Here is a 57,623-nt window from a genome sequence, read left to right on the forward strand (position 1 = left end):
GGTGACTTTCTTATTGCAAGATAAGGGTCTAGAGCTGGCAAGACAGTTTACTGAGATGCCCCACAAAAGCCCATAGAATAAGGCCCGTCATAGAGGCTGTTACTGGGCCTTGGGTCCCTACTGTCTGGAAGAGGAGTTCAGGCTCCCAGGGGCCCCTGGTTACCTGGGGCTGGGGCTGAGTATTCACATAGCCAGGATCCATAAGCGACACAGCCAGGTAGAGCAGCAGGGAGCCCAGCACCAGGAACAGGAAGGTAAGGGGCAGGAGCAGCTCCCCCTGCTCTTCCCATTGCCGCAGCTCTGGAGAGACCAGAGGACAGTGAGGCTGGTCCCCCAGAGCAGAACGGGAGGGGCAGGGCTGGAGGTGAGGAGGATTTCAGGGAGGTGAGAGGGCTGAGGACAGCAGGGTGTGGACAGCTCTGATGCCCTTGGTTATAAAAGGGAGCAGAGAATGAAGGGAAGCTTTTGAGGGACATCCTTTCCTGATGGAGAGACTTGAGCAAATTTTTAGGCTAAAGCGGGTGGGGGCTCACTGTGGCAGATAAAGGTGGTGGGTAGGGGACTCCAGAGGAGAATGATGGGATGCAGGTGGGTGGGTAAATGGGTGCTACTATGGGACTCTGGAGACGGGCCCCTCCCTTACCGGAGTATTCCCTTGCCTGAGATTGGGAAGCCCGAACTGGGATGCCAGTCCGTGAATGTAGGTGATCCTACTAATCTCATGAATAGGGGGATTGGGAGTCAATTCCTTGGAAGGCTGGAGTCTGGTCCAGGGTCATGGAAATGGGAGCTCTAGTCGATCCTTTAGTGTTTCTTGGGATGGACAGGGCATCTGGCAGTAATCAGGAAGATGCTGGGATTAATTAAGAATGAACTGGTCATCAGGGGAGAGCAGGTGGCTGGGGGAATGACGGATGGGGAGAGGGCCTGGAGCTGGCGGAAACGGGGTGAATCTCGGGCTCTCTGGGGAATAGGTGGGGGGCCTGGTGAGACCCAAACGTGCGAGGCACTACACGGGATCGGATGGGTCCGGGTCGCTCGGGGTCCGGCTCACCGGTATCGTGCAGGAAAAGCACCAGCGTGATCCCCCAGGTCAGCACGGTGTGGCCGGTTCGCACCAGGACCCCAGGGCTGAGGAGCGCCCAGGGCGCCATCGCCAGGGCCGGGGCCCCACCCGGAAGACGCGCCGGGAGGAACCGGCCCTGGGAGAGGGGCCGCGGTCGCCCTGGGATTGGCGGATCCGGGTGGTGGGCAGGGCCGAATTGGCGCAGGGAGGCTGCCTATTGGATGACAGCTGCGGCCGAGTGGGCCCTCAAGCCAACAGGTGCCTGAGGAGGCTGAGGGCGGGGCCGGCGCGCGCGCAGCCGGTAACTCCCCCAACTCCAGCCCCCACCAGCCAGGTAACTTTTCAAAGCCCCTGAGCAGGCGCGCGGCTCGAGCCGTTCTCTCGGGCCCCGCCCCCACGGCCTCGCGCATGCGTGCAGATCCCTAAGCGCCCCGCAGTTCCGGGACCTTGACATGATTCCAGCGGGCAAAATTGTGCCCATCTCAAAAGTGTGATGGTTAAGACGTCAAAAGAGACAGAGCCTGCCCTACGTTGCTCCGGGACGGCATTCTTACCTCCTTCAGTTCGTTTTCGAATATCGCAGACGTTTGAAGGAAAAGTGGAGGTCCTTGGTGCGGATTCTGGCTGAGAGGCCCACCTTTTGGTTAGTGTCAGAAATACTGACTCTGCCTCTTCCTCCCTGACTGTTCCCGGGCGAGTGTCCGAACTCCCCTGAGCTGTTTTCTATCTGTATAACGGGGATGATAACAGTACCCCCCACCTCCCAAGGTGATTGGAGGATTAAGTACTGGAAGTGCCCCACCTGGCGCTCCTGCTGTTCTAAGCCAGCACCTGCTCCCAGCCCGACTGCTCTCCCTTACAGCCCTGATTCTAGCACACCTCCCACTGATGCCAGCCCTGATTCTAGCACACCTCCCATCTTAAGCCTCCCACTCCTGCAGTGCAGTCTTCGGACATGTATTGCCTTGGCCAGTTCAACATCTCCCTTTAAAAAAAATTGTTTTTAAGATGTTGATGGACCTTTATTTTATTCACGTGCTAGGCAAGCGCTCTACCACTCAGCCCCAGCCCTCAACATTCCCTTTTCTATGGAGGAAATGATATCTCAATCCAGCATGGCTCTAGTAGGATTGCCCATCACTCCATAGCAAGAGCAGGGCATGGGCATGTGACTCAGCAAGGGCAATCACTCCATGAGATTGATTGCTGAAAAAGGGACATTCTTTTGGATTCAAGCATAAATAATAGGATATAAAGGCATCTTTACATGGAGAGATCCTATCTGGCAGGAGCTAATAGGCCAGCTTATAGGGACATGAATATAAGCAGCATTAAAAGAAAGAGTGAGTCTTAGAATGTTTTCCCTCCCCCTCTGGATCCAGCTATGCCTGAAGCTGGTATTGTCTCTAAGTTGCCCCTTGCATTCATCAATGAATTTCCCACCTTGACTATCCTGGTCAGTTCAAGTTGAGTGTCTGTCACTTGCAACTCAGTCTTGATTACTGTGATAGGTATGTTACTTAATGTACCCAGTGGAGAACTCTAGTACATTATCCAATCAACAGATAATTCTCAGGCTTTAAAAAAAAAAAAATATATATATATATATATATAGTTGTTGATGGACTTTATTGTCTTTATTTTTATGTGGTGCTGAGAATTGAACCCAGTGTGTCACACATGCTAGGTGAGCATACTACCACTGAGCCACAACCTCAGCCCCTAGTTCTCAGGCTTTTATGAGTAAGGCATTATGCTGATGACAAGCTGATCAACTAAAGAGTTAGGATTTTTTAAATGTTTATTTTGTTTTTATGTAGTGCTGAGGATCAAACCTCACACATGCCAGGCAGGCGCTGTACCACTGAGCCATAATCCCCAGCCCCTAGGATAGATTTTGATTAGTGTTATACCATTGCAACATGGAAGAGGACCCAATGTGAACTAACTCAACTTCTATTTGTGTACCCTGACATTTAAAAGGTAGAATGAGCCAGCGACTCAGGAATTTGAGGCAAGATCCCAAGTTCAAGGCCAACCTAAGCATCTTAGCAAGACCCTAAATAAAACTAAAAACAACCAGGTGCAGTGGTACATGCCTGTAATCCCAGCAGTTTGGGAGGCTTGGGCAGCTTAGGCAGGATTGCAAGTTCAAAGCCAGCCTCAGCAACTTAGTAAGGTCCTAAGCAACTCAGTGAGACCTTGTCGGTAAATAAAATATTAAAAAAGGGCTGTGCATGTGGCTCAGTGGTTAAATGCCCATGAGTTCAATCTCTAGTACCAAAAAATAAATAAATAAAATAAAACAGGACTAGGAGTGTGGCTCAGTGGCAGAGTACTTGCCCAGCATGTGCAAGGCCCTGGGTCCAGGCACCAGTACTGCAGAAGTAAATAAATAAAAATAAAAGGTAGAATGAGGGAGTAGGGAAAGGGAACCTAGGGGATTTGAGCAGTCAGGGAAATGAAAAATGGCAAAGTTTTGATCAATGCTGATGCTGGGAGGCCAGCCCTGTGTCCATAAGGGTGGACTCAGGATTCCAGCCTCCGGTGGCCTCTGCGGATCACATTTCAGAGGAGCAGCTCTCTGGTTCTTGAGAATGCCTCTCCTGAGTTGTAGGAGATAGATTCACATTTATAAAGGCACAGAGGAAGGATTCACCATCATAAACCCTTTCAGTAAGTGCTCCGAGGGTCTTGCGGGGCAAGGGTTCTGGTGCCAGGTGTTGTCGAGGAAAAACTCAAGTTCTTTTGGCAGCCTTGAGCTTTCCTACACGGGCAGTTAAAGGGATCTAGAGTTGGCTGTCCTAGGGATTCGACCTTGAGATGTTAGGCACTATGTTAATGTTTGTCAGGGAGGGGAGTGAATAAAATCATGTGGGTTAAGAGTCAGTAGTTTTTTTGTTTGTTTGTTTGTTTGTTTTTAGTTGTAGTTGGACACAATATCCTTATTTTATTTCTCTATTTTTATGTAGTGCTGAGGATTGAACCCAGGGCCCCGCACGCTGGGGAGCGCTCTACCCCTGAGCCACAATCCCAGCCCAAGAGTCTGTTGTTTTTATAGACCAAGGTTGGGGGCCTGTCAGGAAGAGGCAGAGCATAGCAAGCTGGCTTGTCTCTCCTGGAGCCCAGACTCTGAACTAGAAAGGAAGCAGCTGGGACTGATCTGTCACACTGATGGCAAAGCCCTTGGGAGAACAGCCCCCAGGCCATCCTGTGTGTGTTCCTTCTGAGGCCTGGAGTTCCAGCTGGTCCTCATTCTGGGAGCCCAGCTTCACTACAGGGTGGGTCTCTGCTGCCTGCACCTGAAACATCTGAACCAAGCCAGAGTTCAGACTGAGCTCTGCCTTTGTGGAGCTTGTATCTTACTGGGGCAGAGATAAGAAGAAATCAGGAGCTGGGTTATGGCTCGTTGATAGAGCCCTTGCCTACCATGCACAAGGTCCTGGGTTCCATCTTCAGCACCACAGAAATGGAAAACAAAAAAAAAGTGGCTGGGGGGCATCCAGTGGGTCTAGTTTGATGATCCTGGCCTGGGCCCCCTTAGCCCTCTTATATGAAGGTTGTATTCTTGAACACCTTTTGCTTGCTATTGAACTTCATATAGAAATTTGCACTGATTCTGATTCCCAGGGGAGATCACAATTCTCATGGAGCTCTGCAAAATGACTCTCTGGTTGAGATATTAGTCTTCTTTTGAAGAAGTGGGTCATGTTTGAGGACCCCAACTGGAAAAATATAATTTCTTCACCAGTGAAACATCAGATTTGACCTGAGTTGTAGCAAATATTCCAAAGCTGGCTTTGGATGTGTCTCCCCCAAAATTCATGTGTTGAAGTTCAGCTTCTTTGGTATTGAGAAGTGGGACCCTGGGGAAGTGATTAAATCACAGGGCTCCACTCTCATGAATTGGATTAGTACCTTGTAAAAGGGCTGGAGGCAACGAGGTTAACCCCCTTTGCCCTTCTGCTGTGATCTGCCCTGTGAGGACAGGAGGGCATAGCATTCCTCCTCTCTGGAGGATTCAAGGCATCATCTTGGAAGCAGAGAGCAGCTTCCATCAGATACCAGTCTTCTTGTTGCCATTTTGATCTTGGACTTTCCAGCCTCCAGAACTGAGAAATAAATTTCTGTTCTTATTAAAAAAAATAATTGAACATGGATACATTTATTTTATTTATTTTTTAAGACATTTTTTTGGTTGTATATGGATACAATACCTTTGTTTTGTTTATTTTTATGTGGTGCTGAGGATCAAACCCAGTGCCTCACACAGGCTAGGCAAATGCTCTCCCACTGAGCCACAATCCTAGCTCCTATTTATTTTTTTAGGTGGGGTCTTGCTCTGTTGTCCAGGCTGCATCAAACTCCTGGGCTCAAGTGATCTTCCTTCCTCAGCCTTCATAGTAGCTGGGATACCGGCACGGGTCACTGCTCAGCCCCTTCCTTCCTTCCTTCCTTCCTTCCTTCCTTCCTTCCTTCCCTCCCTCCCTCCCTCCCTCCCTCCTTCCCTCCCTCCCTCCCTCCTTCCCTCCCTCCCTCCTTCCTTTCTTCCTTCCCTCCCTCCCTCCCTCCTTCCTTCCCTCCCTCCCTCCCTCCTTCCTTCCCTCCCTCCCTCCCTCCCTCCTTCCTTCCTTCCCTCCCTCCCTCCCTCCTTCCTTCCTTCCCTCCCTCCCTCCCTCCCTCCCTCCCTTCCTTCCTTCCTTCCCTCCCTCCCTCCCTCCTTCCCTCCCTTCTTTCAGAGCCAGAGACACTGTATCACTGAGCCACATGCCCAGCCCATTTTATTTTTTATTTTGAGACAGGGTCTTGCTAACTTTCTGAGGTTGGCTTCAGAGTCCTCCTGCCTCAGTCTCTTGAGTTGCTGGGATGATAGGTGTGCACGCCATCATGCCCCCATTTTTTTGTTTTGTACTGGAGACTGAACCCAAGGATGCTTTGCCACTAAGCTATATCTCCAGCCTTTTTTTTTTTTTTTTAAATTTTGAGACAGGGTCTCAAAAAAGTTGCTGAGGTGAGGCTCAAACTTGTGAGCCTCCTGTCTCAGCCTCCCAAATTGCTGAGATTACAGGTGTGCACCACAGCATCCAGCCTCAATATCTATTATTTAGAGCTTACCAACCTCATGTTTTGTTATAGCAGCCCAGACACTCCCCTGTTTTCCACTCATCCAGCAAGTGTTTTTAAAAAAATATTTATTATTTTTTAGTGGTAGGTGGACACAATATCTTTTATTTTTATGTGGTGCTAAGGATTGAACCCAGGGCCTCACACATGCTAGGTGAGCACTGTACTGCTGAGCCACAATCCCAGCCCAATTTTTTTTTTTTAATATTTGGTAGTTGTAGATGGATACATTTATTTATGTATGGATTCAATACATTTATATATGTACATTTATATATGTATTGTATACACAATACAATTTTATTTATTAATTTTATGTGGTGCTGAGAATTGAACGCAGTGCCTCAAATGTGCTAGGCAAGTGCTCTAGCACTGAACTATAACTATAACCCCAGCCCATCCAGCAAGTTTTTTAAAAAAATTTATAATTATAGATGGACAGAATGCCTTTATTTTATTTATTTTTGATTTACTGCTGAGGATTGAACCCAGTGCTCATACATGCTAGGTAAGTGCTCTGCCACTGAGCTACAGCCCCAGCCCCCAATCCAGCAAATTTTAAATGAGCATCCCCATGTGCAGGGTTCTGGGCTGTGCCACAGCAGAGCCTTAACGTTGCCTGTTGCTTGCATTTCAGCACAAGACGCAAAGTAACTTCAGCCCCATGAAGTCACAGGCACTGTGATGGGGTTTGCAGGAAATAGTAGGTGTTGGGGCCGGGGGGCCGGGGGAGTGGTGCCTGGCGGAGCCACTCTGCCTCTCAGGATCTCAGCATCCCTATCCGTGAGGACTACGTGGAAGAAGAGTGTACACAAAGCTCACAGCAAAGAGCCTGGCACACAGAAGAAAGGCTCTGCAATGCCAGCGGCCACTGGCAAGTACCTGGCAGATGGTACCCATATTCCCTCCCAGAAACGGATCATGCACCAGGATTCCAAGGCAAACCTCTGTTGCTGATACCCTTTCTCCCCAGGCCTGATGGATGGCTAGCAGCTGGGGACTCTTTTCAGTACTGGGGATTGGACCAGGGGCGCTTAACCACTGAGCAATATCCCCAGCGCTGGATTACAGATGTGCGCCACTGTGCCTGGCAGCACAGAACTCTTCCCTGGGAAGAGAGAAACCTGTGCAGGGGATGAGGAGGATGGAGGAGGCACCCTCAGCTCCTGGAATGTCTCAGCCTCCAGTGCCTTGCCTCACATGGAGACTAGGGCCACACCTCACCATGGCCTGTAGGGAGTGTGACCCTATCATCTGCTATTCCCATTGGCACCTCAGGGAAGGAGAGAACCTGGACGTACCCAGGACTCTGTGGACAGTGTCGGAGCCTGGCCGCCTCACTGTGGACCAGCGACTTCCCCTCCCCTCCTGCTGCCACCCTTGCTCCTTTCATGCTGCCGCAGCCCATGCCACTCTTCTCCCTGGCAGGTCCCCCATCTAGGATGCGTAGGCCCCCAGGCGGGCTCCGTCTTTCTTCTGGGTTCAGCTCAGCTGTCTCCTCTTAGGAGAAGCCTGCGGGCTCCTTGGGGAGCAGGCGCTGGCTCCCTGTCCTCAGCCCCGCAGCCATGTCCCCACCTAGCAGTCTGCAGGAGGTGCCTTCTCCCAGGGGTCCCACAGGGTTGTGACCTCCTATTTACCAACGGCCTGTCTCATCTGGGCAGGGGCCCTGTTGGTCAGTGGCCAGCCTTGACCTGGGTGTCTAGACATGGATGTGACAAAAATGTGAAGGAAATATATATTCTACCCTCAACCTGCCACCTGTCCCCAACCTATAGTTGATTTGTTCTGAGGACAGGGCACAAATCCCCAGACACAGCCCTCCTTATCAATAAACTACCCACATTCCAGACCCCTGCCAAGATGCCCCCCAGGCCAGCACTCTCAGCCCCTCTGCAGGAAAGACGCTCTTAAAACAAACAAACAAACAAAAAGACACTCTGTTCTGCTGCACTTTGCACAAAAATGTATTTCTGTGACATCCCAAAGTACAGACATTTCCCCAGGCCCCAGGCTGAGAAAGCAATGCGATATGAGTGAGCTCTGCCCCGGGTCTGGCTGGGGCTGTTGGGGCCTGGGATGGAAGGAAGGGGCCAAGGTGGCCATCTGCCACACTGGAGGGAACAGGGGTGAGCCCCCTTCCCAGGGCCTAGAGGGAAAGACTCAGGGAGAAAAGGGCTGCCTGGTCTGCTCTACCTGGAGGTAGAAAAGCCAGGAGAATCCAAAACAGGGCCAAGGAGGAAGGCTGCCTCCAGGGTTGGCTCTGCCCCAGGTCTCTTGTTCCCCGTGGCCCGCCACCCGTATGTCCGATGAGAAGCAACTCCAAGTTGGAGCAGGGGGTACACAAGGTGTGGAGAAGCAGCAGCCTCTCATGGGGTCTACAACACAGCACAGAGGTTTCCCAGGTACAGCCTGGCCCAGGGCTGGTCTGGAGGTGGCTGCCTGCTGCCACTGTGAAGGGCTAAAGTGGGGACCTCCTGCCTCGGAGAGGTGTGGGGTCCTCTGGGCAGCGGGGCAGGCAGGGGTGAATGAGGCAGGTTCAGTTCTGCTGGTGGGGGTGCCTGGGCACCTTGGGAGCTTATGGGAAAATGAGGGCTGTGGAGAGTGGGAGCAAGGCCCTGGCCCCAGAAGGTGCTGGCTTCCAGAGCAGGGCAGGAATGGGATATGTTTGGCAGAAGGGGCAGTAGAATCTGCCCCCGAGTTCTGGCCATCCCTGGGCTGGGGCCTTCAACAGCCTGGGGCCTGATGGGAGACGCAGAAGCAATCTCCATAGCAGCATGGCCGCAGCAGGCCTGGCCAGAGGGTGGGGCCTCGGGAGCGGGGGCAGCCTGGCCCTAGGCCTGGGAGCCACTCACTGTCCTGCCCCTGATAGCCCACAGCCGGGAGCACCAAGGCTTCTGGGAGACCCAGTGGGGACAGTTTTAATCCCCACACTCCATCAGCCATGCCCAGGAGCCCAGTGGGGTTGTCAGGCCTGGGTGTGTGGCTTAGGATGCTGGAGCAGGCTGACCCACGCGGACTCCTCTCCAGACAGACGGGAGGCCGGCCAGGGTTGAGGTCACCAGGAAAGGTCGGGACACTCACAACGTTAGAGGCATGTAGTCTGGCTGGGGTAGGAGTGAGTGTGGCAGCAATGAAGGCTTGGAGTCAGGGTGAGAATGGCCAAGGAAGTGGCAAGAATTCAGGGAGGTTTCTTTTGTTTTTGTACAGAAATCATACACACAAAACTTCACACTTCCTAACCAAAAAAATAATATATATATATATGTATATATATATATAATATATATATCTCACTAATGTTAAGGAAAAGCGTCGGTTGTGCAAAAGTCCCCTCTGTCTTTGTCACGTGGGAGGCTCCTGGAGGGACCTGCCAGCTGGGCCACGTGAGGCTGCTCTGGGCCTGTGGTCCGAGCAGTGGCGTCTGCGGGCTGAGACCTCTATCTGGACGTGTCCATGTTCTCCTCTTTAAAGTTGCTGCAGTGCTCAATCACCTTGCTGCAGACAGGGGGAAGAGGGTTGGAGGGTACAGTGGGTCCTGGAGACCCGCAGCTGGTCAACTGCGGCCATGCACTGCTGACCAAACGAAGGGCACAGAGTGGATGGAGAAGCACCCACGAAGAGGTTTCCCTGCCACAAATCACCCAGGCTCCCCTCCCCCCTTCCTCTGCTCCCGACCACCCTCAGCCCCTCGGCACCATGGACAGCCCACTTCCCAAGCCCCGTGTCCCTCTCCTCGGCAGTACCTTCCTCTTTCCTCAGGTCTGCTAGAGGTTCTCAAGTAGCTAGCCGCACACCCAGAAACCAGACGCTCTGTCCTGGCAGCAGGCCCAGGCTAGGTGAGGGCGCTGTGTGATCCAGCCTGACCCCTGGGAACTGCTGCCCACTGCTGTCAGGTGCCACCTGGACCCTAGGCAGCTTGCCCATTCAACACAAAGCCTCTGGGCAAGGGGCTCCCTGCAGACTCCCCATGTTAACGGGAAACCCCATGCGCTAACAGGCCTCTTCAGGGGAAAGGCCCAGAGTGGGGCAGGAGCACTGAAGCCTTTTCCTGCACACCCAGTTTACTGGCCAGGCTTATCCAGTGCTCTTCTTTTCCTTTTTCTTTTTTTAATTGTATCTCAATACGGATGTGTGTGTATGTGTGTTTTTCAAATATCCTGGGATCCCTGTTTACTGTATTTCCTAAATGCACTACAAAACAAAAAGGCCTTTTTTTGTAGGTAGGGGTGTACTGGGGATTGAACCCAGGGGCACTTAACCTCTGAGCCACATCCCTAGCTCTTTTTAATTTTGAGACAGGGTCTCGCTAAGTTGCTTAGGGCCTCGCTACGTTGCCCAGGCTGGTCTCAAGTCTCTATCTCCTGAGTCGCTGGGATTACAGGTGTGCACCACTGCACCTGGCTGTGCTTGTCTATTTTATTTTATAATTTTTTTAAAGTTATACATGGACACAATATCTTTGTTTATTTGTTTTTATGTGGTGCTGAGGATCGAACCCAGTGCCTCTCACGTCAAGACAAGTGCTCTGCCATTGAGCCGTACCCCTAGCCCAAATTTTAAACAAGTTTTCCTCGTGATTTTTTGGGGAGTTAAGTTTGAGAACCACTCATTTCACCACTCCCAAACTCAAAACAAATCTGTCAATTAATGTTTAGGCAGCGCTTTTCTCCAGAAACACTGGCAGAACCAGTTGCTGGCTCTGGCCGGGGGCGTCATTGTCTGGGAGCCTCTGTGCACCAGGCCCAATCTCTCCAGGTTTCCTTCTACTCTACCCCACGTTCAGAACTACGACGACAGGAGTCCACAGATGTAGACTGGACTGCACTCCCTTCTGGAAAGGATCTTGGAGATAGGAAGGTCGTCATGGCTGATTCTGACACATACCACCCTTGAGTGTTTCTGGCACACAGGTTGATGGGAGAATCGGAACTGATGTTTCAGACCCAGCAATGGAACCTGCACAGCAACTGAAGCTGCTGAGTCTGGCACGTCCACGACCTTCACATCAACATGTCTGCGGTGCTGGGGTTTGAACCCAGGGCTCCACACACACTAGGCAAGTGATCTGCCAGTGAGCTGCATCTCCCGCCCAACAGAAGCAATGCTTTTTTCTTTTATCGTGACTCTCATTCACCTTCAGAGAAGTCCACTCGCCTTCTGCCATCTAATCCATGGAATGTACCTTACCACGCTTTGTCCTTTTCTTTTGCAATGTCTTTGGCCAAAAATATAAGTTACTTGGTAGTGCCTGGACATGAAGGGTGGAATTTGTTGGGACTGAAAGAAGACTAAGCTCACAAATAAGGGCAGCAGGCTCTACTCCGAGCTCTACCATCTGGTTTCCCAGCATATTGTGGCTGAAATGACCCTGAGTGGTCCCTGGGAACTTGGATATTTCTAACCAGCAGAGGGGCCCACTGTGTCCCTCACGCCCCACATCAAGGCTCCAGGCAGCAGCACACTGCTGGTCTCTTACCGGGCCATTTCCTTGGTCTCCTGCCTTGCAGTTGCCATCTTGATCACGTCCCTCAGAAGGGGCATTCCACCTTCTCTGACCAGCAGGGGGCAGTACTTGTCGGCTGTGAGGTAGGGCAGACAGCTGATGGCAGGGAGGCTCTTTCATCAGCCTGTACCAGGAACCCACCCTTGCTTTGAGGACTACCTGAAGTGGGCAGCTAGCTGGAAGGGCCTGGCTGGGAGCAGGGACAAGCCACATTTGCCTGGCCTAGTGGGTGGAACTGTGTCCACCTGCAGGGCAGTGGTGACTCCCTGGAAAGACTTCCCTGCTATGCTTCAGTGTGGCTGCATTTTTTCCCCCAGTGCTTGTTCAGTGACAATATCACCCAAATCAGTGGCCTACACAGAGGGAGCTGCTGTGAAGGTTGGTTGATTCCCGGCCCCTGGGTGTTTGGATCTAGCAGACCCAGAGCCCTGTTTTGTCACTAGGGATTGAACCCAGGGGTGCTCTACCACTGAGCTACAGCCCCAGTCTTTTTTGAGACAGGGTTTCCCTAAGTTGCTGAGGCTAGCCTTCAACCTGCCATCCTCCTGCCTCAACCTCCAGAACCCTTGGGATCACAGGCATGGCCCCTGCACTGGCTCAGGGGCCTATATTTATGTACAACACACCACTGTGGGTGCAGAAGCAGGTAGGTTTTGATTGTCCACTCATACTGGGGCAGGAACAGTTCAGAAAGCTGACTGATAGCTGTCTTCTGGTGACCTGACAGGGGACAGCCATCTTGCCGGCATCGCACAGTGCTGGAGAGCGGGAGGCTCTGCTCTGAGGCCCAGTGCCGACCAGCTCTCCTAGTGCTCCCGGGGGCCACTCTGCTCTTGGGGGGTGAGTGGTGGGACCAGGGGCAGTGGGCACTCACGGTAGACAGACACTAGGTTGTACAGGGCCCAGGTTGCCCAGTGCTGGCTGACAGGAGAGATGCCCTGGGGAAGGAGGCGGAGAATTGGCTCAAAGGACCTAAGGAAGAGAAACCAAAGTCATTTCTGCTGGGGAGTGGGGTGAAGCTTTTCTTGCCTGAGGCTTCTCCACCCTGAAGGGTCCTTAGGACCAACAAGGGTAAGACGCCAGGGAGAAGCAGAGCTGGCCCTTTACCTCACTGCAAGCTCCACCAAGGAACTCCCAAGAGCCCAAGAAGGAGGCAGGAGGCCACAAGTCGGGTGGGGCAGAAAGCTGAGGAACTCAGCACAGGGGTCCAACGTGGGGTGGGGAGGGGAAAAGCAAAGTAGGAAGCAGAAGAAACAATGACCGCACCTCTTCCCAGGGTCATGCGTGGGCCAACCTGAAGTTATGGTTCAAAAGCCCCAAAAAAGGTACCAGGAAAAGCTCAGGGCCGGCACCCCACCCCACCCCACCCAGGAGCTGTAGTACTTGGGGCCTCAGCAGAGCTGTGGTGTGATCCCGACCCTCCACTGTGCGTGCCCAACGTATCCGTCCACGGGGACAGCACGGCACAAAGCAAGTGACTCAATCATATGGCGGTGAGGGAGACCAGCCTGGTCACTGGTGATGCTGTCACAGTGCAGTAGCAGCTGACGCCAGCGGAACTGGAAGGAATGACATGTGTGCCTAGAAAAGCTGCGGGAAGAGGGGGCCGAAGGCCAGCGGCGGGGTTCCAGGGAGCACGAGCGTGATGCCCCATGGAGCACAGACGAAGAGCACCAGGCGGCACAAGTGGTCCGTGTCCTCTGTGCTCTTGGCTGTGTGTGGCTGTACCTCAAGGAGTAAGAACAAAACCCCGTGGAGGACTAGGAGGAAGGCAGACTCTGGCCAGACCTGTGGGGACAGCGTCCTGCCTGCACCTCCCGGGCTGCGCCGCACCTGTAGTTGATATTCCTCCGGGAGTTGATGTCCCAGCTCTGGATGGCTGCCCACATGCGCTCCTCCACCTCCTCCCGCTGCGGCTCACAGACGCCCCAGGCCTCGGGCCCGTCAAACATGATGTGGGAGAGGACACCACAGGCATTGTAGGAAACCTCGATGCCGTCAGCCTTGCTCTCCAGCAGGTTGCTACCAGAAAGAAATGGAGCCCTGTCCCTCTTCCCATACTGCCAAGGGGTTGCCACTTAGGAACCAGATGCCAGGGTTACTATTTACTTCTTTGTCACTAGTTTATACTCAGACTCCTTCTAAAGGGATTTGAGGTTACTTAAGAGAGTTACAAGAGGATCATTTGTAGAAAGTTGAAAGAATAAGAAACACATTACAGTGGGAAGGCGACATTTGTAACAGAAACCTAGGCCAGAAACAGTGTGGCAACCGAGCAGACCATAGTTCTAAGTATCCCAGCAGCCAAGGCAAAAAGGGAAAGGCAACCTGAAGACGCTGATGAACTGGGAAGTCATTAGCTGAGGCCGCAGCTCCTTCACCTCTGCCACATTCCCCAAGAGTCCCAGCATATTTCGATGCAGTTCCTGCTTTTCTGGGAATTCCTGGCAAAATGAGAGCCATTGCAGCCAGTTAGCACTTAATCACTTAGTTTCTGGCGCATTAACCTGAAAGCTTGCGGGCATCTATCTGGCCATTCCAACTAGACAAAGGGGTTACCATAGGCCTCCTGCTTTCCAGTGGACCCAGGGCAGCTGGCACTCTCAATGAGGGATTAAAAGTGGAGGATCCTTATATGAGACAAAGGCTGAGAAGAGATCTGAGCTCTCGACAAACATGGTTCCATTTACCAAGGCTCAGAATATTCGTTTCTGGGATGCCCTTGAAGTCCAGAGTGAGGATCAGAGCCTGCTTTTAGGCTGACAGATCGTCCTACTGGACAGAATTCTGTCCAGCTGATGCCATGATGGACTCCAGCCAGCGTGGGCAACCTGAGAAATGATGGCTGGGAAAGAGGATGGGGCTGGGTTTCCCATGGAGGTGGGAGGAGGGCCCTAAAGAGTCCCAGCCAGACCAAGCAGGTGAGGGGGGTCTCGCCCTGTTCCCAGCCAATCTTTGGCTGGGGGGCCCATGAGGTGGCCCGTGGGAGCCCATGAGGAGTGTTAATGGGTCTAGCCGGGGGAGCCTAGGGTCAGGAGAGCGTTGCACAGCCACCTGGGGTACCCGCACTGCAAGGTGGACCCTACCTTCAGGCAGTCGAGGAAGAGCTTCATGCCATTGAAATTGAGGAACATCTCGCAGTTGTCAGGCGTCTCATCTGTGATGTTCCACAGGGCGCTCCAGGAAAACTCCATCACCTGGTCACACTGGGAGGAGGGACAGGGCTCAGCACCTGGATAACACACGGACGTCCCCGGGCAAGCCTTTCCCTCTGGGCTGGGGGAAGGGCGGAGTGGCTCCTGAAGACCCGACTTACTATCTTGTCCAGCAGCTTCTTCTGGATCAGCTTCAGCATGGTCTGTGGGTGGAAGAAGGAACTTGCCAGAGGGCCGGGCTCCAAACGAGCTTGCCCCCAGAAATGGAGAGGAGAGCTGGTGATCAGTTCTTGACCAACACATCCCAACAAGATCAAATCTCCATATGGCCTTGGGAGGCTACTGGAAGGCTCAGGAAGCACAAGTGCTTGGAACTTGGAACCAGGAAGCCCGGGTGCGGGTCCCAGCCCTGAGCTGACTCGCTGTGACTTTGGCCATGGCCTTCCTTCTAGTAGCCTGTGCTTCCTCAGCAAAATAGGAGAGGAGGGGAATCCTCGTCAGCCTTCTCTATGCTCCTCAACTGGCTCCTGGCCCAGGAGAGGAGTGGCTTGTCCTGGGTGGGGAAGTGCTGTGGACACAGGGACCCCAGACAAGTATCGTGCTTCTCCCTCAAGAGCTATGTGGGCCAGGGGAGGGGAGGCCCATGCAGAATGTGCTGGCCTCATCTGGCTGGGTGTATATGGGAACACCAATCTGGTCTGAGGAGGCAACAATGACTTGTAAAGTGGGACCGGATAGATGAGCAGCAGGGGATGGGAGAAGGGTGAGGAATCCACAGTCATAAGCAACATTCACCACTAAGAAATTCTTCCAGGAGCTGGGGACGAGCTCAGTGAGAGAGACATGCTTAGCATGCCCAAGGGTCTGGGCTTGATTCCACAGCACCGGAAAAAAAAGAAAAGGGGGGAGGAAGTGCTTTCCTTGGTCTAGTCTAAATCCTTCCTGCCTCCATGTACCTTCCTCCCCACTCCTCACATCCAGCCCCAGTCCCCCCCACCCACACGGTCTATGATGGAGTATGGCAGGCAGGGCTCCTCAGTGACAGGCAGAAGCAAGTCACACATACCACAACAAAGCCCATCTTGCCCACGGCTTCCTTGTGGTCATTGTCCACCTGGCAGACCAGGGCGTTGCACAGGTGCACGGCGATGCGCTGGATGGACTCATCCTGCCGGGTGGGGTTGAGAATGCTGAGCAGCAGTTCATTGACCCGGCGGTACTGGAACTCCAGCTCCTCAGGGATGCTGAAGTTGCAGAGGGTCAGGCAGCAGTTCCGCTGCACCTGGGCAGGGTGGGAGACAAACAGAGCAAGTTCAGGGCTGGACTCAGGAGCAGAGCTCAGGGGCAGGGCTCAGGTTGCTCTCAGGAGGCACGAGGTCACCTGAGCTGGGTGGTCCAGGCTCTTTGGAAGAAATACTCATAGAGAAGAATGCAAGAAGAACCATAAGTGCATGATTTTATAATTATAAAACAAACACACAGGTAGCTACCACCTGTGTCAGGAAACAACACTGCCAAAACCAAAAGTCCCCATGTGTCCGTTCCTGACCATAAGAGCTAGCCCCGCCCCCAACCCAGGAAATCAGTCAATCTCTCTCTTTCTGTGGTGCCAGGGATTGAACCCAGGGCTCCTACATGCTAGGCAGGCACCCTTCCACCGACCTACAGCCCAGCCCTTCTTATTTCTTCATCTTATTGCGTTTCTGGTTTTTGTTGTTGTTTTTGAACACAGTTCAATCCCCAGTACCACTAAGCTACATCCCCAGAACTTTTTAATTTTTAAAAATATTTTAGTTGCAGGTGGACACAATAATCTTTATTTTTTTGTGGTGTTGAGGATCAAACCCAGTGCCTCACGTGTGCTAGGCAAGTACTCTATTGCTAAGCCCCATCCCCAGACCTTTTTAACTTTTTTTTTTTAGTATCGTTTTAGTTGTAGAGGGACACACATATCTTTGTTTATTAATTTATTTTTTATGTGGTGCTGAGGCTTGAACCAGTGCCTCACACATGCTAGGCAAGAGCTCTGCCACTGAGCTATGGCGCCAACCCTTTTTTAACATTTTTATTTTGAGACAGGGTCTTGCTAATTTGCTGAGGCTGGCCTTCAATTTGTGATCCTCCTGCCTCAGTCTTTTAAGTCACTGGGACTACAGAAGTGCTCCATCACGCCTGGGTCTCCTTGCTCTTTCTGCTCAACAGTTTGCAAGATCACTTCACTGCAATATAGTATTCCATTGAATGGTACTCCAGTTGAGCCATCCATTCCTCTGCTGATGGACATTACATGACTTCCATAGTTGGCCACTGTACACAGTGTACTGTACATGGCATGGGCTACTCTAGGGCCCACATGCCTGGTGGGACTTCTGGATCACATGGTGTGCATATCTTCAACTTTACTAGGTAATGCCCAACTTTTACAGAGTGGCCATGCTAGTCGATAGTCCTAGCAGCAGTGTCTGAGGCTCTGGTTGCTCCACATGCTCAGTTGCTCTCCACACTATCTGCAGGTTTACATGTAGTTTTACAGTGTCAGCACGTTTTCCTTACCATCTAATTTCCTCCTTTTTTTCTTATTAGGTATTGGATGCTCACCATAATTTATTAAACATGTAATTTAGAGAACATAACCCTTGATTAACTTTTAGTTTTTTTTCCTCCAACAAGCTTCTCTCTCTCTCTCTCTCTCTCTCACACACAGACACACACACTTTTTCTTTTGAGGTGCTGAGGATGGAATCCAGGGCTTCATGCATGCTAGGCAAGTGTCCTATAACCGAGCATACCAACCCTTTTTAAAGTTTATTTTGAAACAGGGTCTCACTAAATTGCTCAGGTTGGCTTCTAATTCATGATCCTGCCTCAGCCTTGAGTAACTAGGATTACATGTGTGCACCACTGTCCGCAGCCTCCCATTTTTTTCTTTTTGGTACAGGATTGAACCATGGGAGCTTTACCACTAAGATACATCCCCCGCCCTTTTATATTATGAGATAGGGCCTCACTAAATTGCTGAGGCTGGCTTTGAACTTGTGATCCTTCTGCCTCAGCCTCTCAATCTGCTGGGATTACAGGTGTGTGCCATGGTGCTAGGCCTGTTATTTTTTTTTTATTTAAGAAAAGTTGAAATTATAAAAGCAATACTTATTTGCTGTAAAAATTCATATAGAGCTGGGGATACAGCTGTTGGTAGAGTGCCTACCTTACATGCACAAGGCCCTAGGTTTGATCCCCAGCATCACACAAAAAAGTTCATATAATGCTATCTGAGCAGAAAAGTCTCCCATTTCATTCCCCAGAAATGATCACTGTTAATGATCATCACTGTTAATGATGATTTTTTCCATCATGAAAATACAAACATATATTTGTGGGGGAGGAGGTGGACATTTTTCCATATAGGATCTAGAGATTCTTTTTTTTTTTTTTAATTGACTTGCAAATGGGGCTGGGGCTGTAGCTCAGAGGTAGAGCACTTGCCTAGCATGTGTGAGGCACTGGGTTCGATCCTCAGCACCACATAAAAATAAAATATTGTGTTCACCTAAAACTAAAAAATAAATATAAAAAAATAAAAATAAATTTAGTTGCAAATGGACACAATACCTATATTTATTTTTCTGTGGTGCTGGGGCTCAAACCCAGTGCCTCCCACACACTAGGCAAATACTCTACCCATGAGCCACAGTCCAGCCCAGGACCTAGGGATTCTACCATAACAGCCCATTGTGTGGCTGGACCATATGTTACTTTTCCAGTACCCTATTCCTAAAGTATTTTAGTTTCCTCTGATTTCTACTTAATCAAATAAGGGTGTACATATGTGTGTCTGTGTGTGTGTATGTGTATTATTATTATTATTGGTGTTGGGGATTGAACCCAGGGGTGCTCTACAACTGAGCTACATTCTTGGTCCTTTTATTTTATTTTAATACAGAGTCTCGCCAAACTGCTGACACTGGCCTTAAGCATCTGATCCTCCTTGCCTCAGCCTCCTTAGTCACTGGGATTACAGTTGTGTACAGGTATATGCCCAGCCCCGGTTTCCATTTCTAACTGGATTGAAAAATAGATACCTTTAAAATTTTCATAGGTTCTTCCAATTGTCCCCCAAAAGACTGTACAATTCATCCCACACCAGTAGAAAGTATAAGGGTGCTCTGCACTCCTTGGTCAATGTTGAGTACCAACATGCTGTTAAGATTACATGTGATATCTTGTTATTTTAATTGCCATTTGTTTTATAGGGCTTATTTATTCATCTGGGAGTCTCCAATTAGATTTTTTTTCCATTTAAAAAAAATGGGGTAGAACACTTGCTTAACACATCACATAAAAAAATGAATAAATAAGGGCTAGGGTTGTGGCTCAGTGGTAGAGTGCTTGTCTAGCATGCATGAGGCACTGGGTTTGATCCCTGGCACCACATAAAAAAATAAAAAACAAATAAAATGAAGGTATTGTGTCCATCTACAACTAAAAATATAAAAATAAAATAAAATAATTTAAAACAAGAATAAATAAAAAATAAGGTTAAAAATATTTTTAAAAATATACATCCCAGCCAGGTGCAATGGCACACACTTGTATTCCCAACAAGGCAGGAGGCTGAGGCAGGAGAATCACAAACTCAAGGCCAGCCTCAGTCACTGAGCAAGAGCCTGTCCCAAAATAAAAAATAAAAAGGGTTGGGGATGTGGCTCAGTGACAAAGGGCCTGCTTTCAATCCCCAGTACAAAAAGAAAAGACATTTCTTTTTATCTGATTATCAAATTGATCTTAATGTAGAAAGAACAATCACTGTGAAGGCTGGAGAAGTGGGTGTTCTCATCCCTGCAGAGGGTGTGTCCCCACACTGGCCTTTCTGGGGAACAATGTGGCAACACATGCCAGATGCTTAAAAACACGTACACACATTGCCTGTGCAATTCTACTCTAGAAATACATTATGATGGGCTGGGGATGTGGCTCAAGTGGTAGCGCGCTCGCCTGGCATGCGTGCGGCCCGGGTTCGATCCTCAGCACCACATACAAATGAAGATATTGTGTCTGCCGAGAACTAAGAAAAAATAAATAAATGTTAAAATTCTCTCTCTCTCTCTCTCTGTACCCCTCTCTCTCTCACTCTCTCTTAAAAAAAAAAAAGAAATACATTATGATGATAATCAATTAAGTGAAAAGTAAAAGATTAAAAAGCAACCTAAATTTTCCACCATGGGGACCTGACTCAATAATTTGGCAGAGCCCTAACTTGCAAGCCTGTGGTATGGGGCTCAGCCATCGCCTCAATGCTCCCTTAGAGGCCATGGCTGAGTGGTCATTCTGTGGAAAAGGACAGTGGGTACACCATGTTGGGGTCAACAATTATAAAACTGAATTGTCAGAGCCAGCTGTATCTGGAGCTTGGAGCAGACTATGAATGATTTTCAATTTCTAGACAATTCAGTCTTGTATTATTTGAGGTATTTTGTTTTTAGCTTTTTTTTTGTTTTGTTTTTGGTACTGGAGATTAAACACTAGGGTTCTGTACCACTGAGCTACATTCCCAGTTCTTTTTATTTTGCTAAGTTGCCTAGGCAACCCTTGAATTTGGAATCTTCCTGCCTCAGCCTTCCGAGTTGCTGGGATTACAGGTGTGTACCACTATGTCCAGCAAAGATTTAATCATTTTTTTTTTTGGCATTAGATATCTTACTTTTTAATAAGAAAAGAGACAGTATTTTAAAAAATTGTGCTAGAGGGCTGGGGATGTGGCTCAAGCAGTAGCACGCTCGCCTGGCATGTGTGGGCCCAGGTTCGATCCTCAGCACCACATACAAAGATGTTGTGTCTGCCGAAAACTAAAAAATAAATATTCTTTCTCTCTCTTTCTCTCTAAAAAAAAAAGATGTTGTGTCCACTGAAAACTAAAAAAATAAATATTAAAAAATTCTCTCTTTAAAAAAAAAAATTATGCTGGATGTGGTGGCAAAGGCTTATAATCCCAGGAAGCTGAGACAGGAGCATCCCAAGTTCAAGCAACTTATCGAGACTATCTCAAGATGAAAAAAGAGGGCTGGGAGTATAATGTAGCTTGATGGTAGAATGCAGGTTCAATCCCTAGTATCCCTCCCAAACTTTTTTGTGGGCTGGGGATGGGATGTAGGTTCAATGGTAGAGTACTTGCTTATGTGCAAGGCCCCAAGTTTGATCCCAAGTACCAGGAAAAAAAAAAAACAAACTGTTAGGGTTGGGGATTTGGCTAGTTAGTGGTAGAGCATTTACATAGCATCACAAGGCCCTGGGTTCCATCACACTCACACAAACATACACACTCTCTCTCTTTTCTCTCTCTCTCTCTCATACACACACACACACACACACACACACACACACACACACACACACAAATGTGTTACAAGAGATGTTTGCTGACATGAGAGATGCTCACATTCATAAGACACTGTTAATGTAAACATTCATATTTTATGAATAGTACAGAGAATTTTGAAAATTACCCCATTTACTAAACACACATCCACAGACTAAAACACAGAACAATATGTATCCATTGGCAATGGTGATTATCTCTGGGTGGTGGGATTAGGGAAGATATTTATTTTATTTTTTTTTAACCTCTGTGACTATAATTGTTGTATGGTGAAAAATTTTATTACTTTTATAAGAGAAATAGCTACTAGAAAGAATACATCAAGACAGAGTGTGCTGGGGCAGAGGGGCAGAAACAGCAGGCCTGAGGCCCCCAGGCAGGAGGCCAGGATCCTTGGGCTCCATGTGGAGCAAAGTGACTGAGGGTAGACACTGTGGGTCATGGACCACTGATGGGGCTGTGTTCTGGCGAACCTGAGTGCCAGATCCAGGAGTCAGAGAGGGTCGCCCTGGGAAGGGGATCTGGGAAGGAGGCACACAGAGCCAGGTAAGGAAGCACTGTGTCTGGGCCCAGGGGACAGGAAAGGGATGCCTAGGCCAGGATGTGTGGGCTGTGGTGGGCAGGGGGCTCACCGTCACCTCCTGGTAGGATTCCATGCCATTCAGCACCACCTGGATGACCTGCCGGCGCAGCTTGACACTCTGCTCTGAGCGATATTCGGAATTGGTCAGGTAGAAGAGTGCAGCGCTGCCTGTCACCTGAATGTTCTTGTCATATTTGTGGCACTTGAGGGCAGTGATGACCAGCTGTGTTAAGACAGGGTGGGGCATGGGTTGGAAGAGCTGTGAGAGTTGCGACAGGTGGGCACTAGAGGGGCTTGGCAGCTCCTCTGGGGCAGGCAGGCCTAGGGAGGGGGTTGGGGGGAGGGCAGGGCCTGGAAGAGGCCAGGGGGAAGCAAGGCAGGCACTGTGGGGGGGGTTGGGGTTCAGAAGGGTGACTGGCTGCTCCCTGGGGATGCGCAGGGTCTAGAGTTTGGGGCTGACCTTCAGGGCCCTCAGAAGCTGATTGCAGCGTTCAATTCGTGCAATGTCAAAAAGCAGGTTGATGGCCCGCGAGGTGATCTCAGGCCGGTGCTCCGTATAGGCCTCGATGGCATTCAGCACCTGCTCCTCATTTTTGTCACCACTTACCTGGGGATGGGGTATGCTTAGGACAAGCCAGAGGAGGCCAGGGTGGGACCCCAGATCCCAGCTTGGTTTCTGGCCCCAGACACTGCCATGCCCCACCCAGGGCTTCCCTTCTCCCAGAGCTCCCCCTCTCCCATGCACCCTCCACTCCCGCCTCTCACTTTGTAGGCGGGAATGTGTGTGAGGCGACACAGGGAGGTCTCAAAGAGCCCGAGGAACTGCAGTGGCCTCTTCAGAGCCCGGAAAGGCATGATGCTGCTCTTGGAAGGCTCGATGCTGGGAAAGAGTGTACTGGGATCAGTGGCTTGGGGCCTGACCTGGGCCTCTCCCCAAGAGTAGCTAGGCATCTAATTAACGTTCTCTCTTCTAGGCACTCCAGACACTTCCTTTTTAAGTTTTTTTTTTCTCCCTTTTAAGGGTTGGGGACATAGACCCCACCTCTTTTTTTTTAATACCTTTATTTATTTATTTTTATGTGGTGCTGAGGATTGAACCCAGTGCCTCTACCACTGAGCTACAACCCCAGACCTAGACCCCACCACTTGATTGAAGGGTGGCAAGGTCCCACTGTAGCAGAATATGTGGGACAGAAGGTATTGTTACAGCCATCCTTAGAATATACCAACTGCCATCTAGTCAAGCTGTGCTGTCCTTAGGGTTTACCCTCAATAGCAAAGGGACAAGCTCATCAGGCAAACACCAGCTAGCTGGAACTGGCCACAAGCCAAAGCTAATTACAGGTGGCTGGGTTTGAAGAGACCTCTCCATCAAGCTACCCAGGCACCAACGCCTCTCCAGAGACACCTGATGGGGGCAGATCCTGCAGCCTCCTCTCTTGCCGTCTCTTATCACACTGTGCCCTCCCTCAGAACAGCTGGCGACTTTCTGGTCTCTCATGCTCTTGGCTGCAGCCTCAGCACACACTGACCCCTCTGCTGGGAAACTTCTCCTTTGGCAAACTCAGAAACTGGTAAACCCATTTCTCCTTCTCTCTCTTTCTTGACCCTCAGGGCCATAGTCCTCCAAATGTCTGTCCTCACTGACTCACAGACCAGAGTGGGCAGGTCTGATTTGCTTCTTCATCCCAGCGCCCAGCACAGCCCTTGGCGGAGGGGCCCTTGGTAAGTGCTTGGTGATCAGCTCCTGACCAGCAACCGCAGAGGTGGGTCCTACCTGGTCTGCCCGGCTTCCTCGTCCATCTTGGAAATGCTGCAGTTCTCTAGGATCATGTGACCAGAGATGTCCAGAGACATTAGGTTCCCAAGCTTTTGTACAAAGAGGCTCAGCACCTTCCGGGTCAGCTTGAACTTGTAGTAGCTGGAGAGACGGTCTCGGGAGATGTCTAGGTGTCTGGATATTGGTGGGGGGGCGCTAGGTCAGGACCCTTACTCCTTCAGTCCACAGCAGGGGAGGGCCCATGCCTGCCACAACTACTCCAGGTCATTTTGGGAAAAACCTGAGGGGACCCAGGTGCCCTCAGCAGTCCTCATCTGACTGAAACACTGGGCTGAGTTTAAGAAACCAAGTGGCTCTTGCATCCCCACCCTGGGTTTAGTCAGGGGCCCCTGAACCCTCCAGGATTGACACCACCCTCGTCCCCTCTGCCCTGCCCAGGGAGCTCAGGCCAGCAGCTCACCGCAGCTTGTGCAGCTGGACAATGACACGGATGTGGTCATCTGAAAGGTCCATGTTGTAGAGCACAAGGGACACCAGGCTGTCCTTCCACTGGGTTAGGAAGGCAGCGTCACTTGTCTGAATGCCTGAGAGGTCCAAGGCGGCCAGAGAGTTGAGCGGCCGTAGCAGTGACTCCACAGGGACCCCATCGATCATGCGGCCCAGGTTGAGGAAGCGCAGGCGGCTAAAGCCCTCGAAGGTGAAGTCCTTCACCAGCACCTGGCAGGTGGGGTTGACGAGGCACTCGTCTTCACAGCCCCCGGGGTTCTCCTCCTCGTAGAAAATGTTGGCGCAGCCAAAGAGGCTCAAGGACACCAGGGTGTGGCTGAAACTCCGCAATGTCTGCAGGCTCTTGGCGGACAGCTTCTCACAATTGGTCAGGTACAGCTCAACCAGGTCCTGGGATCAGGCACAGCTTCGTCAACACTAACACCCACCCCTGCCTGCGCCTTGCCCTGACCTCCAGGTGACTGGGGAGGGGCTCACACAGTGGAAAGGGCACCCGGATCTGTCTCTGCCTTTGTCTGACTCTCTCAGCCAACTTCCCCTATCCGTGACCAGTGCCCTGATGAGAACAGTCTTACCTGCTTGCGAATGGCCTCCAGATCCTGGTCCTGCACCAGGTCCTCACGGAGGTGGATCCGGGTGAGGCGGGTACTGCGGGGGTCAGAGAAGAGGCTGAAGAAGCTCTCGTGTGGCTCGAAGGTGCAGGCGGTATTGACCAGCTCCACATACCTGGGAAGAAGAAAACCTGGCTCCAAGAAGGGCCCAGGACCCAGGGCCTCCTTCAGAACACAGCTCTTCTCTCCAAAAAGACTGGCAGAATCGCCCTAGCGGCCGCCGCTGCCCCGGCCGCCGTCTCCTCCTCCTCCTACTCCTCCTACTCCTCTTCCTCCTCCTCCTCCTCTTCAACCTGGCTCCATCCTGACTGCATTACAGGTGAGACTGAAGATGCCCCAGAAACCAGAGGTCTAATGGTAGCTCTCAAGGTAACCTGGTGATGCAGGGGCTTCAATCAACACAAAATCCCAAGCTCTTCCTCCCAGAAGCCTAAGCAACACCCCACCAAACAGATACCTGTACCACCTCCCCCAAAGGACACCTGCCTTCACCTGCAGGCCTTCCCAAGACCTTTCAAACAAGTGGATGAAACCAAGGGGTTTGGAGTTCCCAGCTGGGCACAGGGCAAACCCTTAGTAAGAGCCTACAGAGGCATCAGCCCATACCAGAATCCTGGGCTGCTGGAGGGGTCTGGGGCTCAATGCTCTGAATCTAAATCCTGGCCTGCTGGCTCCCTACCTGGGAAAGTTCATATAAATAACTGAACTTCCCTGCACCTCTGTTTCTTTATCTGTAAAATTAAAAGTAACTCTGGTCGGCAAAGTGACCAACCATGCCTGACCCACATTTTGCCCTCAGGACATCATTATGAGTCCAGCTCTATCCTCAGTTCCCACACAGTTCCCATTTTGCTATCCAACTCTTTGGTCTAACTATTCCCCTTCAGGAAATTTCCTTCAGTGCAAGCAAGCTTCCTGGTTGAGCTATATCTGCCTCTAGGAGCACAGAGCAATGGAGAGTCCCTTAAGGGGCTACATAAAGATTTTCTGGCCCTGCGCAGTGGTGCATGCCTGTAATCCTGGCAGCTCAGGAGGGCTGAGGCAAGATCTCAAGTTCAAAGCTAGCCTCAGAAATTTAGGAAGGCCCTAAGCAACTTAATGAGACCCTGTCTCAAAATTTAAAAAAATAAAAAAGGGCTGGGGATGTGACTCAGTGGTTAGGTACCCTTGGGTTCAATCCCTGGTACAAAACAAACAAACAACAAAACAAAACAAAACCTTCTGGATGGTTTCATCTCTGGCCATGGATCCATTATTGTAGTAGCAGCCCATCAACCCATGTGTCCGTGTTCACTTAATTCACAGGTGCAGACACCCATAGAAGTACACACACACGGGTATACACACACATAACTCCTTCATTTACACGCAGGCTCTTAACCCCATCTCATCCCTAAATGTACACATGCAATTTCATACCACATATGTATAAACACCCATTTCTTCATGTGCACATCCCTGTATATACACATACCAACATGCACACATGCAAACTCTTACGCTTACGGATACAACACCATTCTCCTGCACCCACATGGTCCTAATATCTCTGCACAAACTCATGCTAAGACCCCCACCCTGTCCCAGCCCTGAGGCTTGCTCACTCATTGACCAGCCGGTCACAGATCTCGCTGGGCAAGAAGATGTCTGGATGTAGCCGCAGGGTCTCCTTATCCAGCAGGTAGCCCAGGGTGCCATCCAGGTTGCGTAGGCAGAAGTCAGTACAGAGGGTCATCAGGGACTCGGGCGTATCAGACGCCATGCTGGGAGCAGGCAGGTGGCCACTCCAGGACAAGGGCCCCAAGGGCAACAGTGACTCCCCAGTACTCAAGGGATCATTGGCAGAGCTACAGCCTGGGGAATGGGAAAGAAGCCAAGTGAACCATAGATAAGGGTCAGAAGCATCAGCTGCCCTATGTCCATTCTTTGAGTAGGGAAACAGGCCCCCGACATCACACTCAAATTAGCAGGTTGGTAGCACTAGGCCCAGGACTCTTGATTCCCTCTTTTACCCATCTCTGCTGTGCCACAATCTATGTACAATCTGACCTTCAAAGAATGGGGGCCTTGGGCTGGGCTTGTGGCTCAGTGGTAGAGAGTTCGCCTAGCATGTATGAGGCACTGGGTTTGATCCTCAGCACCATGTAAAAATGAAATAAAGATACTGTGTCCACCTACATCTAAAAAAATAAATATTTAGGAAAAAAAAAAAAGAATGGGGGCCTTGTCCAACTGTTTCCTTGATTTTCACAATGCCTATGGGTGGACATCTGTGTTGAGGACCACTGCTTGGGAGGGAATAACAGGGACCTTCACCATCTGCTTCTCAAGACCCTAACTGCTACAGCAAGGTGACCTGTGTTGTGGGGTCCTTCCTCATCTGTGTAGAGTTTCCTCTGTGGAGAACAGTGCCAGGGCTTCACAGACACAATATCTTCAAATCTCATGGTATATGACTAAAAATGGAGGTGCCTCTCAAGGGAAATAAAAATATACATTGATGTCAAAACTTGTACATGAATGTTCATAGAAGCATTATTTGTAGTAACCAAAAGATGGAAACAACTCAAATGATATCAACTGATGAAGGGATGAACAAAATGTGGTTCATCCACAAAAGGCTGAATATCACTGAGCCATAAAAAGCTGAATATTATTCATTCACAAAAATACTGATGTAGCATTGGACCTTGAAAGTGTTATGCTAAAGTCAGGTGTGGTGGTGCATACCTGTGATCCCAGCTGCTTGGGAGGCTGAGGCAAGTTCAAGGCCAGCCTGAGCAACTTAGTGAGACTCTGTTTCAAAATAAAGAGTAAGAAGGGCTGGGGATGTAACTCAGTGGTAAAGCACCCCGAGTTCAATCTCCAGAACCAGAAGAGAAAACAACATCACTACCACTGGCCGGCAGTACCTAGCATTGGCCAAGACATGCAACAACGGAAGTCCACTGTTAGTGGGAGTGTAAATCAGTGTGCATGGGGAGTGCAACGAAACACTGTTTTAACACTTTACTGAAGCTGAATATACATATGTTCAAGGTTCAGCAATTTTGCTCCTAGGTAGATAACCAAAGAGATGAACATTTATATATGAACATTCACAGCCACAGCACCATGAAATGGCCCCAAACAGAAAAGGACCTGGATGTCACTGAGATTGAGATAATATTGCATATTCACCAGATGAACTGCACTGCCATGAGAATCACAATCTAATTAATAGCTTGAATGGACCACACAAGTAAAGCAGCTGGACACAAAAGTATACATTATATCAATCCATTTAGGTATCACTCCTTTAAATTCAAAACCACAATCTAATCTGTGGTTCCTTGGATGGGAAGGGTGACTGGAAGCGGGTTTCTTTTCCTTTTCTTTTTTGCTTTGTTTTGTTTTTGGTCCTTTTCTTTTTTGTTTTATTTTTGGTACTGGGAACTGAACCCAGGAGAGCGTCACACTGAGTCACATCCCCAGCCCCTTATTTTTTATTTTGAGACAGGGCCTTACTAAATTGTGAGGATGGCCTTGAACTTGCAATACTCTGGAAGAGGGTTTCTATGGTGCTGATGAGCTTGTAGCCTTTTATTTGAGTGCTGGATACAGACATATTCACTTTGAATATCCCTGAAGCTATATATCATTCTGTGCGCACTTTTTCAAATGTATAATTCAATATAAAGGTAAGAAAATGGTCTGGACACCAAAAAGGCATATGCTTAGAAGGGCAGGAGGCCTCGTGCACACCTGTAAACTCAGCAACTCACAAGGCTCAAGCAGGAGGATTACAAGTTTGAGGCCAGTCTCAGCAACTTAGCGAGGCCCTGTCTCGAAATAAAAAATAAAAAGGGCTGAGGATGTAGATCACTGGTAAAGTACCTCTGGTTTCAATCCCTAGTACCAAAAAAAAAAAAGGAAAAAAAATGGAGAGGAGTTGGTCAAGTGATAATCTAGCTAATAATGTACTGATCACCACTAGAGACTGAACAGTCACATTTAAATTGGTTGAACAAGAACAATTTCTAGCCAGGCATGTCGGTACATGCCTGTAGTCACAGCCATTCAGGAGGCAGAAGTGGGAGGATTGCTTGAGCCCAGGAGTTCAAGGCCAGCCTGGGCAACATAGTAAGAGATCCCTCCTCCCATAAAAAATAAAAAAAAAGAAAGAAAAAATTTCTAGGGGCTGGGGCTATGGCTCAGTGGTAGAGCACTTGCCTGGCATGGGTGAGGCACTGGGTTCGATCCTTAGCACCACAGAAAAATAAATAAATAAAACAAAGGTATTGTCCATCAACAATTTAAAAAAAAAATTAAAAAAAAAAAAGAAAGAAAATTTCTAGAACCTAGGACAGTCAGGAGTTAAACCCTAACCAATATTTTCCTATTAAGGTCTGTATCAAAGAGGAGGAAATATACAAGCAAAAGTAGTCTACAGTATTAGAAGTCAGGGTAGTATCTACCTTTAAAGGCAAGCAGGAATTAGGTGACAGAGTGGCTTCTGGGACAAGTGTGTTCGCTTATGGAAATCCATCAAACTCTGCACTCACATTTTGTGTGCCTTTTATTATGCATGTTACACAGTGGGCTGTCTGTATCCAGGGGTTCTACTTCCACAGATTCAATCAAACGTGAATCAAAAAAATATATTTTTTTTAATTGTCTGTACTGCATGGAACTTCTACAGACTTTATTCATGTCATTATTCCCCATGTAAGACAGTGTAACTACTTACTCAGCAGGTGCATTGTAGTATATATCATAAGTAATCTAGAGATGTTTTAGAGTACACGTGAGGATGTGTATAGGCTTTCCACAAATGTTATACCATTTTATGTAAGGGACGTGGGCATCTTGGTATCCAAGAGGGGTCCTGGAAGCAGTCTCTGATGAACACTGAGAGATGACTATTTTAAACAAGTTTTTAGGGTGTTAGGGGTACAGTGAATGAGGACCTGGGTTTGATCTTCATTATTCCCAAAAACGTTTTTAAAAAACGGCAGGTTCTGTGGTCAGACAGATCAATGCTTTAACTCCAAAATTTACTAGTGACTTATTTAACCTCTCCAGACCTGTTTCCTCAGGGCTATAGAGCAAATGAGACAATGCTGGGGACATGTGTAGTACCAGCTTGATGCAAACAGAACACAACAAATGCTGGTTACAACCCCTGTCACAGATGGGGAAACTCAAGCTCGGAGACAGAGGCCACTGTACAAACGGAGGCTGCAATGCATTGTGGGCTCTGCAGCCAGCAGCTCTGAGCTCAAGCGCAGCACCACCACTCACCAGTGACCAAGCTGGACAAGTGAAGTTGGGTGGACCCAGCTCCAAGTCTCAGCTCTGACACATAAGAGCAGATGGATCTGAGCAAGGGTCTTCCCCTCTCTGTGCTTCAGGGTCTTTTTCTATAAAATAGGGTCACAGTCCCCTACCCATAGTACCGCATAAAGATTACGTGGAATAATACAGACAGGACCTTGCATGGTGGCTGCAGGTAGTAATTACTCGATAAAAGAAAATCATCCTTATCATTATCATCTTCGCCGTCTCCTACGCCATCTGCCTGGCCTCCACACAGAGCAGGGTCTGTCCCAGCCCAGCTCCAGTCTGGGCCTGCCAGGCCTGGGCCTCCCACAAGGCCCATTGTTGTGTCAGCTGCCCCATTGGCAATGTGACACCCTTAGGAAAGGCACCAGAAGTGGGCTGCCTGGATCCCAGGCATGTCCATCCTCTGCCTTCATTGGTTTCTGGATCTTCAGGACCCAGCAGCTCTCCACTGGGAGCCTGGAACCAGGAGGCCCCACCCTGCTGGGAACCAGCAGGTCCAACTCTTCCAGCAGTCACTTAAGGCCTCTGGAATTAGAACCAGCTCTCTGCCTTGCTCAGTTCCCTCTGACCCCCGACTCTGGTCAGTCTGGCCTCCTTCACTGGACTGGCAAGACACCCTAGACCCAGGTCACCTTCAGACCTTTGCTCAGTCTATTCTCTTTCAACAGAAGCCATCCAAATTTAACTCATTATGCCACTTTCTACTCTAAATACTGTTTCTCTACCCTCCATCTACATACACATTCATGTCCTCCCTTCAGAAAGCATCTCCTGACCACGCCAGCCCATCCTACCTCCAAACTCACTTCTTATTTAGCTGATCCTATAACCCAGTGCCAAGGGTACTTACTTTGCAAAGCCATCCCTGACCTGGCAGGGTGCTCCTGCTGCGCATCCTCCGTGGGCCCTGCCCCAAAGCTAGATGAGTCTAATCATTTAGTTTCCTTGGCAGACAGCAGCTCATGAGGGTAGGAAGTCAGCAGCCTGTTTGGCACCATGTCCCTGGGCCTGTGCACCCAGCAACTCTCTCCTGAGTGCTATGGATCCAATAGTAAGCAAACCAGGCCAGATCCTTACCCTCCTGGGACGTTCTAGCTCTGAGGGGATAGACATCCACCTAGGAAGTACATGAATGCACCTCACACAAGTAGACCAGTGTTCTGAAGGCCAGTGTTCTGAGGCTCTGCGGGACTAACTAGGGGCCCTGCTCTAGGCTGGGGAATCATGGCAGGCTCCTTTGGAAGTCACAATTCAGCTCAAAAGATGAGTCCTAGTTAATTCTGGTAGTGAGAAAAGAAGAGAAAGGTGTTCTAAGAAGAAGGAACAGATGAGCACAGGCTAGAAGCGGGGGTTGCAGGGTTGATGCCATGGGCTCAGGCCCAGGACTGCTGGCTAAATGAACAAGGGTGGCACTGGACACCCAATGCGGGGCCTGATACCCAGGACAGTCTCAACAAGTCTTTATGGCAGCAGCGATGAAGGCCTCAAAGTCTGAGTCCCATGAAGTTGGGAAAGGGTCCACTGCGCCCAGGACCCTGCTGGCCGCTCAGTGGCTGCAGGTGGAGCCTAGCGCCTGAGTGGGAAGAGCTGCAGGGGCTCTTCTTTCCTGAAGGTCTGATCTCAGGTGCCCTTCCCCCATGTGGAGGAAACACCACCACGTCTATTGCCCAGGCCACCAAAAGCCCCCAAGGACAACCCTGGCCGAAGGTGCCATCTGCTAACCTCCCTTTGGCAGTGCTAACCCAGCTGCCAGGGGCCAGGGTAGGCTGGAAGAGGAAGAAGCCTTTCTCATCTTGGCACAGAGGCTGGCAGGCCTGAGGGCTGGAACACCCTGCCACTTGTGCCCCAGCTAGCTGCAGGTCTGGCACCTGCTAGAGGCAGCCATCTCCACCTACTCCATCTCCTGGGGCCTTAGGGATCCTCATTCTCATGGCAGGCACTGGCCAGGTGGAATTCTATGCTTTTGTCAGTCCCTTTTTCTTGCAGATTTTCTAAAACTGGATCCATCACAAGCTTAAAAAATTCTGGGGGAAAGGGACAGTGGGAGAGAAGAGAAAAATAACAGTGACAGTGCCAGCAGCGGCAATAGCAGCTGCCACCTTGCCTCCATGTTGGGCGCTCCAGACTGGTACTAAGCTCTTTATAGGCTTTACTTTGTATAGTCTCTTATTTAACCAACAAAACAACAGGTCCCAGTGCCCAGTACTTGGAGTGAATTCATCATTTGCATAACAATTTGTCTATGACCCCTCCCCCAGTCCAGCTCCAGAGATGGGGACTGTCTCCTCCCTGCACATCCTCTGTACCCTCCCTGCGGCTTGTGCCTGGCATCTAGCAGAGCACAGGATGCTGTGTGGGAATCTCCTCACAGGAGATCTACTAGGCTGGGACCGCTAGCCCATTTGCTGATAAGTTTGCCAGGCGCACACACTAATCCAGAGCTGGCCTGAGATCCTGGAACAGGGTGGGATACAAACCTATGCCAGACTCTAGCTTCTCACCAACCACTGGCTCTTTGGTCCACCCATCTAACCAAGAGAGGGGAAAGACAACTGAGGACCGGAGGAGGGGGCAAGGGACCCCATCAGCATCCTGATTCTCAGGGGACAGAGAAGCTGAGGGAGCCAGAAACTCTGATTCTTGGAGCAGCGCCCACCCTGTGAAATATTAACCCGTGAGCTGGTGGGGGGACCCAGACAAATGCCCTATTTACAGAGGCTGGAGGCTTGCCAGGAGGGAGTAACTCATGGGCCAGAGATTGGGGGTGGGATGCTGCTAGGAAGGCAGTCAGGACAAATGCCAGGGATCTCCAGGGGCAGGGGTATAGTGAGGATCAGAGATCACCTGGCCTGAAAGGTCTCCAGGAACTAAATTCACAGGGCAGGTTACTGTAGGAAGATGCAGAAATGAAAGGAGGGAGGAATGCGTATCCCCACTAGGTGGCTACTGGTACCTCCTCTTCTGATAACTAAGCAATTAACAAATACTGTGAAAAAGAGAGAGGCAGGCCTTTGGGGTGCTAGGCTAGGCTAGGAATCAGACTGCCTGGACTCTCTTCTAGCAATCAAACTAATTAATGATCACACTCATATGGAGTACAAAGTACACGCCAAGGACTCTGCTCACCATTGATATAAGTTACCTCTCTTCATTCTCTCAACCCCATTCGAGGCAGGAGTTGTTGTTTTAGTTTACGATTGATAGGTGCAGCAGCTGAGGCTGAGTGGCCACATAGACTGCGACAGACCACGCATGTGGCCCGTGCGTGTGGGCCTACAGACACGAGTACGATGTTCATAGTACAGGCTCAATGCTTCAAGCTTTCTAGGGTCGTTATCACCAATGCCATAGATAGTCTCTAAGGGGCATGTTATTGTTTTGTTTCCCAGATGAAGATACTATGGCTCAAAGATGTGCGTTAACTTGCACAAGGTCCCCAGCAAGCCAAGCTCATTACTACATGCTACAGGCACAGACTGTTTCTCCCGGCCTTGGCTTCCCTTCTGTGTATGAGCCTCTATCGCATCCTCACAACTCTGCACTTGAGCACTGAGCACAGATGATCGTGTCGTCCTGGCAAGAAGTCCAAGGGCATGTATCATTTTTTTGGTACAGGATTGGAAGTTTTCTGAGGGCAGGGCCCCTACAGGATCCACAGGGTCTCCATTATGCATGGGGGTGGGTGACCAGATACTTGCAGGTGAAGGAGCCTGAACTCTGTGAAGTCCCCCAGCCAATGTGTTCCACACTCAATATTGATCATAGTCCTTACCTGTTAAGGTGTGTTGTGAACTGCACCTGCCTCATGGGGTTGCTGAGGAGATGTCATGAAATACTGGCAGGAAGATGGTAATGAATAATTATAATGAGTGAGGTTCCTGAGCACACTCTTAGAGAGACCCTTCTGCTCACCTCTGAAACTGAAAAACCAGCCTCATTGATTGAACCAGATATGATGACATTGGTCCCAAAATAGATGACTCAACAGGGGTCTCTGAATTCACATTTCAGGAGTTGAGAACAGCAGTGGTGCTAAAGCCAAGCAAAAAACCTGAGGGCTAAGAGCATCCCTCTGCCCAAGGGGCTCCCAGGACATTTCTGCAGAATCCTCGTGATACTAATGCAAGAACTGTTCTACTTTAGGAGGATTGAAAGTTCAAGGCCAGCCTGAGCAACTTACTGAGACCCTGTCTCAAAATAAAATTTAAAAAAGGACTAGGATATATCTCAGTGGTAGAGTACTTTCCTAGCTTGTGTGAGGCCCTGGATTCAATCCCAGTACCACACACATGTGCATGCACATGCACACAAACACACACACACATATCAAAAAAAAAAAAAAAAAAGAAAGAAAGAAAGAAAGAAACTGCTCTTCACTTTTGCAGGGAGCTTTGGAGGGCACCTAATTCTTTTCTGACCTTTGTCTTACTTCATCTTCCCAGTAACCTTCAGAGTCAGCCAGAATAGGAGGGCATTATTCTCCGTGTACAGATAGAAAACTGAAGCCCAGAGAGGGGATGGGACTTGTTCAAGTATACATGGGAAGCTGGCAGCAGAGCTACGGTATACACCCAGATCCTCGGGTCCCTAGTCTGGATCTCCAGTCACAACAGCCTGCTCTAACATGTGGGCTCCCAGCTTCTAAGTGCTCTGACCTCTCCATTTCAGTTTCTTCCTATCTTCCTTTCATGGTGCTAGGGATGAAAACCAGGGCCTTACACATGCTAGGCAAGTACTCCACCATTGAGCTACAGTTGCCATGCTCAGCCCAAGGCTCAGACCTGATGCTGCAGCTAGGCTTGGCAGGGAGGAGGGAGAGACAGAGTGGTTCTGAAAGGTTGCGAAGCCTCTGACTCTGCCTCTGCCAGGCCTCTACCTGTAGACTGGCTACCTATACTCCAATGGCATATCTAGGCACAATGCCCTTCACAATCTGCCTCCAAGTGCCATTCACTTTTGACAACATAATTTTGCTTCTATTTCAAAAGTCCCCATCACCTTCCATTGCTACTCACCAATACCAAAAAGCCAGGACCCACCTACCAGCATCCCTGTAGGACACACAACCACTATCACCACTAAGGGGTGTCAGGAAGTTTCTACTGTGTCTCCCCAATATGCCCCCAAATCCTACTAGTTCTGGGGAGCATACAGAGCTGGTGGAAACTACCAGCTGGTGCTAAAAAGAAAGGCTCTGCAACAGACACAAGCACAGACAATTCCTCATTGTCATGTCATCCACATCATCATCAACTGCTACATATTAAGGACTGCTATGTGCCAAATACTTCAGCAATGCTCTCATTTAACTCAACTGCCCTATTTTACAGATGAGAAGACTGAGGCAGAGGAAGGTGGCCCACATGCTCACAACCAACAGCATAAATTGACTTGACAATGGTGCTCTATGGGTGTTTTTTGGTATGTGCTTCATCAATGGTTGCTACAAAGATGGGACAAGGGCACTTACAGCACAAGGCCAGAGCACAGTGGTCATTTGTCATCTGAAACAAATCCGTATTTTTTCCAGCACTTCAGTAGCACGGTTCTGAAAGGGAACCCATGAGACACCCTGTGACCCTGCACCACAGAGACAGCTCTGGCATGTGCCCTCCATTATCTGGTTCCAACTTTTCTGTGACTTCCTTGCCAACCACTCTCTCCTTCACCCTTCTCCAGCTCTCTGTTCGCTTGCTGTTTCTTAAACTTACTAAGCACATGACCTCAGGACCTTTGCACCTGCTGCTGAATGTTCTGCACCAGAGAGTGTATTGGCTTACTCTCTTACTCATCTCTGCTCAAATATCACTTTATTAGTGACCTTCCCTGACCACCTTTTATAAAGAGGTGACCCCAGCCTCTGGTTCCCATGGTCCTCCTCCTTTATTTTTCTCCATGACACCTATCACCACCTACATTTTTTACATTTGTTATTTGTTAAATGAACAAAAATAGAGGCCCCTCACCCTTGACAACTGACTCCTGGTCTAAGCATAGCTCCTGTTATCCTTTTCAAATCTATCTCTCATGGTCATTTTAACCAGTTTGAATCCTAAAGAGAAACATTCTGTGGGAAAGATCATACAGAAGGCCTTTCCCCAGGTGTCAGGCATCCTCTTCCCCCTTAAAAACCCAATTAACTCAAAGGCACAGGCAGAGACGGGAAATCTTGGATTCTAGCGGTCAAAGAGCATCCAAATCAAGTTCCACCTATAGAATGATAGTGGCCAGCATGGCCAATTTCACTTTCAGCTCACTACCGGGATTTCCTGGCCTGCAGGTTGAACCCCATCCATCCCTTTCCCACGCTGTTGGATGTCCCTTGTCATCCCTTTGGGAAGCTGATCCAGAATCCAAGCCGTCCCTGAGCTTTTAAGCACTGCTCTGGGGAAAACGAAAGCTCATCCAACAGGTAGGAGGGGCAGAGGCTGGCCTTCTCAGCCCTACATCGATTCCCCCATCTTGCAGGGGCGTCCGACAGAGCGTCATTTTCTTTCTGGACGAAGGGAGCTCAATTTTAAAGGCACATTTTTCGGACCTGGCGGCGAGGGTGGAGAAGGGAGCCCTCCCACCAAGGGCCAAGATAGACCTCTGCAAGGGGTTGCGGCGGCAACGGACAGGCCCCGGAGGCAGGAGGGGAAGGATGAGGACGCAGGTACATCCCTTGGCCTGGGGTCCAGGACCTACCCTGGGATGGGGCTGCCCTCAGCGCTGGGAAGCAGTCAGGATGCTTCGTAGGCGAGGAGGAGCGGAGGTTGGGGCCCGGGAGAATCCGGGGCCAGAGCGCTTCAGGAGGTTGGGGATCTCGTCCGCCTAGGGCCGGGGTCCGGGGCGCCCGGGGGTCGGCGGGGCGGAGCCTGTGATGCTGAGGGCTCGAGACCGGGGCCGGAGCGGGTCACGACAGGGACCCCGTGGCCGTTACCTTGCCCTGGCTGCGGGCAGGGCTGAGGGCCGCCAGGTGCTGCCTCCCGGGGCCAGCCCCTCCCCCGATCCGGTTTCTACGACTCAGAGCGGCCAGCCGCCGCCGCCTCCGCTGTCAACAAACCCTGGGCGCGTCACTTCCGGGGCCGCCCCTTAGCAACAGTGAAGGGGTTCCCCCGACGGGTCCCGCGGCGAACGCGGGCGGCGGCAGCGGAAGGTTCCGGGGCTTGGCGGCGGCTCCTCCCGGGACGCGACCCTGGCTCGCAGTGGAGCAGGGAGCGGTGCGTGGACACCGCGGCTCGGAGTTCGCGTGCTCCGGGGCTCGCCCTGGCCTGCGAGGGGCCGGCTTGCGTGAGCCCAAGGCCCAGGCAGGACTGAGTCCCTGTCTTGTTTAGGGCAGGACTGACTCAGCGCCCCTCTCTCCACGCGGCTCTCCAGAGGTAGCTGACGCCGCACCTCGGGTTAGTGGATGGACCGCGGGCCACCGAGCTTTCAGGTGGAAATGGGACGTCGGCGTTGGTCCCCGCATTTCCTCCAGCCCCCAGGCTGGTCGCCAAGTCCTAAGATTCTCTCCTCCCTCCACCCTGCTACTGCCCACCATCATTGCTTTCCTGGATTTCTGCACAGCTTCCTCTCAGAAGCCCCATAGTCCCAGAGTGCTTTTCCTAAAACGTAAATCGAGATGACAAGGACTTTCATGATCTGTCTCTACCACCTTTTCCAGCCTCTTGTCACCCAGAGTATTCAAAGAATATCCAGAACATGTAAAGAATTTTCAGTGACATCCTTTTGGTTACTTGGGCAAAGGATCTGAATAGACTTTCTCCAAGGAAGATATCCAAATGGCCATAAGTCATGAAAACATGCTCAACATCATTAGTCATTTGGGAAATGTACGTCAAAACTATTATGAGATACAATTTCTTACCCCCTAGGGTGGACATGGTCAGAGACAGATAAAACGCTTGTTGGTGAAGATAGGAGAGACTGGAATCCTCATGCACTGCATGCGGGAACTTTAAATGACGCAGCTGGTGGGTCACAGCAAACGGGGAGGCTGAGGAAGGAGGATCTCAGTAGCGAGACCTTGTCTAAAAATAAAAAGGGTTCCCCAGTACCACCACTGCCTCCTCCCCCCGCCCCGCCCCACCAAAAAAAAAAAAAAAAAAAGCAAGCTAATGCTTTGGAAAAGAGTTTAGCAGTTTCTCAAAAGGTAAGCTTATAGGGCTGGGGCTGGGGCTGTAGCTCAGAGGTACAGCGCTTGCCTCCCAGGTGTGAGGCACTGGGTTCTATCCTCAGCACCAATAAAAATAAAATAAAGGCATTCTATCCATTTACAACTACAAAAACATTTCTTTAAAAAATTAAGCTTATATATCCAAGAAAAATGGAATGGAGATATGTCCATACAAGATCTTTCGTACACAGGTATTCATAGCACTATTATTTAAAATAGTCAAGAAGTGGGAACAACCCTAATGGTCCAACAACTAGGAAATGGATATGGTATGGAATGGCACAGTAATACGATAGAATATTATTTATTAATAAAAAAGAATGAAGTACTTATTCACGTTACAACATGGGTGAACCTTAAAAGCAGTTACAAGAGAGACAATATATGATTCTATTTATATGTACAGAATAGGCAACTCTGGAGACAAAGTAGATCAGTGGTTGGTAGAGCTAGGTAGTTAGGGGAATGAGAAACGACTGCTGCAGGGTACAGGGCTCCTTTCTGAGGTGATAAAACTGCTCTAGAGGCGGGCACAGTGGCGCATGCCTGTAATACCAGCGGCTCAGGAGGTTGAGACAGAAGATCTGGAGTTCAAAGCCAGCCTCAGCAACTGTGGGGTGCTTAGCAACTCAGTGAGACCCTGTCTCAAAATATAAAAAGTAGGGCTGGGGATGTGACTTAGTGGTTGAGTGCCCCTGAGTTCAATCCCCAGTACTTTCCCCCCAGAAAAAAAATGTCTAAAATTAGGTGGTGATGGTTGCGTGTTTTGATGGATGATAGTTACATATGCACAACTCTGGGGATATACTAAAAACATTGAGTTGTCCACTTTAAATGTTTAGTTTGTATGGTATGTGAATTGTATCTTGATAAAGCTATTAAAACATTGATAAGCATGTACATAGTTATGTAAACTTATAATTCAGGATGGATTTTAAAATATAAGAAGAATCATGCTATATAAATTGTTCTGAAAATTTTTAATCATTTTATGTAAGATCATATAATTCTATTTAATTTTTGAATGGTTGCATAGTATTACAAAAACTGCTCAGTTTTTTTTTTTCTTTCCCTTCCTTTCTGGTACTGGGGATTGAACCCAGGGTGCTCTGTCACCAAGTAACATCCCTAGCCTTTTTTATTGTTTGAGATAGGGTCTTGTTAAGTTACCCAGGCTGGTCTCAAACTTGATTCTTTTGTTTCAGCCTCCCTAGCAGCATGTACCAATGTGTTTGGCTAACTATACAATTTTCTTAATGGAAGAACTTGGTTGATCCAAAAAAATATATTTTTTAAAATTTTTTATTCTAATTTGTTATATACAATAGCAGGATATATTACAATTCATATTACATATATAGAGCACAACTTTTCATATCTCTGGTTGTATACAAAGTATATTCACACCATTCATGTCTTCTTCATACATATACTGAGGGTAATGATGACCATCTCATTCCACCATCTTTTTTTTTTTTACTCCATTACCCCCTCCCTTGCTCTCTCTCCCCTTTGCCCTATCTAGAGTTCATCTAATCTTCCCATGCTCTCCCTCCCAACCCCACTATGAATCAGCCTCCTTATATCAGAGAAATCATTCAGCATTTGGTTTTTGGGGATTGGCTAACTTCACTTAGCATTATATTCTCCAACTCCATCCATTTACCTGCAAATGCCATGATTTTATTCTCTTTTATTGTTGAGTAATATTCCATTATGTATGTATATATAGTACATTTTCTTTTTTTTTTTTTTTTTTTTTTTTTTTTTTTTTTTTTTTTTTTTTTTTAAAGAGAGAGTGAGAGAGGGGAGAGAGAGAGAGAGAGAGAGAGAATTTTTAATATTTATTTTTTAGTTCTCGGCGGACACAACATCTTTGTTGGTATGTGGTGCTGAGGATCGAACCCGGGCCGCACGCATGCCAGGCGAGCGCGCTACCGCTTGAGCCACATCCCCAGCCCCTATAGTACATTTTCTTTATCCATTCATCTACTTAAGGGCATCTAGGTTGGTTCCACAGTTTAGCTATTGTGAATTGTGCTGCAATAAACATTGATGGGGCTGTGTTCCCATGGTATGCTGTTTTTAAGTCCTTTGGGTATAGATGGAGGAATGGGAGTCAAAAGGTGGTTCCATTCCCAGTTTTCCAAGCAATCTCCACACTGCTTTCCATATTGGCTGCACCAACTTGCAGTCCACCAGCAATGTATGAGTGTGCCTTTTTCCCCACATCCTCACCAACATTTATTGTTGTTTATATTCTTAAAAGTTGCCATTCTTACTGGAGTGAGAGGAAATATTAGAGTAATTTTGATTTGCATTTCTCTAATTGCTATAGATGTTGAACATTTTTTCATAAATTTGTTGATTGATTGAATATCACCTTCTGAGAAGGTGATATTTGTTTTTTTGGAGTTTAGCTCTACTTTAGAGATTAGTGCTCTATCTGATGTGCAAGTGGCAAAAATTTGCTCCCAAGCTGTGGACTCTCTATTTACCTCACTGATTGTTTCTTTTGATGAGAAGAAGCTTTTTAGTTTGAATCCATCCCATTTATTAATTCTTGATTTTAATTCTTGTGCTATCGGAGTCTTTTAAGGAAGTAGGAGCCTAATCCAAAATGATAGAGATTTGGGCCTACTTTTTCTTCTATTAGGCTCAGGGACTCTAGTCTAATTCCAAGTCCTAGATCCACTTTAAGTTGAGTTTTGTGCATGGTGAGAAATAGGGGTTCAGTTTAATTTTGTTGTATATGGATTTCCAGTTTTCCCATCACCATTTATTGAAGAGCTATCTTTTCTCCAATGTATGCTTTTGACGCCTTTTTCTAATATAAGATACCTGTAATTATGTGATTAGTCTGTGTCTCTATTCTGTACCATTGGTCTACAAGCCTATTTTGGTGGTAACACCATGCTGGTTTTGTTACTATTGTTCTGTAGTATAGTTTAAGGTCTGGTATAGTGATGCCACCTGCTTCACTCTTCTTACTAAGGATTGCTTTAGCTATTCTGGATCTCTTATTTTTCCAGATGAATTTCATGACTGCTTTTTCTATTTCTATGAGGAATGTCATTGGGATTTTGATTGGAATTGCATTAAATCTGTATAGTGCTTTTGGTAGTATGGTCATTTTGACAATATTAATTCTGTTTATCCAAGAACAAGGGAGATCTTTCCATCTCTTAAGGTCTTCTTTATATATATATATATATATATATATATATATATATATATATATAATTTGTCTTTATTTATTTTTTTGAGAGAGAGAGAGAGAGAGAGAGAATGAGAATTTTTTTTTTTTTTTTTTTTTTTTTTCAAAGAGAGAGTGAGAGACAGAGGGGGACAGAGAGAGAGAGAGAGAATTTTTTTAACATTTATTTAGTTTTTCTTAGTTCTTGGTGAACACAACATCTCCGTTGGTATGTGGTGCTGCTGAGGATCGAACCCGGGCAGCACGCATGCCAGGCGAGCGCGCCACCGCTTGAGCCACATCCCCAGCCCCTGAATGAGAATTTTTTAATGTTTAATTTTTTAGTTTTCGGTGGACAAAACACCTTTGTTTGTATGTGGTGCTGAGGATCGAACCCAGACCGCACGCATGCCAGGCGAGCGTGCTACCGCTTGAGCCATATCCCCACCCGCTGTCTTTATTTTATTTATTTACCTATATGTGGTGCTGAGGATCCAACCCAGGGCCTCACATGTGCTAGGTGAGCACTCTACCACTGCGACACTATCCCAGCCCCTTCTAAGGTCTTCTTTAATTTCTTTATTTAGCGTTCTATAGTTTTCATTGTACAGGTCTTTCACCTCTTTTATTAGTTTGATTCCCAAGTATTTTAATCTATTTTAATCTATTGTAAATGGAGTAGTTTTCCTCATTTTCCTTTCAGAGGATTTGTCACTGATATACAGAAATGCTGTTGATTTATGGGTATTGATTTGTATCCTACTACTTTACTGAATTAATTTACTAGTTCTAGAAGTTTTCTGGTGGAATTTTTTGGGTCTTCTATGTATAGAATCATATCGTCAGCAAATAGTGCTAATTTGAGTCCTTCTTTTCTTACTGTATTCCTTTAATTTCTTTTGTCTGTCTAATTGCTCCGGCCAGTGTTTCAAGAAACATGTTAAATAGAAGCGGTGAAAGAGGGCATCCCTGTCTTGTTCTAGTTTTTAGAGGGAATGCTTTCATTTTGTCTCCATTTAGAATGATGTTGGCCTGGGGCTTAGCATAGATAGCTTTTACAATGTTGAGATATGTTCCTGTTAGCCCTAGTTTTTCTAGTGTTTTGAACATGAAGGGGTGCTGTATTTTGTCAAATGCTTTTTCTGTGTCTATTGAGATGATCATATGGTTCTTATCTTTAAGTCTATTGATGTGATGAATTACATTTATTGATTTCCACATGTTGAACCAACCTTGCATCCCTGGGATGAATCCCACTTGATCATGGTGCACTATCTTTTTGATATGTTTTTGTATTTGATTTGCCAGAATTTTATTGAGAATTTTTACATCTATGTTCATTAGAGATATTGGTCTGAAATTTGCTTTCTTTGATGTGTCTTTGCCTGGTTTCGGAATCAGGGTGATATTGGCTTTGTGGAATGAGTTTGGAAGCGCTCCCCAAAAATATTTTATAACAACATATAAATAAAGTCATTATCTTGGATAATTTACCTGAAATTCTCCCAGTTTTAAAACTGAGAGTCCAATGTACTCTGGGAACACCCTTATCCCAGGCAACCCAGGATGGTTGGTTACTGTAGCAGAAGGAGCAAAATAAAAGTATATTATTGAGTAGTTCTTATTCTACCTACCTATAAAGCAGTGTAATGTCACTTGAAGATACATTGCAATAAATTAAAGATGTACACAATAAATCCTAAAGCAACCACTAAAATAGCAAAGGAGATGAAATGGGATCTAAAAATATAAAATAGTCAATTCAAGAGAGGAAAAGGCAAAATGGGAAAGAACAAAAAGGGAATAGAGAACACATTTAGGACAAATAGAACACAAATAGAAAAAATGGAAAATAGCAAACTTCAGAACAGGCCTAACTCCATAATGAGAACAATCACACTGAATATTAAAGGTCCAAATACCTCTAATAAAAGAGAGTTTATATGCTTGAATAAAAATGAAGCCTGAATAATATGCTGCCTATAGAAACTCACTTTAGCTGGGCATGGTGGCACAGGCCTATAATCCCAGCAGCTCAGGAGGCTAGGGTAGGAAGATCGCAAGTTCCTAGCCAGCCTCAGCAATTTAGCAATACCCTGTCTCAGAATAAAAAATAAAAAGGGTTGAGGATGTGCTTCAGTAATTAAGTGCCCGTGGGTTAAATTCCCAGTATCAAAAATAAAAATGAAAACCCATTTTAAGCTAGGTGCAATGGTGCATGCCTGTAATCCCAGCTACTCGGGAGGATTATCGAATGGAAGGCTGGCCTGGACAACATAGTGAGATCCAATCTCAAACAAACAAAAAACATGAAATCCACTTGAATAGATATGTTAATTGTCAAAGGATGGGAAAAAACACACCTTGCATATAGTAAACCAAATTCAGCAGTATATTGAAAGTTATACATCATTACCAAGTGGGATTTATTCCTGGAATTCAAGGATAGTTCAACATATGAAAATTAATCAGTAAAATATACAGTATTAGTATAACAAAGGAAGAAGGCTTCCTTCCTCAACTGCTGACTATTCCAATGTAGAAAAAGCATTTGAAAAAAATTAGTACCCTCTCATACTGAAACATTTATGAATAAGAAATAGAAGGAAACTTCCTTGATAAAGGACAAATGCAAAACCTAGAGCTAACATCCATACTTAATTGTAAAAAATAAAAGTGTTCCCTCCAAGATCAGGAGAAGGAGAAAGATGCCCACTTTCATCACTTCTATTCAACACTTCTATTCAAATTCTAGCTGCAGGAGGTAAGAAAAACAAAAGACAAGTTGGTAAAGATAAAGTAAATTTATTTCTGTTTGCAAATGGTATAATCTTGGACGGAAAACCCTAATTTACAAAAACCTTGTGAGAGCCACTTTATGAATTTAAAAAGTTATAGGATATAAAATCAACACTAAAAAACCAGTTGAATTTCTGTATACTTGTCATTAATAATCCTAAACAGGAATTTTTTAAAAAATATTTTTTTGGTTGTAGTTGGACACAATATTTTTATTTGTTTTTATGTGGTGCTAAGGATTCAACCCAATGCCTCACACATGTAAGGAGGGCACTCTACCAATAAGCTCCAGCTCCAGCCCAGTGAACAGGAATTTTTTAAAAATTCAATGTATAATAGCATCAAAAAGAATAAAACACCTAAATCTGGGTACCATGGTACATGCCTGAATTCCAGCTATTTATTTACTAATGTACTTTTTAGGTACTGGGAATTAAACCCAGGGGCACTTTACAAAAAGCTATATCTCCAGAGTGCCCCACCACCCTTTCTCTCTTTGGAAAAGGATCTCACTAAATTGCTTAGAGCCTTGCTAAATTGCTGAGACTGCCTTGAATTTGCAATCCTCCTGACTCAGCTTCCCTAATCACTGATATTACAGACATGTGCAACCATGCCTGGCTAATCCCAGCTACTTTGGAGGCTGAAGTCAGAGGATCACAAGTTCAAGGTTAGGGCTGGAGATGTGGCTCAAGCGCCTGGCATGCGTGTGGCCCGGGTTTGATTCTCAGCACCACATACAAAGATGTCGCGTCTGGCGAAAACTAAATAGTGAATATTGAAAAATTCTCTCTCTCTCTTAAAAAAAAGAACAAAAAAACAAACAAGTTCAAGGCTAGCATAGGCAGCTTGTCAAGATCTTGTCTCAAAATAATTTTAAAAAATTTTAGTTAAATGGTTATGATATCTTTATTTTATTTTATTTTTTATGTGGTGCTGAGGATCAAACCCAGTGCCTCATACATGGGAGACAAGTGCTCAACCACTGAACCACTGAACTACAACCCCAACCCCTCAAAATAATTTTTTTTTAAGAGAGAGAGAGAGACAGACAGAGAGTTTTTTTTAATATTTATTTTTCAGTTTTCGGTGGACACAACATCCTTACTTTTGTTTGTATGTGGTGCTGAGGATCAAACCCAGCGCCCCGCGCATGCCAGAGGAGCGCGTTACCGCTTGAGCCACATCCCCAGCCCCAAAATAATTGTTTTTAATATTTATTTTTTAGTTGTAGTTGGACACATACCTTTATTTTATTTACTTACTTTTATATGGTGCTAAGGATCAAACCCAGGGCCTCTCACGTGCTAGGCGAGTGGTCTACCACTGAGCCACAACCTCAGCCCTCAAAATAAAATTTTTAAAAATATTTTAATCATTGATAAACCTTTGTTTTATTCACTTATCTATCTGTGGTGCTGAGAATTGAACCCTGTGCCTCTCATATGCTAGGCAGTCACTCTACCACTGAGCCACAACCCAAGCCTTGCAAAATAAATTTTTTAAAAAAGGAATTGAGTTAGGGGCTCAGGCTGTAGCTCAGTGGTAGAACGCCTGCCTCGCATGTGTGAGGCACTGGGTTTGATCCTCAGCACCATATAAAAATAAATAAATAAAGATATTGTGTCCATCTATAACTAAAAAGATATTTAGAAAAAAAGGAATTGGGCTAGGCACAAGTGACACAAGCATATAGTCCTAGTGGCTCTAGAGGCAGGAGGATCACAATTTCAGCAATTTAGAAAAGGCTTAAGCAATTTAAAGAGTCTATGTCTCAACTTAGCAAGATTTTGGTGATGTAACTCAGTGGCAAAGAGCTCCTGGGTTAAATCTCCAGTGTCAAAAATAAATAAATAAATGAATAATAAAAATAATTTAAAAGTCTGGTACTGTAGTTCAGTGGTAGATTGCTTACCTTCCATGTGTGAGGCCCAATGTGGTTCAATCCCCAGTACCACGAAAACAAACAACAAAAGTTAAGACTAAAATTAACCACAGAAGTGAAAACTTGTAGACTGAAAACTACAAAACATTGCTGAATGAAATTAAAGACAAAATATATATTTTTTAAAATTTATTTTGCAAGGCTTGGGTTGTGGCTCAGTGGTAGAGTGACTGTCTAGCATATGTGAGGCACAGGGTTCAATTCTCAGCACCACAGATAAGTGAGTAAAACAAAGGTTTATCAAGGTTTATCAAGAAATTAAAGATGGAAAGACATCCCATCTTCATGGATAGAGAGACAATATTGTTACATTTACAATAATATACAAATAGGGATGGGGTTGTGACTCAGCAGTAGAGCACTTGCATAGCACGTGGGAGGCCCTGGATCCTCAGCACTACATAAAAATAAAATAAATAAAGGTATTTAAAATAATAATAATAATATCCAAATAGATCTACAGATGCAATGAGATCCCTGTCAAATCCTAATAGCAGTTTTTACAAAAGTGGGAATGTCCTGGACTGCTCTGATGCCCTTAACTGTCCACAACCCACCTGATAGAGAATAAGGACTTTGCATTACTTCCCCCAGCTTTGCCCACTTTGAGCAGGACGTAGCTTTGGGTGTCATCACCCACTTTCCATAGAAATGGAATGTAGAAATTGACAGTGAGGTATTGTAACAGGGGTTCACTTGATGATTTGGCTCTATTTCTTGTGGCTTTGAAACTTACATGTTTTTTTTCCCCCAACCTTCTTTGCCCTAAACTTCCTGATCTTTCCTCTCTAATCTCATTTTCTCCGAATCACCTCTATAAAAGCCCCCTATTTCTGCAGATGGGCAGAATCAGAGCCTTTGGGACAGGAGTCCCCTTTGTTTCTCCTTTGCTAGAAAAGCAGTAAACTTTCTTTTTCCTTTTTCTCAATAAAAAAAGGGAATATTCATTTGAATATGCATATGGTATCACAAGGGGCCCAGAATAGACAAAACAAGCTTGAAAAAAAGGAACATACTTGAAGGACTCACAAACATGCAAATCAAAGCCAAAATAAGAATATTTCTCACCTACTAGAATGGATGTGATAAAAAGAAAGAGAGGGAGATAATAAATGTTTACAAGGATTGGAAAGATTGGATTTACATATGTGCTGGAGGGCATATAAAATGGTATAATTGCTATCAAAAATACTATGGCTGTTATTCAAAAAGTTAAATGTAGTCCCCATATGTCTCAGTCATTCCACTCCTAGATATGGAAAGCTGGGGCAGAGACTTATATGTCTTGCTTATTGAATCATACACAAGAGGCAGAAACAACCCAAGTGTCCATCAACAGATGAGTATAAAAATAAAATATGGTAAATACATATCATGGAATATCATTCAGCCATAAAAAGGAATTAAACTTGGACTAAGGATGAAGCTCAATGGAAAAGTACTTGCCTAGGATGTGCTAGGCCCTGGGTTCAACCTCCAGTACCCACCCACCCCCCAAAATGGAATTAAGTTCTTTTACATGCTATCACAAGTATGAACCTTTCACTAAGCAAAGACAAACCCTGGGGGCTGGGGTTGTGGCTCAGTGGTAGAGGACTTACCTCACATACACTGGATTTGATCCTCAGCACCACATAAAAATAAATAAATAAATAAATAAATAAAAATATTGTGTCCATCTACAAATAAAAATATATTTAAAAAAAAAGACAACTATGGTATGGTTCCCATTGTATAACATAGCAAGGAGAATGAAAATTCCTAGAAATTGAAGACTAATTGGATGTTTCCATGTGCTACAGGGAAGGGAAATTACTCAGGAGTTACAGATTATCTCTTTGGAGTAATGAAGAGTTTTGGAACTAGATAGTGGTGATGGCTACATAATATTGTAAGTGTAACTAATGCTGTTGAGTTGTATGCATGAAATAGTTAAAAGGGCAAATTTTACATTATAAGTATTATATTTCACTTTAAATAAATTAATAATGTAATATGCCCAAACCATTGAAATATATATATATATATATATATATATATAAATATCTTTATTTTATTTTTATGTGGTACTGAGGATCGAACCCAGTGCCTCACACATGCTAGGCCAGAACTCTACCTCTGAGCCACAACCCCAGCCCAGATTTATATATTTTAAAAGGGTAAAATGTATGATATATGAATTTATCTCAATAAAGCTATTTAAATAAAAGTCAAAGAATGAGGGGCTGGGGATGTGGCTCAGCAGTAGAGTGCTCGCCTACCACATGTGAGGCCCTGGGTTCGATCCTCAGCACCACATAAAAATAAATAAATAAAATAAAGGTATTGTGTCCAACTACAACTAAAATAAATGAATAAATAAAAATAAAAGTCAAAGGATGGAAAAATATATATACATTTCTTGCCAGTTATCAATTTAGCCTTAGAGCTCCAAATTCACTCTTCATTGCTCACTCAAACAAAATGGATTGGGGTCCTTTAAATATTTTTCCTGCATGAAAGGGATTTTCCTTCCTAGTTCTGGTGTGCTCACTAGACAGGCTTCTGCAACACATGGCTTCTCCAGCAGCTGCCTACTAACCATTGCTGGCAGCTGGCAGCTTCTCCCAGCACCCGCCCCAGGGGTTATTCTTGGATAGGAACCTTTGGTGAGACACCTTCCTATAAACAGCTTTCCCAAGAACTTAAGAAGGCAAAATTCCAGCGTGTTCTATGACACGACACCATAGCTGATTTCCAGCAAATTCCAGAGGTAGAATTTCCAGAAAGTCCCATCAATGGCTTTGCTGTCATTCAATGAGTCAAGGCCCTGTCCTCTCCCACAGGGTCTGCATCGCAGGCTGGGGAGGTGGTGTACTTCCTTAGTGCTGCACCTCAGCCCTTAGTGCTGCTCCTGATATCTGCCATTCTTGTAACTTAAATTTTTTTTCTATTTTCTTCCCTGGCCAAATATGGTTGTGGAATCTAGTTTATTTTTTAGAAACAAGGTTTTTTTACATTGCCTAGGCTGGTTGGGTACTCCTGAGCTCAAGCAGCCCTCTTACCTTAGCCTCCAGAGTAGGTGGGACTGTAGGTGCATGTCTATATTCTTTAACATTCTCATTACTTCTTACTAATCAACCCCTTGTAATTCCAATCTCTTGCTGTTGTTGATAAATCTTTATATTAAACTTTTCCCATTAAAATTATTGTGTGGTTTCTTTCTCCTAATTGGACTTTGATTGATACATCATGCTAATACTAGTGAAAAGAAAGCAGGCATATAGCAGAAATGAACGTGGAGGACATCAGGCTAAGTAAAATAAACAGTCACAAAAAGACAAATTCTGTCAGATTGCATTTATATAAGATATTTAGAGTGGTCATAGAGACATAAAGTAGAAAGGTGGGAGCCAGGGACTAGCAGAAGAGGAATGGCAGTTAATGTTTAATGGGGACAAGGTTTCTCTTTTGCAAGATGAAGAGTAATGGAGATGGGTGGTGGTGATAGTTGCACAATATTATGAGGTACTTAATGCCACTGAACTTTTTTTTTTTTTTTGGTACCAGGAATTGAACCCAGGGGCACTTAACCACTGAACCACATCCCCATCACTTTTTATATTTTATTTAGAGAGAGTCTTGCTAAGTTGCTGAGGCTAGCTTTGAACTTGAAATCCTCCTGCCTCCCAAGTGGCTGGGATTACAGGCATGCACCAGGCCACCTGGCTTGAACTGTACTCTTAAAATGGAAAAGAATGACAGAAATAAAACTATAGGTCAATATCCCTGATGAACATAGATGTGAAAAATTATTTTATTGTTCTCTTTAAAACCTTAATTTGAACATATCCAACCAAAATTGAACATATTCAAGGGGTACTAGAAGATAATTTGATACACATAGTTATTGTATAATGTTTATCACAATTGAATTAACATATTCCTCATCATCCATGCTGAACAAAGATCCCCTAAACTTGTTCATCCAGTAAGTGAAAGTTTGTACCCTTTTATTTTCCTATTTTCCCTATCCCCATAGATACAAAAATTAGAATTTTATTTTATTTAACCCAGGAGTGCTTAACCACTAAACCACATTCCCCAGCCCTTGTATATTTTATTTTGAGACAGGGTCTTGCTAAGTTGCTTAGGCAGGCTTTGAACTTGTGATCCTCCTGCCCCAGCCTTCAAACCACTGGGATTATAGGCATGCTCCACCAGTTTGGCTAAAAATTAGAGGTTTTTTTTTTTTTTTTTTTTTTTGTGTGTGTGTGTGTGTGTGTGTGGTGCTAGGGATTGAATTTAGGGCCTTGCAAGGCAAGCACTCTGCCAACCTAGCTGTATCCCCAGCCCCCAAATTGGAATTTTAACTGCATAAAGTCTTAAAAGAATAAACATAAGTCTTGCGGGGCAGGGTGGCACATGCCTGTAATCCCAGCAGCTCAGGAGGCTGAGGCAGGAGGATCACAAGTTCAAAGTCATCTCAGCAATGATGAGGTGTTAGGTAACTCAATGAGACCCTGTCTCTACATAAAATATAAAAATAGGGCTGGGGATGTAACTCAGTGGTTGAGTGTACCTGAGTTCAATCCCCATTACCAAAGGGAAAAAAAATGAATAAATATGATTCTTTTTTTTTAAACATTGTTTTAGTTGTTGATAGATTTTTATTTTATTTATTTACATGTGGTGCTGAGAATAGAACCCAGTGCCTCACACATGCCAGGCAAGTGTGCTACCACTGAGCTCTAGCCCTAGCCCAATAAACATAATTCTTAACAGAAAAACAACAACAACAATAATAATAATATAAAAAAAATCCCACTACAGTTTGTGGCAATTTGTTGCAGAAGTTTTAGGATATCAAAACAATAGTCTAGCCAGGCATCGACTGTAATTACTGTCTGTAATCCCAGTGGCTTGGGGGGATGAAGTAGGGGGATTGTGAGTTTAAAGCCAACCTGAGCAATATAGCGAGGCCCTAAGCAACTTAGTCCCTGTTTCAAAATAAAATATAAAAAGGGCTGGGGATGTGGCTCAGTGGTTAAGTGCCCTTCAATCCCTAGTACCAAAAAGCAAACAAAGCAAAACAAAACAAAAACAGCAGTCTATATGAGAAATTCTATGGGCTATCACCCTTTAATGCCAGCTTTCCCTGTAGCTTGCTGGACTCCAGCTGAAGGGAAAGGAAACCATTAATCAAAGCTTGTACCAAGTGGACTTCCAGCAAACCCACCTGCTGGTGATGTCCCCAGGAAGCAACTAGCTACAAAAACTGCTTGCAAGAGTGGGAGCTCTCCTGGAGGGGAACAAACCTCACTGTTAGGGCCTGGTTCTATGGCACTCTGCAAAACATGTTGTCAAAAGTCCTTTGAACTTCTGATCTGCAAAGTTCCCCTCCAGAGTCTGGTACGAGACATTGCTCAGGATTTCAAAAGGAGATAGTTTTCCAGAGAGCAGCTATTGGTGCTTTGTAGGAGGAAAGTGAGGCTGACCTGGTTGGCATTTTTAAAGACCCCAACCTGTGTATGCAATCCAAATAAATAAAAATTATGTCAAAAGATGTCCAGCTGGCATGCTGCAAGGGTGGAGTATGTGCTTTAGAAACCATTAGATTGGAAACATTTCATTCTCAAATTTTTTTCTTTGTTCAGTTATTGGTAGTTCAGAATGCTAGACATTTTTTACACCCATGGGGTCAAAAGATACATTTGATGATTGGGAGTGGAAAACTAGAGAGAACAGCAATGAGGTATTGACAGTTTTCCGGCTTTTATTTGTGTATGAATTTTTCATATGAACATGGGAACATAAGGCATTAATGCAGGTCAAAATGTTTCAGTGAATAAATATCAGCAATTCAACTCTATAACAATTATAAATAAACCAGTTAAGTTTTTCTGGACAATGCCAGCACTTGCACTTTTATTTTTTCAGTGCTGGGGATAGAACTCAGGCCTCACCCGTTAGGCAATGCTCTACTGCTGACCAACTCCCCAGTTCCCCTGATCATTTTAAAACAAGTAAATTTCTTATCGACAGAAACCAAATGTTGTTTGTAGCATTTTTACCACATATTATTCCATCCATTCACTACCCTTTCTGATTGAGTTGTCCTGTATGGAGACACATGTATTAAATGTCTGCTTTCGGTGATGTTCTTGTAAATTTGCTATTAGAATGTTAGAGTATAAGAAAAAAAAATTCGATGGAATCTACAAAAAAGCTTCTTAAGTTAATGAGTGACTTTAGCAAGATTGTAAGATACACTTTCAAAGATATAAAGAACAATTTTAAGAGATGTGGAGTTGTGGCTCAGTGCTAGAGTGCTTGCCTGGCATGTGTGAGGCCCTGGGTTCAATTCTTAGCACTGCATAAATATAAATAAAAATAAAAGATCCATTGATAATTACAAAGAACAGTTTTAAGCCAGGCACAGTAGCTTGTAATTTTGGCACTTTGGGAGTCTGAGGGAGGAGAATGGTAAGTTCCAGACCAGACTCCACAACATAAAACCCCATCTTTTAAATTTATATATATATATATATATATATATATATATATATTTTATATATATATAAATTATGTATATTTTATATATAAGTAAATATATATATATATATATATATATTTTAGTTGTAGTTGGACACAATACTTTTTATTCTATTTAGTTGTATGTGATGCTGAGGATTGAACCCAGGGCCCTGCAAGTGCTAGGCAAGTGTTCCACGGCTGAGCCACAACCCCAGTGCCCCCCTGCCCCAGATCCTGTCTTAAAATAAAAAATAAAAAGGATGTGGCTGTAGTTTAGTGGTAAAGCACCTCTAGGGTCAATCTCCAGTAAAAAAAAAAAAAAAGAAAGAAAAAAAAGAAAAGAAAAAAGCAATTGTATTTCTGTATTATAGTAATAAATAATTTGGAAATTGAAATTTTAAAAAATACCATTTGTGGGGCTGGAATTGTGGCTCAGCAGTAGAGTGATCGCCTAGCATGTGCAAGGCCCTGGGTTGGATCCTAAGCACCACATAAAAATAAATAAATAAAGGTATTGTGTCCAACTACAATTAAAAAAATAAATATTTTTTTAAAAATAAAAAATACCATTTGTAATACCATCTAAAATATGAGACACTTAGGGACCCATTATGTGTAACTGAGAACTAAAAAGTATTGTTGAGAGAAATTAAGGTTCTAAATTTATGGAAAGATATATAATGTCCATGGATCAGATGAGTCAATAATATTATGATATTAATTATTTCCAAACTGATCTATAGATTCAATGCAATTGCAGTGAAAATCCCAGCAGAATCCCCCCCTATCAATAAACTGATTCTAAAATTAATATAGAATGCACAGGACCAAATATAGAGGCCAAAACATTGTTGACAAAGAGGAATGTGAGGCTGAAGGTGTGGCTTAGTGGTACAGCATGTGCTTAGCAAGCTTGAGGCCCTGAGTTTTTTTTTTTTTTAAAGAGAGAGAGTGAGGGGGGGACAGAGAGAGAGAGAGAGAATTTTAACATTTTTTTTTTTCCTTAGTTCTCGGTGGACACAACATCTTCGTTTGTATGTGGTGCTGAGATCGAACCCGGGCCGGGCCGCACGCATGGCAGGCCAGCGCGCTACCGCTTGAGCCACATCCCCAGCCCGAGGCCCTGAGTTTGATCCCCAGCACCAAAAGCAAAACAAAATAGAACAAAAAAGCCAAACATAAAATATAGCTACACACCTACTAGAATGTCCAAATTAAAAAGACTGACCTTTGGGCACTCCTCTGTAAACCCAGTGGCTTGGGAGGCTGAGGCAAGAGTATCATGAATTCAAAGCCAACCTCAGCAAAAGCGAGGCACTAAGTAGCTCAGTGAGACCCAGTCTCTAAATAAAATACAAAACAGGGCTGGGGATGTGGCTCAGTGGTGGAGTTCCCTTGAGTTCAATCCCTAGTACCCCCCCCAACCAAAAAAAGCACTTGTCTAACATGCCCAAGGCCCTGGGTTCCATCTCTGGCACTGCAAAAAATGACTCAGAAAAAGACTTGTACACAAATGTTTGTGGCAGCTTTATTTGTAATAGATCAATACTGGAAACAACCCAAATATCTACCAATAGTTGATAAACTATGACAGGATAAGCTACACTGTATTCATGTAATGAAATCTATACAGCAATAAAAGGAACGAAGTGCTGATACATGCTATGGTGTATATAAATCTCAAAACAGTGATGCTGGGGGCTGGGGATGTGGCTCAAGTGGTAGAGCACTTGCCTAGCACGTGTGAGGACCTGGGTTCAATTCCCCCACAACACATAAGAAAAATAAATAAAACAAAGGTATTGAGTCCATCTACAGCTAAAATAAAAAAAAAAGAAAGAAAGAAAAGAAAAAAAAAGTGATGCTTAGTGACAGGCACCAGATTAAAAGGAGTACTTAAAAAAGAAAAAAAAAAAGCTGGGGATATAGTTCAATGGCAGTTTTTGTCTAGTATGTGCAGGGTCCTGGGTTCAATTCCTAATCCCGCAAAAAATATAAATGAATAAAAATAAAAACTAGAGTACATAGTGTAAGCTGGGTGTGGTGGCACACATCTGTAATCCTAGCCCCTGGGGAGACTGAGGCAGGAGGATTACACATTCAAGACCAGCCTAGGCAATGTAGAGAGACCTCTCAAAATAGTCAAAAAGGGGGACTGGAGTCATAACTCAGTGGTAGGGCATTTTCTTAGCATACATGAAGCCCAGGGTTCAATATATATATATTTATTTTAATAAAAAGGGCCTTAGGGTACACCTACTAATGGTGGATGTAATAAATATTGATTACTTTTACCAATCTGGAAGACTCAGTGTTGTTACTCAATTAACCCATTGAATGAATAAGTAATTCTTTTTTTTTTTTTTTTTTTTGAGATAGAGTCTCACTATGTTGCCCAGGCTGGATTTGAACTCTTGCCTCAGACTCCTGAGTAGCTAGAACCACAGGGCACGCCACCCTGTCTGGCTTGTTGTCTAATTTAATGTTGCATTGGGTTGGTTTTGGAGGGACATTTTTATGCCTTCTTTGACATACCTGTTCATGGGTTTTGCTGACTTTTCTCCTCGGGTGTTGGCTTAGCCATCACCTTGGAGAACCTTCTGGCTCTCACAACTCCCACAACCTATTCCTTAATTTTTCTTGGTAGTATTTATTACCATCTGTCACACTATTCAGTTTTCTAATTTATCTTATTTTACACCTGTGTCCTCACACTAAAATGTCAAGCTTCAAGGACAGGGATTTATTCTATTTTGTTTTCTACTAAATACTCAATACCTATCATATGTCTGGCACACTGTAGAAAATAGACTTTGTGAAAAAATAAATTCTTGCTTTTTTTCCTTTCCTATGGAGGTGCTTGTTGATGTGAGTTTTCTTTATGTGTTATAAGCATGAACCTTTTGTCTAAAGATGCAAATATTTTCCTTATTGGTATTTCTCATTTGCTTTCTACACAAAAATTTAAAATTTTTTTGTGGTGACATAGCTATCTTATATTTCATAACTTTGGGGCTTTGTATCTTCCTTCACTAAGACTGTAATATAAGTTTTGTATATATTTTTCTTCTAATGATATAGGTTTTCCCCATGCCAAGCTTTATTTCATCTAGCATATCTTTCTGGGATATCAAACACCCCCCCCTTTTTTTTGCAAAGCTGGAAACTGAATTCAGGGTTCACTTATGCCAGGAGAGCACTCTTTCATTGAATACTTCCTAGCTCTATTTTTTTTTAAAGTGATAGCCTACTGTCTGAATTTTATCTGTGATACTGGAAATTTAATTTAGGGACTTTCTATCATTGAATTACATAAAGCTTGCTTTAATTTTTATTTTGAGATAATGTGATCCTCCTATCATAGACTCCCCAGTCAATGAGATTACAAGATTGTGCCTCCATGCCTGCCTTGTCCATATTTTTGTTTTGGTGGTGGTGCCAGGGATTGAATCTAGGTTCTCATGCATGCCAGGGAAGCACTCTACAACTGACTCACATTCTTAGCCCTTGTCCATATTTTTATTAAGTTATCATTTATGTGATTTTTCCCCTTTGTCTTTAAAGGGACAGCTGTTTTTTTAAGAGAATTTTTTAATATTTATTTTTTAGTTTTTGGTGCTGAGGATTGAACCCGGGCTGCCAGGCGAGCGCGCTACCGCTTGAGCCACATCCCCAGCCCCACCAGCTGTTTTTTGTTTGGTTGGTTTTTAGTACTGGGGATTGAAGCCAGGGGGTGATTTACCACTGAGCTGTCCCCAGTTCTTTTTGAGACAGAGGCTTTCTACATTGCATTACATTCTCAAACTTGAGATCTTCTTGCCTCAGTCTCCCAAGTAAGTGGGATTACAGTTGTGTGCCACCATGCCTGGCTTCAATTATATATATATATATATATATTCTCCTACCTTCTTCTGAAGCAGGAGGATCACAATTTCAAGACCAGCCTTCCTAACTTAGCAAGGCCGTAGACAACTTAGTGAGATAATGTCTCAAGATAAAAAATAAAAAGGGCTGAGGATGTAGCTCAGTGATAAATCACTGCTGGGTTAAATCACTAGAACCATAATTTTATATATATATATATATATATATATATATATATATATACACACACACACACACACACACACACACACACACATACAGAGGAACTTAATCTTGTATGTTGCAGAAATATTTAGTACAGTTGGTTCTTCATATCTATAGGTTTTACATTGTGAATTCATCTAAACCTGGACCACAAGTATTTGGAAAAACTGTGTTCTGAACATGTGGCAGAATTTTTTCTTGTCCTCATTCCTTAAAGAATATGGTAGAGCAACTATTTACATAGTAGCTGCATTGTATTTGATATGATAAGTAATCTAAAGATATTTTTTCCTTTTTTTGTACAGTGCTGGGGATTAAACCCAGGGCCTTGGGCATGCTAGGTATGTGCTCTACCACTGAGCTATACCCCCAACACTAAAGAGGATTTTAAGTATACAGAGAAATCTGGGTAGGTTATATGCAAATGCTTTGCCATTTTATATAAGTGACTTGAGCATCCTGGAGTTTGCTATCCTGAGGGGGTTGGGAGGTCATTCTGGAACCAATTCCCCTCTATACTGAGGGATGATTGTATGGGGCCTAGCACATAGTGTGAGCAGAAATTTTTTGTGGAATGAGTGAATAAAGGAACAGATATTTATGTGCCTGGTCTATTGGGCGGTGAAATCGTAGTGTGCAGGTACATGAGAGCTAAAGGGAGTTTAGAAATTATATAGTTCAGTGTTAAAATTTTTACCAATTTGTGAAGAAATTTTTAAAAAACGAGGACGTTTGTGAATCTTCACATGCCTGTGTAGAGAAAATCTTGCTAAGGCTGCCTGCCATCTTTTTTTGAAAAAGATTTTTTAAGAATTGTTTTTCTTTCTTTCTTTCTTTTTAGTTGTAGGTGGACACAGTATCTTTATTTTATTTATTTATTTTCATGTGGTGCT

At 45.8% G+C, this 57,623-nt stretch overlaps 2 protein-coding genes across 6 annotated transcripts in view; both read right to left on the reverse strand.

The window, feature by feature from the left end:
* Positions 1-1,242, reverse strand: part of Zdhhc12 (zDHHC palmitoyltransferase 12) — a 2,558-nt gene extending 1,316 nt beyond the window's left edge. Inside the window, exons 1-2 of one of the 3 annotated variants that reach the window (XM_021723606.3) lie at positions 1,055-1,242; positions 164-300 (exon numbers count right to left, since the gene is read on the reverse strand). In XM_021723606.3, the coding sequence (XP_021579281.1) occupies positions 164-300; positions 1,055-1,154 (237 nt within the window). In that variant the 5' untranslated portion in view covers positions 1,155-1,242. The remainder of the gene's footprint in view (positions 1-163; positions 301-1,054) is intronic. The other 2 variants (XM_021723607.3, XM_005321048.5) reach the window with 2 other exon arrangements.
* A 6,888-nt stretch (positions 1,243-8,130) lies between these two features.
* Positions 8,131-37,088, reverse strand: Zer1 (zyg-11 related cell cycle regulator). 3 transcript variants are annotated; one of them, XM_013356712.4, is made up of 17 exons: positions 36,715-37,088; positions 35,498-35,575; positions 26,307-26,556; positions 24,667-24,817; positions 24,045-24,481; positions 23,582-23,758; positions 22,570-22,684; positions 22,265-22,411; positions 21,860-22,027; positions 15,915-16,130; positions 15,010-15,051; positions 14,780-14,899; positions 14,022-14,137; positions 13,527-13,715; positions 12,568-12,665; positions 11,667-11,769; positions 8,131-9,685 (listed from the first exon to the last, which is right to left on the reverse strand). In XM_013356712.4, exons 2-17 carry the CDS (start codon positions 35,529-35,531, stop codon positions 9,628-9,630), a joined length of 2,421 nt encoding a protein of 806 aa, XP_013212166.1. In that variant the 5' UTR covers positions 35,532-35,575; positions 36,715-37,088; the 3' UTR covers positions 8,131-9,627. The 3 variants fall into 3 exon arrangements, with proteins under 3 accessions (XP_013212166.1, XP_013212165.1, XP_005321106.1); XM_013356711.4 differs by having other exon boundaries at positions 21,854-22,027; positions 36,715-37,087; XM_005321049.4 differs by lacking the exon at positions 35,498-35,575 and having other exon boundaries at positions 21,854-22,027; positions 36,715-37,087.
* Between the last annotated feature and the right edge of the window lie 20,535 nt (positions 37,089-57,623).

The sequence above is a fragment of the Ictidomys tridecemlineatus genome, chromosome 4, assembly GCF_052094955.1.
Source record: "Ictidomys tridecemlineatus isolate mIctTri1 chromosome 4, mIctTri1.hap1, whole genome shotgun sequence".
NCBI classification, from domain to species: domain Eukaryota; kingdom Metazoa; phylum Chordata; class Mammalia; order Rodentia; family Sciuridae; genus Ictidomys; species Ictidomys tridecemlineatus.

What these genes read in the sequence shown, in the direction of transcription:
- Zer1 (XM_013356711.4), bottom strand. Translation starts at nt 35,531, where the DNA reads ATGACAAATGACCACTGTGCTCTGGCCTTGTGCT. An exon ending in GCAAGATGGGCTTTGTTGTG is followed by an intron (nt 15,052 to 15,914) that starts GTATGTGTGACT and finishes TTCCACCCACAG; the next exon opens with ACCATGCTGAAGCTGATCCA. An exon ending in GAGACCAAGGAAATGGCCCG is followed by an intron (nt 9,686 to 11,666) that starts GTAAGAGACCAG and finishes CCCTGTCTGCAG; the next exon opens with CAAGGTGATTGAGCACTGCA.